Source organism: Bos indicus, chromosome 24, assembly GCF_029378745.1.
Source record: "Bos indicus isolate NIAB-ARS_2022 breed Sahiwal x Tharparkar chromosome 24, NIAB-ARS_B.indTharparkar_mat_pri_1.0, whole genome shotgun sequence".
Classification (NCBI taxonomy): domain Eukaryota; kingdom Metazoa; phylum Chordata; class Mammalia; order Artiodactyla; family Bovidae; genus Bos; species Bos indicus.
This window is the reverse complement of record NC_091783.1, coordinates 29792572-29864660: the sequence shown is the minus strand read 5'-3', so window position 1 is coordinate 29864660 and position 72089 is coordinate 29792572.

Genomic DNA, 72089 nt, shown 5'->3' with positions numbered 1-72089 from the left:
TCTGTTTGCTTTAATTATGTTAAGAGGTTATGTTGGAAGGTTACCCACTTAGTCCATAACAGCATGAAATAGCACTGAGATTATTATTGTCAGTTTTCTGCACATAAACAAGAACTTGATTAACAGTAGCTGTTAGAAAATAAATGTTCTCCTAAATGCAGACATTTTTAGTGGCTAAGCACTAGGTGTCACTAGTATCCTCTTAACTACAATTATCTGTACCTTCAGAGAAAGCAACTTTGAGGGAGACTGACAAAGAAAAATAGAAACGATGGGAAAATCTTCTTCAGCAAATACTATTTATTGTTTAAAATCATACAAACATTTAAAAATAGTTTAATGGATCATAGTGAGCATAGAGTTGAGTAACTTTGAGATACATGGGAAACCATCATGATGTATACTGGAAACATACCTGAAGTTTATGTGTAAAACAAATATTTGTCAACTGAATTCTGCTTTCGGACTAACTTAAATTTGGGGGCGTGTAATCACACCTCTTCTTCCCAATATTTGCAGCTTAGCATCATGTTTAAATCGAAACATATTTTTGATGTAGTGGAAATATTCTATATTTTTGAATAAGTGATGATTCCATAGAAGTATACACGTGAACAAAGTCATTAAGCTGATCACTTGGGATCTGACATTTAACGGTATAGAAATTATACTCCCATAAAGCACTAGTAAAAATCATAATTATTCATCTTAATGTTGCTCCTAATAGCTTTTTGCTTTTGTAAGCAGATATTCTGTGATTAAGTAATTATTCTACATAACATTTGCAAGTACTTAGTCAAATGAATGCTGAATCTATCCGATCTTTGAGTGTCTTAAAATATTCCACAGTGCTAATTCCCATATCCTGATCCTGTTGTTGTTCAATAAGGGCTGAGTTTTTTATATTTAAGGCACCACATTGGTGATTTTTCACATTCATATGAAACCCTTCTTTGGCTTGCAATAACTGACCCTTTGAGTATGAATAGCCTTGATATTGATGAACAGGTATCAGTTCAGTTTAGTTCAGTCGCTCAGTCATGTCTGACTCTTTGCAACCCCATGAATCTCAGCATGTCAGGCCTCCCTGTCCATCACCAACTCTGGGAGTTCACTCAGACTCACATCCATCAAGTCAGTGATGCCATCCAGCCATCTCATCCTCTGTCGTCCCCTTCTCCTCCTGCTCCCAATCCCTCCCAGCATCAGAGTCTTTTCCAATGAGTCAACTCTTCGCATGAGGTGGCCAAAGTACTGGAGTTTTAGCTTTAGCATCATTCCTTCCAAAGATATCCCAGGGCTGATCTCCTTTAGAATGGACTGGTTGGATATCCTTGCAGTCCAAGGGACTCACAAGAGTCTTCTCCAACACCAACACAGTTCAAAAGCATCAATTCTTCGGCACTCAGCCTTCTTCACAGTCCAACTCTCACATCCATACATGACCACTGGAAAAACCATAGCCTGTATGCTGCTGCTGCTGCTAAGTCGCGTCAGTCGTGTCCAACTCTGTGTGACCCCATAGACGGCAGCCCACGAGGCTCCCCCGTCCCTGGGATTCTCCAGGCAAGAACACTGGAGTGGGTTGCCATTTCCTTCTCCAATGCATGAAAGTGAAAAGTGAAAGTGAAGTCGCTCAGTCGTGTCCGACTCTTAGCGACCCCATGGACTGCAGCCCACCAGGCTCCTCTGTCCATGGGATTTTCCAGGCAAGAGTACTGGAGTGGGGTGCCATTGCCTTCTGCAAAATAGCCTGTATACTATAATATACATGAACATTTGTTTTAAATTGTGTCCATTAAGTAGAAATACCAGCATACTCCAAAACCATTGCTTTAATTCAAGCACATATGTGATTTATAGCCCTTCTTCATTCTTAGCCTCAGTTCTCCAGAATGTTTGTAGTCTACCTATAAATTCCCACTCTTATAAAGCAGCCCAAGAAAGTATTTGATGTCTTGATTCCCATCTGATACTTGATTCTCAACTGTTTTGGAATGAGCACCGTCATGGTACCGGATTTTGTGTGCTTCTCCTTCACTTTATTGTTAGAAACGAAAATGGCTATGTCTATGGGTTTCCCTCATAGCTCACTTGGTAAAGAATCTGCCTGCAATGTAGGAGACCCCAGTTCAATCCCTGGGTTGGGAAGATCTGCTGGAAAAGGGATAGGGTACCCACTCCAGTATTCTTGGGCTTCCCTTGTGGCTCAGCTGGTAAAGAATCCACCTGCAATGTGGGAGACCTGGGTTGGATCCCTGGGTTGGGAAGATCCCCTGGAGAAGGGAAAGGCTACCCACTCCAGTATTCTGAACTGGAGAATTCTATGGACTGTATAGTCCATGGGGTCGCAAAGATTTGGACACGACTGAGTGACTTTCACTTCACTTCACTTCATAATAAAGCAATTCTGATACAAAAAAAAATAGATTGAGTTCCTATTATGTGCCAGATACAAAAATGAAAGATGAAGGATACAAATATAAGTTTAGACATAGGTACTAATCTCAAGTAGAATAGTTTATTTATTAATTTTGGCTGCTCTACAAAGCGTGTGGGATCTTACTTCCCTGACCAGGGATCGAACCTGCAACCCCTGCAGTGAAAGTGCATAGTATTAACCACTGGACAGCCAGGGAAGTCCCTGTGGGTCCTAATCTTAGAAACTTTATAATATTCTAGAGGTCATCTGTTCATAAACTGGCAAGATGAATATATGAATACTTCCTATGCATTAATCTTGTCAATTCTGATAGAAGAGATAAAAGGTAATGTATTTGCTACAATGGCCTATAAATAAACAACTTTCTTCATCTGTGAGGCAGAGGATGGAGGAAGTGCAGTTCTTATACCAACCTGATGTATTTCTCTTACTTTAGCATTCCTATTAGAGTGGACAGAGATCATGCAAGTTTACGGATAATAAGCCCAAACACAATTATGCATACATATGATGGAGACAGAAGTCAGGAGCCCCCACCAGTGTGCTGAAACCACTTATTAAACAGGGCTATGCAAGACTGCTCTTCTTTCTGTTCCCCAAGTGCCTGATTACTTTTGACTAATATTCTCAATCCTCTTCAATGCAGTGAGATATTATAGAACAGAAAAGTGCTGAAGAGTGTTTCTCTTTCTCTGCATTTTTTCCCTTCTAAGAACTGCATTTCCTACAGCATTCCCATCAGCAGTCCATGGCGAAGACACAAGATAAAGTAGAAAATGTAGAAGAATAGTTTCCATGAGTGATGAAAAAAGACGTATTGTGGAGTAAAGGGTCATTATTGTCTGGGGCATCTATGGAAGGAGGCCCCACTGGTGTGTTCTGGAAGGTTGCAGCCATTACTTAGGGCACCCTGTCAGCTCCAGGCATCTTGCATATCTCTGATGCTGCTGCAGTGTCGTGCATCCACTTTATTGTGTCTCAAGGGCAGACCCAGGCAGGAGAGAGAAGTGTCTGGAGTCGGCAATATGAAAGATAAGTTTGCACTTGATGCCACAGACCAAGAAATGATAGTTTAAGATCAATCATCACAGACAACTGCAAAGAACTGGATGTTCATACATGGAAGACATATTACCCATTAGGAAGCAAATCTATCACAAACCGTACCCCAACACTTACTGAAGGAAAACTGAATCAGCATAATATCTCAAAGAGCAAGTAAGTTTGAACAGACGTGTTTGTTAAAATGAAATTGAATTGACCTTCAAGTGCCTGGTACTTCTAGGACAGCAGCTTATAGAACAGCACAATTTAGGGTGTCATTGCCATAAGTGGGAGGGAGAATTTTTGCATCGTCACTGTGTGCTAGCAGTTCTCAACCTTATTTCAGCAATGAATATGTAGTCTACCTTTTTGTTTTTTCCCCTTCTGTTTACATGTATCCTTGAATCATAAAATCTGAGATCTAGATAGAAACTCAGACGTCATCTGTCTAGTGGTTCCACGCCTTGCTCATAGCAGAATCACCACCAGGGAGGGTGTAGCTTTCAAAATACAGATTTTTCTCACCTCATTTCTAAAGATTCTTAGTTTCCTTGGGCAGCCATAACAAAGTACCACAAATGGGGTGGTTTAAAATAGTAGGAATTTGTTATCTCACAGCTGTGGGGGCCAGAAATCTGAAATCATGGTGTCAGCAGGGTCACACTCCCTCTGAAACATGTCAGGAAAATATGTGCTTGTCTCTCCCATCAGCTTCTGGCGGTTGTGTTGACTTTCTTTGGTTTGTAGGAGCATGATTCCAGCCTCTGTCTCCATCACCACATGGCCTCTTCCCTCCATGAGTATCCTCTGGGGCGCTTATTCTCTTATATTGACTAGTTATATTGGATTAGGCTCCATCCTACTCCAGATTGACTTCATCTTGCCGAATTATATTTGCAATGACTCTATTTCCAGCGAAGTTCACATTTGCAGGTCCTGGATTTAGGAACTTTACACACCTTTTGGGAAGGACATAATTCAACTCAGAACAAAAGTATTGATACCCAGCAGGGCCCTGCTGGGCTCCTGGACACAAAGCCTTTCTGTGTCTTCCATTTCTTTGGTTACAAGTAACAGCTTTCATTGGAAAAGGCAATGGCACCCCACTCCAGTACTCTTGCCTGGAAAATCCCATGGACAGAGGAGCCTGGTGGGCTGCAGTCTATGGGGTTACTACGAGTCAGACACGACTGAGCGACTTCCCTTTCACTTTTCACTTTCATGCATTGGAGAAGGAAATGGCAACCCACTCCAGTGTTCTTGCCTGGAGAATCCCAGGGACGGGGGAGCCTGGTGGGCTTCCGTCTTTGGGGTCGCACAGAGTCGGACACGACTGAAGTGACTTAGCAGCAGTAGCAGCAACAGCTTTCATTCAGCCTCCGTGACCTTCCCTGAGTTTCAATGGGTAGATTCAAGGAACTGTTAACTAGGGAAAGGAGGGGATACTAGACCAGGGAGAAACAGTCAAGAGCAGCCTTGGGACAAAGTGCTGTTTCCCCATCAAGGGATATACACAACAATATCTTTGAGCCAGTCTGCAGATACTGAAACCCCCTCCAGGTGGAGAAGTTAACAATTAACAATGGCATGCTGCCCACAAGCATGCAGACCCCAGACTAGCTGGACCTGAATATTGATGACGCTGACTCCTGCTCACCTCACTACCAGCCCATCAGAAGACTGTCAATGAGCTGATCATTCTCTTTGAATCATTGCTATAAAACTTCTCACTATCTTCTCCAAGTTAGGACACACAATTTTGAAGACATTGGCCCACTGTGGTCCTCTTTGCCTGGCAAAATAATTAAGTTATTCTTTTCTACTTCAACTAAAACTTTCTCTCCAAAATTTGATTCAGCACTGGTGCACAGAGAAGCTGAGTTTTCAGCATCGATATTGGAATGGGAATAATTTAAGTGACCTGTTGGTGGCCAAATCAGAACCATTGGTCAATCAATCCTCTTCTTTTATTGAAGAGGAAATTGAGGGTTAGACACATCTGCTTGTCAACTGTGTCTGACTCTGCGACCCCATGGACTGTGGCCTGACAGGCTCCTCTGTCCACGGGAATTTCCAGGCAATAATACTGGAGTGGGTTGCCATTTCCTACTCCAGGGGACTTTCCTGAGCCAGGGATCAAACCTGCATCTCTTGTGTCTCCTGCATTGGAAGGCAGGTTCTGTACCAGTAGCACCACCTGGACACCCGTACAAGTCTAATAACTTTTAAGTTACAGAATCGGAACAGGAAAAAACCATTTACATTTTAATGCAAAGTATCAACCTTTAGATTCCTACTTTAATTACTATGATAACAAAGATGCTTCCTTGAACTTGGATCAGGATCACTTGATACTTGTCAGCTTTAATAAAAAGCTTTGTAGCTTTTTAGCTTTTATGTTTATTGTGAAACCTACCACATAATACTTAATCCAAGAGTTTTACATTTAAAGAAATTATTGCTAGCAATCTTTTCAGGTGTACAAGCAAGTCTGATGTGAGGGTCAAGTGGATTTGCAACTATAGAAAAATATACTACATCATAGATATCTATGTATTTTTTTTAAATTTTATTTTATTTTTAAACTTTACACTATTTGTATTGGTTTTGCCAAATATTGAAATGAATCAGCCACAGGTATACATGTGTTCCCCATCCTGAACCCTCCTCCCTCCTCCCTCCCCATACCATCCCTCTGGGTCGTCCCAGTGCACCAGCCCCAAGCATCCAGTACTGTGCATCGAACCTGGACTGGCGACTCATTCCATATATGATATTATACGTATTTCAATGCCATTCTCCCAAATCATCTCACCCTCTCCCTCTCCCACAGAGTCCAAAAGACTGTTCTATACATCAGTGTCTCTTTTGCTGTCTCTTATACAGGGTTATTGTTACCATCTTTCTAAATTCCATATATATGCGTTAGTATACTGCATTAGTGTTTTTCTTTCTGGCTTACTTCACTCTGTATAATAGGCTCCAGTTTCATCCACCTCATTAGAACTGATTCAAATGTATTCTTTTTAATGGCTGAGTAATACTCCATTGTGTATATGTACCACAGCTTTCTTATCCATTCATCTGCTGATGGACATCTAGGTTGCTTCCATGTCCTGGCTATTATAAACAGTGCTGCGATGAACATTGGGGTACATGTGTCTCTTTCCCTTCTGGTTTCCTCAGTGTGTATGCCCAGCAGTGGGATTGCTGGATCATAAGGCAGTTCTATTTCCAGTTTTTGAAGGAATCTCCACACTGTTCTCCATAGTGGCTATTCTAGTTTCATTCCCACCAACAGTGTAAGAGGGTTCCCTTTTCTCCACACTCTCTCCAGCATTTATTGCTTGTAGACTTTTGGATCTCAGCCATTCTGACTGGCGTGAAATGGTACCTCATAGATATCTATATATTTTATCTTAAGACCGAAGAAGGAATTCATAGGGCCTGGACCCCATCTTAGGCCTGTTCATGCTGATCATGCTCGGCCTCCTTTCCAATGGACTCTGAAGTCTGTGTTTAGTGCCTATGAAAACAACAACAGAAGGAAGGATAATACCCGCTCCAGACAGGGGAACCTTGAAGATCATATCTAGGTTACTCATCGCCTAAGAGAAAACACACTATCACCCCTTCCTCCAGACAGGCCATAAATTTTTCTGTATCTATCGGAGTGTGACCTTGGGTTTATTGATTATTGGCTAATTGTTTGACTGTTTGAGCACATGAGCACATAGCACGTGAATGATGGGGTTATTGGGATTGTATTTTCCTTGGTTTATGTAAGTCTCAAGGAATTTGGGATGGTGGGTTCAGACACGTACACATGGGGTATAAAAGCTTTTCACAAATGCTGGTCGGGGTCTTTGGCTAAAAGGAGACTCTGCCTTGGGCCCGGCGGCATAATAAACTGCACTCTACTATCTGCATTGTCCTTCTGAGTGAGTTTGTTTCCCAGAACACGTGGCTACAACAAGACAGTGAAATAGTTTTTAAAAATTTCATTGAAGTGTAGTTGACTTTCAATGTTGCATTAATATCCAACCTCTAGCAAAGTGAGTCCATCATACATACATACATATAAATAAATAAATATACATACATATATATATATATATATACACACACACACACACATTGTTTTTCATTTTCTTTTCCGTTATGGTTTAACACAGGATACTGAATATAGTTCCCAATACGATACAGTAGGACCTTGTTGTTTATATACACTAGTTTGCATCTGCTAATCCCAAACTCCCAATACTTCCCTTCCCTCTACTCTCTTGGCAACCAAAGGTCTATTCTCTATGAAAACAGTGAAACATTTTTTGAGATTTGGTGGATTTACATCAAGATGTGGATATTACTTGAGGCAACATAAGTGGTAGGTGAAATATCCCTGATTTAAATAAAATAGTTCTCAGGCTTGTGGAGCATCTGTACGTAAAAACTGAATGATGAACACAGAATGGACTTCATACACTTCCAGATGTATCTGGCTCTCAAAGTTCTTCTCTCCAGTTATACTCAGAGTTGTGAAGGTATGTCAGGTAACAACAAAATAAATTCAGGAGGCGGTTTATAATTCAGAGGGCAAGGGTGTAAAAATGCTCCTTGTACAACTGGAATTATGCACAACCACTGGAACAAAAAAGAATCAAAAAATTTGGGAGGATATCACAAAAAGAATCACTGGAAGGAAGAGTTAATATGCAAATCATAACAACTGCCCACAATATGCTGAAATTTCAGTAGCTTTTATAGGAGAAAAGGAAGGCAAGGTTGAGATCTGTGTTGGATGATGTACGATCAGTGACATTGATCCAGAACCCAGTCTCAAGTTCTGCCTATTCTCTGCCCCATTCAGCCAATAAACTAAGAAGGAAACAAAGAATTTGATTACTTTTCTCAGTATAGTGTTCAAGGTGCTCATTAAAAACAGAATTTCCAATGGCAGAGGCATAAGCAGGGACATTGCACACTCTGAGGACATATATTTACAACCAGCCTGCAAAATCATCAGGATTGCAGGGCACCAAATTGCCTGTGTATACTAATATACATTTAAAGAAGAGAAATGCTTCTTGCAAAACAACATGATTTCCATACAGGAAACTGGAAAGCTGTGATATGTAAATTGAAAGAAACCCTTTTCTGATGATGAAGTTATCTTAATATCATTTTTTAAAAATTATTTATTTATTTGGCTGCACCAGGTCTTACTTGCAGCATGTGGGATCTTTAGTGTTGGCATGTGAACTGTTAGCTGAGGCATGTGGGATCTAGTTCCTTGACCAGGGATTGAACCTGGGTCCCCTGCATTGGAAGTGCTGTCTTAGCTACTAGACCACCAGGGAAGTCCCCCAAGTTCTCTTTGAAATCAGGCAAATTAGACTGGGATATGATCAATTTCTTTATAGAATAGAGTGTTAAACAAAACATAAGAAAAAATATTCATCAAGTCACTTTCCAAATATCAGTGGTTAGTCATCAAATAATATGGATATAATCCTCAGGCAAAGGAACAAAATTAATATTTTGAAAGACGTTTTCAACTTCAGACAGGATGGACAATAAATGTGCAAAAAATCTAAAGATAATGAACATCATTCAAACAGGGAGGAAGTTTTATGTAGAGTATTTCGAGAATAAAGGAGAACCAGGTGAAACTGCTAAAAAGTGAAACTAAGCAGGACCCCATAGGGCCTTCCCAGGTACAAAACCCTTCTCAAGGGCCCATTTCTTGTTTGTAGGAAGTTTTCAATCTTCTAGGGGTTCCCTGATGTCTCAGCAGTAAAGAACCCACCTGCCAATGCAGGAGACACAGGTTTGATCCCTGGGTCAGAAAGTCCCCTGAAAAAGAAATGGCAACCCACTCCAGTTCTGTCCCCTAGGAAAACCCAAGAAGGGAGAAGCCTTGGGGGGGCTACAGTCAATAGGGTCTCAAAGAGTCAGACACAACTGAGCAACTGAGCATGCACAATGCGTAATTCCCTCTCTTAGACCTTCCCTGAGTTCCAAAGGGCATAGTCAAATAGTTACTAATTAGAGGAGTGAGGAAATGCAGAAATAGCAGAAAGGCAGCCAAGAAACAATAGTGTAACTAACAACAGCAACAAAAAGGAACCATAGTGCAGGATGGGGGGCAGGGTCCTGGGTCCTCCTCAAGGGAAACACAAAGCAATCGGATACATATCTCTGAATTCTTCTACAGGAACCCAGGTGGAGGATGGTAACTTCAGGCTGAACACAAGCACTAGACCCAAGACTCGCTGGAACCAGAAGGCTGATGATTGAGACTCCTAGAACACTGCCCTGTTACCTTCCCACCAACCAAGCAGTGGAAAGTCACACACCCTGCAGCCCTACTTCCAAATTTTGCCTATAAGAACTCTTCCCCTAAAACCATCAAGGAGTTTCGGCTTGAGTATGAGCCACCCAGTTCCTGCTTGTCACTTGCAATAGAACAATCTGTGCTTCAAACTCCAGCATTTTGGTTTAGTTGGATACTGTGTGTCAGACACACTAACTTGGATTCAATAACAAAAGTACTGCAAAGCAGTGAATAAGGTTTGCACATCACAGAGACCAGCATGAGAATCTCCTGCCATGTTTGTGAAGGTGAAAATTTCCGAACCCTACTCTAAACCTATTGAATCAGATTATTGCTGGTTTGCGCATTTTATCCCCCCGATGATTCTCATGTATCCTTATATTTGAGAGACAATGTCTTAGATTTTATAAAATACAACGAGAGTTTCATAGGTGACATCTTTAAAGAATATAAACATGCTGCATACAGTGGGAGTGAATGAGAAATTATGGTGTATAATGGAGAAGATTTATATGAACTTCTTTAAAGGATGAGTAGAAATAAACAGCAAAGAGCAAGTTCATGGACTGACACTTGATTTCAGGAAAGGAAAATGGAATCAGTGATTTAGAGGCAGTTGCTGAGAGTTAAAGAAAGAAGGTGATATAATCAAGCTTGTAAAGAATGATAGTGTCTTGGGATATGTATGCCCTTTTAACCGGATTCCATACAAGTTTGGAATATTCAAATAATGTAACTTTTAGGGTGCAGTTTTGAATGACATTCAGGAAAAATATAATGAAATGACCAACATATGAAGAGACCAGTTTCTGTTCCTGCCATGTGGCCACTTTTGCTAGTGAAAAGATATGTCTTTTGTCCTATGTCTGACCACTGCTGTTTACCTGCATTCAAATTTCTGTGAACGCTTTTGGGTGACTTTCATCTTGTAATTTTAGCATTCACTGCTTGTAATTTAAATTATCTCCTCCTATCCTATAATAATATAACGGAAATCCTCATTAAATAGGACTGCTAGCTGCTGCTGCTGCTAAGTCGCTTCAGTCGTGTCTGACTCTGTGCGACCCCATAGACAGCAGCCCACTAGGCTCCTCTGTCCCTGGGATTCTCCAGGCAAGAAGACTGGAGTGGGTTGCCATTTCCTTCTCCAATGCATGAAAGTGAAAAGTGAAAGTGAAGTCGCTCAGTCGTGCCAGACTCTTAGCGACCCCATGGACTGCAGGCTACCAGGCTCCTCCATCCATGGGATTTTCCAGGCAAGAGTACTGGAGTGGGGTGCCATTGCCTTCTCCGAGGACTGCTAGAACTAAGGTTAAAATTCAGACTTGAAACAATGCCTGGAAATCCATAACTTTGAAACAAGATTTAAATGCAATAAAAAGTCACAAAGAACTCCAAAAATCCACTACCATGTGTTCTGTAAATTTAAGACACAATATGCTGTAAAATAATAATAAAGGCATTTTGGGCCAAAGACTATGAAAGGAAAAATATTATGGTTAACGTATATTCAAATAACTGCTCCAAAATGTTCTTCCTAGTTGATATTCATTCACATGAGGACACTTGTATTAGTGCAAGTTTTAAATTACAGTAGATCTTCTGGAAGCTATCACTTGCATAAGATGCAAAGCTCCAATGTTACTGGGATATAAAGCACATGAAAGAAAGTTTCAGATAATTAACTGGGGAAGGAGGAGGGACAAATCCCAGGGCTTTGTATGTCATATAAAGCCTGTGGAATTCAACCTCTGAGTGAATGAGAGGGAGAAAGAGAGGGCTGCAGTTTTTAAAATAGCATGGGGACTTCCCCAGTGGTCCTGGGCTTCCACTGCAGGGGGTGAAGTTCGATCTCTGGTTGGGGAACTAAGATCCTACATGTCTCGAGATGTGACCAAAATAAATAAATAAATAAAATAGCATGGCATTTTTCAGTTTCTGTTTTCAAGAGATCTTTATGATAACAGTGTGGAAAGGGTTGGGCTAGAGGTATAGTGACCTGTCTGGGGAACTATTTTTATAATTAGATTGAAGAAGATTGGGATCTGACTAGGTTAGTTTTGAGGAAGAAAGTATGACTTGAGTAGTATTGAGTTAGACAGGCAACAGATAATAAGTGAATGCTTACTATGTGTTTTCTACCTTGGAAGGTATGTTGCATGTGGAGTTCCATTGGATGTATCAGTTGTCAAACAGAGTAGCTAATAATCTTGTAGAAGAATAAAAGACAAAAGGACTTTTTTTCCTAAATTCTGCAAAGGTTCTTTAAACCAAATGGAGTTTGAATTTGGCCAAGAATGAGGGAGAAACTTTTGAGAGACAGGCATTGAAAAGCAAGGATGAAGCTGGCTAAGCAACCCAAATCCACCAAATCAAGGCCTGGATGTGGGTACAAAATTCAGCTTCTCGAATATGAAGCCAGCTCCTCTAATTGAAGCATTGTGTCTTTCTGGTATTTATGGGACATTAAGCTGAACACTTACCTAAGGCTTACTTTGCAGAGACTTTTGAAAAGCATTATAAGGCCTTTGGATTTTATTCTGAATGCAGTGAATGGTCAACGGAACATTTCCCCTAACAAATTGTAGATCACATGTGATAGGGAAATTTAAGGAGGAGCTGAGGGTTTTGCACATGAGGCCAACCTTGGTATTTGATTTAAAAACAAACTGCATTGCATATCAATTATTCAGTGTTGCTTCTTCTGTATAATTCTTAGGGTGTTTCTGGTAGACTGGATCTACTTTTTAGAATTTACACAGCATATTATTATTTGAAATAAGAGTTTTATACTGTCTCAAGACCTGTCCATTTTTCTCCTATATGGATTTTTTTCATTAAATTACAAGATGATTTGATAGAAATCTGCTTTTACTTGTTCTGAATTAGCACATTATGTTATTTTGTTTCTCATTGCAAATGGTCTTCCATAACAAATGCTAGCTACATTTCAAATACTTTATTTGCATTAAATAAAATATTGACTTCTTCTTCCTCATCCAAAAACATAAAGTGGTTTTTGGATATTTTATCGGGTATTTTATCAAAAAGAAGACATTGCCAATTTCAGATCTTTCTTGTCTTCCAATTTGCAACATATACATTTCTACTAATAGCTCATTCAGTTCCATGCTAATAGAACTAACAATTTAAAAGTATTTGAAAGTATTTTTAAGACTAAAATTGAAAGGCTTGTTTATCTATTTCCAGTCAATTTCTACTGAATGGTGTTTGACTTGATCTCCTGCCTGTTGTAGCAGGCTATACGTGCTCTGTTTGTGCTCAGTCTTGTTTGACTCCTTGTGACCCCATGGACTTTAGCCTGCCAGGCTCCTCTATCTATGGAATTTTACCTTTAAACAAAAGAATCAATTATCCTTTTCTAAAACCTGATTCAGTACTATTACTTCTAGGATATATCCAAGGATTGATTCCTGGTTTGTGTGTTTAGTTCTACTTAAGGTCAACTCAGAACTTAGCCAATATGTGCTTTCCCAAGTCACACCTGTTGGGTTTTCCTGGTGGCTCAGATGATAAAGAATCCTCCTCCAAAGCAGGAGACCCAGGTTCGATCCCTGGGTCAAGAAGATCCCCTGGAGAAGGGACTGGCTACCCACTCCAGTATTCCTGCCTGGAGAATTCCATGGACAGAGGAACCCAGTGGGCTACAGTTCACGGGGTCACAAAGAGCCGGCCATGACTGAGTGACTAATACTTTTCACTTTTAAGTCACACCTGTTAGCATCAACCAAAAGCATGAGTTCATCAACAGTCTTTAAGGCCAATTCCTCTCCCACCAGACAAATGCATATATACAGAGACAGTAGCTAATATGAACATATGGCCATTTAACAGATTGAAAGTTTCTGTGCATAAAAATATCCCATCAGTTACATGGTGAATAGAATCTAAAGAGAAAACATTTTCTCATGATCTCCATCAAAGTTCAAGTCAATCCTGACCTGGATTGTCAGAATAGGTTTTGGTGGAGAAGTAGGGGAGGAGAAAGACTCAGGTTACCAAGGGAAAAAGCCTTTGTCATCCACTCTGAGAGAGAAAGAGAGTGCAGGGGGTTGGTGGGTGAGCTCCCAGCTGTTAATGAACTCAGGTTGTGGCCAATAGGGCTCAATCTTCACCACTCTTGATGGTAGCACAGCTTCTCAGCTATTTGTAAATTAAGGCAGGTTCTTGGAGCTGAGGACTGAGTTTCTCAGAAGACTGACCAAGTGAGAGCAGGAGCAGACAGACAGGCATCAGGGGAATGGCAAGAGGTCAGTATGGTCAGCACGCCCTTGTTCCTTACTGACCCCTGAGCCACTCACGTATACAGATGGGGCTCAGTGGGGTTATTTGTTAGACTTCTTACTTGAGGTGTTCGGCTCTTTTTCTTGATTTGTCAGAGAAGCATTCTCTTTAGCCAAGTGTTCACAGGTCAATAACTACATAGCCTTATCGACCAAGCTCTATTTTTCTATATGTGGGTGAGGAAAGGTTGCCCCCTGTCTGAGTTTTCTAGGGCATTCCTTGAACAAAATGTCAATCTTTCTGTGATCTATATATACAAAGAATTTGTGTTTTTCTCCTCTGGCATCTTTTCATAAGATGCCAATTTTTTCTGTGATCCACATAGACAAAGTAACATTTGTTGAGTGATGAAAAACTAAGAAAGTACAATGATAATACAGTCTTAAAATGGATGTATAACATTGACTTTTCTAAGAACAGCATGGTCCAGGAAAGCAAAGGTCTTATATTCTATATCTCAGCTTGAATTCATATCCATAATGATTAGATCCCAGGTCTATCACTTACCACTCCAGTGACCACTGTAACACTTTTAAGCTGAGAAAATATCAGCTTGATACCCTGTCAGTGATCAGGGTAGAGTGTTAATTAACTCTAGGAAGACTATGGCATGATGGTATTTACTGGTAGATATCACCCTACAGGCAGATAAGCTAGTGGTGACCTACAGAGCCCAAGAACCATTAGGATGATAGAAGGACCTCTCTGTTACCTCAGAGCACCACTGAGTGATGTCTTGGAAACCAGAAATCCATAAATGCCAGTGAAAATTTCTTAACCTTGACACAAGGAGCAAAAAAGAAAGGAGCTGAGGGTGAAGGGCATGGCTATCACTTCAGGGACCTGTAGTCTCTGCAAAATAAGCCCGGATACCTGACTCAAAGGAGAGATGAGAACACCAGAAAAACTCAGCAATAAAAGAATGCACATTAAGCCAGTGATTAAGAGCACAAAATAGGTTGATCATTATCCATCACTTATTCCCAAAATATGACCTGGCCAGATACTAAGCTCTTGAGTTACACATATTTTTTAGGAATTACCAAAGAGGACAGAAACATAGCCAGTATCCACTCTCCTTCTCCAGCAACTAATTTTCCTATCACATCGGTCAACCTGTTCGGCGGTCAGCCTCCCTCTACTTTGGCCCACTCTGAATGTTGTGATGCTAGACTTTACTAGGGAACCAAAAGTAAATTCAGAAGGAACACCTGATTTATCACTCCTTGGTGTGGGACACCTAGATAAATAGGGAGGTGTCCTGGCTAGTCTGACCTCAGGGAACTGGATCCTGGAAAGAGAAATGGCCAGGCAAGTCTTAACCAAGTCTTGCGCAGGGTCAGAGAATGGGCCTCTAGCAGCCTGAGAACATCTGCCCCCACCATAAAGTGCTTTGTGTTACATGTAGTCTCAATCAATAATTGAAAGGTAAAGGCCCAGACAATAGCCCCAAGGGAATAGCCTAGGATGAACTTCCCTATCCAAAAGTGTGAATTAATGAGAGGAAAAAGTGAATGACTTGAGAACAGAAAGGTGAAGTTTAAGGCTTTGTTGAAGCTATTCATGAAGCTGATTTCAGAGGACTCCATTTGCAAGGATGAGATTCAAAGAAGAAATAAAGGGTATGAGAAAGATGGAAAAGAAATGAACCAGATGCTCACACAGCCTCCTCTTTTGTTATCTCTACCAAATAAACCCAGCAAGGGGATAATTTGGTGCCACCATTTGCCCATCAAAGGGAATTTTAACTTGAGCAGTATTTACTGCAAAATATGTAGCCAGTAACTGAAGTTAATGCTGACCTTGGCAGAATTGCTTAATGATTCTCTTCCCTTGTTCCATGAGTCTCCTCCTTGAAGAAACCTCCTTTCTCCACCCGAGAAACGACATCACTTTTTTCTGAACTCCTTCTCAGAAACTTGCAAAAAGATATTTTTGAACCTCAAAGAGCTATTTTAATTAAACACAGAAAACATATTAATATTTCAAAAAGGAAGTAATAGTATGGAATACATTTAAGTTCTTTTTCTAAATGATATATATGTAAAATATGCACTCTCATTATAGAAAAAAATCCTCAATTGTATGTACATTTCAAAAGATTATTTCTTATTAAAAATATGAGACAGGCTAAAGGACAAGAATTATCTTAGAACTTTCTCTTTAAAAAAATATCTATTTATTAGGGTATAGGGCTTCCCTGGTGGCTCAGTGAAAAAGAAGTTACCTGCAATGTGGGTTCAATCCCAGGGTCCAGAAGTTTCCCCTGGAGAAAGAAATGGCAACCAACTCCAGTATTCTTGCCTGGGAAATCCTACGGACAGAAGAGTCTGGCAGCTACAGTTATGGAGTCACAAAAGAGTCGGACACGACTGAGTGACTAAACAAACAACAATTGGGGTATAGTTGTGTTAGTTTCTGCTGTACAATTAAAACAAATCAGCTGTACACACACACACACACAGAATGAATAGTATGAAAGAGTCAATTAAGATACTCTCTGCTACTATTTATTGCATGGCCTTTATTAAAAACGTAATACTCTTGTAGACTAGATCTATGGAAATTATAACCTGAAGCAAAGTATTTCCTCTAAATGATCTGATATAGGAGACAGAAATACCTTCCCGTAAATTGTGTATTGACACTTTCTGCCCCGTCCACTTTACAAACAACCCCTCAATAATCTTAAATGTTTTCCAAGCATTCTCCAGTTCCCAAACTGCCAATATGCGGTTGTGAGCTTCTGGTGCGTGCTGTCGCTTCAGTCGTGTCCAACTCTGTGCTAACCTATGAACTGCAGCCTGCCAAGCTTCTCTGTCCATGGGATTCTCCAGGCAAGAATACTGCAGTAGGTTGCCCTGCTGCCTCATCCAGTGGATCTTATTGACCTAGGGATTGGATTCCTGCCTCTTATGTCTCTTGCCTGGGCAGAAGTGTTCTTTACCACTAGCGCCACCTGGAGTTTAATAGAGCATTGCAGTGAGCTGGAAGGAATCAGGTAGACAGATTGTTGCCCACAGGCCAGGTGCCAGGCTTTGTGAGAGACTGAACTCCAGGTAGAATTCACAATCTTTAGCCAAGTTGCTGCCTCCAGGTTTTCATGGTTTAGCCCAAGAATATTTGGGAATTAGCCAGCCCCCTGGATTGATTGCTTGCTGTGTACATTATGCTCTTTGAGGGTCTTCAGGAAATGACAGTTCCCACAGTTGTCAAAAACATGGTAAAGCAGGTCCAGACGAGAAAGAAAATGTCAATCTCTTTTCCTGGGTCATAAAAATTTTTGAATTGAGGCTTTTAAGTGTCATGGTTAGAGAAGACAGCATCTGTTTTATAAATGCAGGTCAAGAGCTTAGGCAAAAAGATTCTCTGAAGGTTTCCCAAGATGAAAATGATTTAACCGTATTTTACATTGATTTATATATTTATCCTTGGAAGAAAATCTATGACAAACCTAGAAAGCATAATAAAGCACAGACACCACTTTGCTGACAAAGGTCTGTCTAATCAAAGCTATGTTTTTCCAATAGTCATGTATGGATGTGAGAGTTGGACCATGAAGAAGGCTGAGCACCAAAAAATTGAAGCTTTCAAATTGTGGTGCTAGATAAGACTCTTGAGAGTCCCTTGGACTTCAAGGAGGTCAAACCAGTCAATCCTAAAGGAAATCAACCCTGCATATTCCTTGGAAGGACTGATGCTGAAGTTGAAGCTTCAATACTTTAGCTACCTGATGTGAAGAGCTGACTCATTGGAAAATACCCGGATGCTGGGAAAGAATGAGGGAAGGAGGAGAAGGGGACAACAGAGGATGAGATGGTTGGATGGCATCACCAACTCATGGGGCATGAGTTTGAGCAAACTCCAGGAGATAGTGAAGGACAGGGAAGTCTGGCATGCTGCAGTGCGTGCAGTCTCAAAGAGTCAGACGTGACTGGACAACAACAAAATGTAATAACTTATTTTTAAGCTCATGTAAAAATAGCTATTTCATAGTGAATACATCTAAATGGCTGAAGCAAATGGAACTCTCTTGGTCTCCTAAGATTCACAGGTTTCAATAGAATAAGAGGCTTCCAGCTAGGTCATCTGGATTATCCAGGAAAGATCAGCGGTTTTCAGCTAGTGGAGAGGGCAGTACCACCACCTCCTTTTGCAAACAGTGTTGAAAAGTCATGGGAGAATCTACTTTAGATCTACGGTAACCTTGAAGAAGCAAGGCATCATCCATGATTCCACTTGCTAGATCTGAGCAGAGTCCTGAACGAGACCAACAACTGATGTGTTGACTTGATTGACCACTTCTTTAGGGTGGCATTTTGGCCAGGCAGCTCTGTGTGCTTCTGATTTTAGAAGCTCAGTGGGCTTTGCCCCTTTTGAACCCATCAAGGTATGCCCTTTGGCTACACTGAATTGTACTCACCTACCTTGGTAGTTTTTTTCAGTTGAGCAAGATCTGATATCTCTGCTGAACTACTTATTTTCTAGTGCAGCATTTCTGAAGCCTGTGTTATTGAAAGTCAGTGTCTTAGGTTTTAGAAAGTCTTCTGCGAGCAAAGGTTTACTGAGTCAAAGGAGTGTGGCAGAGCGTGCCCTAAATCAGGTGGAATAGATTTCTTTACTCCAGGATTTCTCAAAACCCCAAATAGGGGAGTGAGGGAAGTGAATTAGCTTTCAGATTTATTTGAATCTTAACTCTACCTCTTACTAACTCTGACCTTGAGCAAGTTATTTAATCTTTCTGAGGTTCAATATACTCAGTCGTTAGGATACAAATATTCATCCCACAGAATTGGTCAGAATTGGATTCAATAAGATAAAGCACCAATAGCGGTAACATGTTCTATTTGTTTTGTGATGTAGTTTGTGTTACTATGTTTCTGCATAATCGTGGCATTTAGGTTATGTCTTTGGCATGCCAACAGTATAGAGTCAATTTTAATGTACAAACAAAGCAGAAGTGTTGCTGATAGTTTTTAATTCTACTGAATCATCCTTCTATTAGATGCTGCATTGAGAATCACACAGCAAATCTCTGGGAATTAGCTGTCCGTTTCATGCCCTTTTTAAAGTGACCTTAGTGTTATCCTATACTGGTCATTGATTTTTCTATTGGAATCCTATCAACCTTTAAATGGTCCTGCTCTAATGATACTAATGTATTTTAAAATATCGGAAAGTTAAAACAGTGCTTCCTGTACACAGTGTGTGCTCTTGCTGAGAAGCTAAATCTCATTAGAAACCCTGTCCATTGTTCTCATATTACAGTGAGTTCAGTTGCCCGGCTTGCTTCTCAAGAGCCATCAGACTATCTGAGGTATCCGTTCCTAGCCACTTATCCTATTATTGTCACATTGTCCATCTGCAACAAGACAGCAAATATTTCTCCAGGAATCACTAACTTGGAATTAGTTCAAGTGTTGGTTCTGACCTTCAAAGAACTTAAAGTACATCATACTTTCTTGTTTGCTCTTCAGAATCTTTCCAGCCTGTTTCAGAACATTATTTCAGGGATGGAGGCAACTTTTTAAATTCTTCACCTAATACTTTGTAAGCATGCCTTTTGGAAAGAAGAGAGAATCATGACTTAGATGATAAGAAACATGCTGACATACAGTAAGTCCCCTACATATGAACCTTCCAGTTGCAAACTTTCAAAGATGTGAACATGAGTTTGCATGTCCAATCACGTAAAGCACGAGTGAAATTGCAGCTTGCCCTTCATCTCCTACTGTTGACGATCCTTCAGCTCTGTCATCTCTAACTTTGTCTCCCTCCTCCAGTCAGTAATTCTTCTTTCCTAGTCACTTGATGCCAGCTTCTGTATGCCAGCTCTTGTACTGTGCTACTATATTTTTCAAGGTACTGTACTATGAGGTTTAGAATGTTTTATTTTTTGTGTTTGTTTTTTATGTATTTTTTTTGAAAAATATTATAGACCTATTATAGTCCAGTATTATATATTGTGTTAGTTGGGTACCTAGGCTAACTGTGTTGGATTTATGAACAGATTAGACTTGTGAATGTGTTGTCAGGGTAGAACTTGTTCATATGTAGGGGACTCACTATACCTTATATTACCCTGTCTCTTTAAGTAATAGGCATTACAGTTTCAAAGTTACCATAGATGGGTTCTGAAGGACAACAACATGTAAGTATGATTATCTTTTTGCATGAGAGACTATTGGATATAAAATATACTTAAGGAACTAAATAAATATTGTTCGATGTTTCTTGTTAGGCATATATGATGTCAAGTTGGGGAATTCCAAACACTTGTAGGACAAACAGATTATGACCAAGGTATTCGGGGAGTCTATGGTCTCTGTGTGACAAGGTGATTGTCACTTCTAAGTACACAGTTTATAGCAGTCAACTATCTAAAGGTGGTTATTGAGCACAGAGTCTGTGCCAAGTTCATGTGCCAAATCCAAGAAGTAATACAAGGACCTCTGTCCTCAAAAGTTTACTGTCTGAAGTCTGGAGGCACAAATGGTGAAAAGCAAAAAAAAAAAAAAAGAGAGAGAGAGAGAATAGATAAAGGCATGGAGTGCACTGCAAATACTGCAGGAATTCAGAGAAGAAGATGCTAGTGGGCTGTAGACAGCAGATGGCTTTCTTGGAAGAAAAGAACTTGGTTTGGAATTTTGAACCAGGATAAGATTGCATCATGAGTTTGAGTGAATTCCAGGAGTTGGTGATGGACAGGGAGGCCTGGCATGCTGCGATTCATGGGGTCGCAAAGAGTTGGACACGACTGAGCAACTGAACTGAACTGAAAATTGCATTGGCCAAGAAGAGAAGGAAAGAGATATGAGGAAGTGGAAAATAAATGGCAAAGAGCAGAGTAAGTGAAGAACCCAGCAAGATGATTGTTGTGAGTAAAGTATTAATAAAATAATGATCAATTTGGACAGGTAGATTAGAGGACTTAAAGAAAAACTCTGAATCTATAATTGACCTTGCTGGATAGATCATGGGTGATGTTACAGATTCTTTAAAAGAAATGACAACAGGAGAACAATGCCATAGGAAAATAAACTGGATAGTTTTGTACAGGATGGGTTAGAAAAATTAAGAGTAGGGAGGGAGGTAACTGGGATGATCTAAGGTTGAGGTTACTGAGGACTTAGATCAAAGTCCTAGCAGGAGGTTGGCAGGGGATAAATACAAACTCAGAAAGGGAGATCTGTCAGTACAGGGGTGATAGTCTCAAATGCTTAGTCAGTGATATGGAGAAAGTATTACATGTGAGATTTATCCTATGAAACACTATAAGAGTCTTGCATTTTAGAATTACATTTGCACATCCCAGCTTGTTTCTTAGCAACAGTGTGATTGCAGGAACATTATTAAATTATTTGTATGCAGATTTTTCCCATGTCTAAAGTGAGATGTACTTTGTTTATGTAAAGATTAAAGATAATATGTAAAATATCTAACACGTGCCTAGCATTTGGTAGACACTCAAGAAACAGCAGATACTCATTCCACTTAGGCAGCTAGAAATTGGAAGTCCGTTTCACGTTCAATGTCTGTCTGTATTATGGTCTGAATGTTTGTGTCCCCCTGACCCACAATGTGTATGTTGAAATCCTAATCTCCAATGTGATGATGCTTTGAGGTGAGGCCTTTGAGAGATGAGTAGGTAATAAGAACAAAGTCTTCATGAGTGGAATTGGAGCCTTTGTAAGAAGCCTAAAAGTGACCTCCCTCATCCCTTTGTCATGTGAGGTTACAAGGAGAAGATGGCCATCATTGAGGAAGCTGGCTCTGACCAGGCACTGAATCTGTGTGCATCATAACCTTGGCCTTTCCAGCACCCAGAACTATGAGGAATAAATTTCTGTTGTCTATAAGCCACCTAGTTTATGATATTTTGTTATATGTATAGCTACTTGCAGAGACTGAGACAGGCTGGAAATGTAGCTACACCCCATCCACATAGAGGTGATATTTTGAACAATATGTGAAATGTTCTCATTGAAAAAATGAATAAATAAGTAGAAGAAAAGACCCATGAGTTAAGTTTAAGCCTAAAATGAGAAAAAGGAGGAGGTGAATAAAGATTAGGAGTAGATATGAGGCGTGCCTAGCATAGTATTGAGAACTTAGATCCCCTGAGAAGGAAATGGCAAACCACTCCAGTATTCTCACCTGGGAAATCCCATGGACAGGGGAGCCTGGTGGGCTACAGTTGGGATTGCAAAGAGTCTGACACCACTTAGCGACTAAACAACAGCTAAAGCATTCAATAGATACAAACTGTTATTATTGCTATGATCGTGATTATGATTCAGTTCAGTTCAGTTCAGTCACTCAGTCATGTCTGACTCTTTGCAACCCCATGAATCACAGCATGCCAGGCCTCCCTGTCCATCACCAACTCCCGGATTCACTCAAACTCACATCCTTCGAGTCAATGATGCCATCCAGCCATCTTATCCTTTGTCGTCCCCTTCTCCTCCTGCCCCCAATCCCTCCCAGTATCCGAGTCTTTTCCAAGGAGTCAACTCTTCACATGAGGTGGCCAAAGTACTGGAGTTGCAGCTTCAGCATCATTCCTTCAAAGAAATCCCAGGGCTGATCTCCTTCATAATGGACTGGTTGGATCTCCTTGTAGTCCAAGGGACTCTCAAGAGTCTTCTCCAACACCACAGTTCAAAAGCATCAGTTCTTTGGTGCTCAGCTTAGACGTGGTGAAAGATGTGAGACTAAACTCAAGAGAGAATAAATCACAGCATCAAGTAAAGCAGAAAAGTTAAAGTGAGGTGATCTCCAGTATTCAATGCTGCAAAAAGATGAGGACAAAGACTGCAAAACCATTTCATTCGAGTGGACACAGTTGGTGACCAAAGTGCCTGACCTTTGTAATTCTCATCTCTATTTGAGATTCCATAATTTCAGAGAAGTCTGTGTGATGCTCACATTGCTACCTGAACGGTGAGTGCTACCTGAACATGTTATTTATTCATCATCACCAAGAACACCTCTTCAGCAGCTACTTCACTTGACACAGAAGGAAAAGAGAATCGAGGTCCTTAAAATACATGCACCCACCAAGCCATTTAAAGACGGGGGAAATAGGAAATCATGAATTAACAAAAATACAATCCCCTGTGATGATTTTTAACAAAGCCAGACACCAAATATTTGCTTCCTTTGTGCTGGAAAATGAATAAACACTTTTGCAATGACCTGAAGGCTTGGTTAGAGAGAATAAATAAATTATTGACACATGAGGAGTAGACAATTCTCCATCCACTGCTGAGCTTTTCATTCTTTGTGGAGCAGATGGTCTAAATAAAGCAGCCAAAAATAACAGGTGGGTTTTATTGCATTAAGCCACTGAAAACACTAAGCCTCTACAGTTTAAATCATGTTTAAAATAGTAAGCCTTAAAACCATCTTTGAAAATATTTTTTGTATTTATAAAACACCTTTGTCCATCTTACATGATGTCAAACCACAAGAACCAATGTGAGTATTAACACGTATTTAGGGACAACAAGGGAGAGATAGATTGAAGGAAACAGCTGCTCTTTATGGAAATGGTTTAACACAGGGTTGTTAAACCATGTTGATAGACTCTAACTGATATGGATAGTAGCACCTCTTCTGGGACCAAACAGAGCTTGGGTCTAAGTCATTGCTGCCATGAATACAGCCATCTCACATGTCCTGCACATCTCTATCCACCATATGGAAAGCAACTACAAAGAATTCAGATACATTATTCCATCTATAATATGTCAAATGCATAAACTGAATTTTAGAAGTAAAATTGCAGTCCAATCCTACCATTATTCTCTGTATTTGTCTTTTTAAAAATTAAGGTTTATGGGAATATAAATTGCTTTACAATAAACTAGTTTCTACTGTACAGCCAAATGAATCAGCCATATATATCCATATATCCCCTCTTTTTTGGAATTCCTTCCCATTCAAGTAAGCACAGAGCATTGAATAGGATTCCCTGTGCTATAAAGTAGGTTCTCATTAATCATCTGTTTTAAACAAAGTATCAGTAGTGTATATGTGTCAATCCCAGTCTCTCAGTTCCTCCCACTCACTACTTCCCCACTGGTATCCATACATTTGTTCTGTATGTTTGTGTCTTTATTTCTGTTTTTCAAGTAAGATCATCTCCATACTCATCTTATAATGCATGTTTTCGCAAGTCAGAAAAGGAAAAGGTGCCAAAATACAGTGAGTGCCTGGGTCATCTATGGAGGAGATAGTGTAGCTCTTCTCAGAGATTGTTTTAATAGTTTATTTATCAGTTATAAGCATTTGATGGCTAGAGTTTTCAGATTAAAATAATGTCTCCTCACCTCCCTTTTCCAATTTCCCACTTCCCTACAAAAATCACCATTAGTATTTTCAAGATCAACTTTCAGAGTCTATGCATGTACTTAGACAGTTGAATAAATCCTCAAATCACTAAACCCACAATGAATTTTAAGAATCTTTTACATACATAAAACATCTTCATCCTCTTGAATAATTGAAGACCACAGTCACCTTCCTGGGTACAAAACATGAATGATAAAAAATAAAATTATGTTTCCACTTAATGCCTGCAACTTGCTTTAAAAAATTATCCTGCCTTGTGGACTTCTTTCATTGTCTCATACAGAGATCTAATTCATATTATTCAATGCCTAAGTGTTTTCTTAGATATATCCTAATTTTTAAATTATTCCCCAATGGATGGTATTTGTTACTTCTAATTGTCACTAATAAAAAGCTTCAATGAATACTCTTTACTTTTATGTACTTATTTGTACACTTGTACAAGTATTTCTATAATGTTTATGTCTAGAGACAGACTTGATAGATCAAAGGTTTTGTGGATTTTTCTTTCAATATCTTTTGGAATATTTATTTTCAAAACTTACTCTTGATTTTCTTATGCTTTCTATACCTTTTTTCTTTACAGCTAAAGTGCTTATTTATTTAGGGGACTAGCATGTCTTTTATTCTTTCATCTCAGAGCTGGCTGCATTTGGGAATGAATGAAGAGTTATGTTCAGTTGTTGATACTCTATGAGAGAGGAAAGGAGATATGGTAAAAGAGAGCAAAGAATTTTAAACACAAACCAAGAACTCAGATAGCTTTAGCACTATCTCTTAGACACAGTAATAATTAGTATACTGCTATATCTTACATTGAAAAATCCCTTGATCAGTATGTCTCTTGGGCTTTGATTGTCAAACAAAATGTATCTAAGTTCAATACACATACAGATGTTTGCAAATGATATGGGGGTAGGTTTGTGGTCTTGATGTTTTGATCAAAAGACAATTTCTTATTGAAAGCTTGGGCATTTACCTTTTTGAGCCTCACTTCCCTAATCAAGAAGGGTAATAAGTGGCTCTTTATATGTGAGAATTGAATGTGATGATTCATAGCAAGTGACTGGCAAAATGCCCATCATCAATATGCATCTGAATATTAGTTATTATTGTTAATATTATGTACCTACTATTTTCCAAACACTGAGTATGCAAGGTACTGAAAATGCAAAGATAAATAAGACATGGCCACTTGAGAAACTTATAATTTAGTTAGTATTTCCAGTCAGACTTTATTTCCAGCTAGATTTGAGAAACTTATAATTTAGTCAGTATTTCCAGGTAGACTTTATTCCTATTGCTGGTAAAACAAATCAAACAAATAAAAAAAAAACTCTGGCAAAGCTTTCAGTTGCTTTTTTGCCTTTTAAGAAGAAATGAACCTCCAAGGTGTGATATTCATGTCTCAATACTCTGCACAGTAAAAATTTATTCATGGTGTGGCCAGAATCAGCCCAGTCTTTCAGAAACACAGTCAAGCTGCTGGCTCTAACACTCCATATATTTCTCTTCTATGGCGGGGGAAGAAAAGGCTTTTTCCAACCATACCTGCAAAGTCATCCTGTTTCTCCATCACAGTTATCAGGGCAAGGGATTGTATTCTCCAGTTTCCTGGGGTGAAGGTGATTGGAAGAACTGGAAAACTAATCCTGTGTTCTTAGCTCTTGCAATCAATACCTCCTAAGAACTTGCTCATTCCTAGTGAAAGGAAGCACTCCAACTCAGTGGCTATCTATGAAGTCTTCATAGCAGTGACACAGTGTAAAATTCTGGGCTTAAACCTCTTTGTAAACCTTTAGGTCAAAGACGGTTGAGCAAAGACCTTTCTAAAAGTCCTCTCTCCTTTTTTAAATCCTTCTGTGAGGAATGAAAAGGACATAGAAGAGAAGAGCTCTTCATCTCCAATGAAACAGACATTTTTACAAACTCACACTGTAAGTCCACCTAAAAATACTGCAACAGCTATGCTTATATTACAAAAGCATTCAACCTGCTAGATCACAAAGAAATTGAAAAAGCATAATAACTCCTGAAAAGACATCATAGGATAGATACAAGGAGTCAAAGAAGAAATTATAAGATAACAGATGAAGGAAAGCTTGAGCCAGTACAACTCATAGAGAAAATATAACAGAAAACTAAACCATGACAAAGATGAAAGTCACATTAGTATAATAATAATAAAGAAATGGAAAATCAATTATTGTTTGTAAATTGATGGATATGGAAGAAGAGAAGTTCCAGTATATCCATAATGGCTGAAGAAGAGTATGGCAAAAATGAAACAGTTAAAATTATAAAACAGTATCACCGGTGAAAATACCGCAAAACTGAGAAAAAAAATTGAAAGTGAACATTTTACCTTTGAAAAATTCAGACAATCATTGGACATGTTTTGTAAAAATGGCTATACTTGAACAATTCAGAAAAAAGTTGAGCCTGTGATAAGAAAAGTGAATGGTATCTAAAGAGTGAAAATAGGGTAGACTGTGGATATCTCAATTCCCAAAGATAGTGAATGATATTTATAGAGTTCCAGGAGAGTAACCCAATGCTGTTGTGCTGTGCTTAGTCACTCAGTTGTGTCTGAGTTTTGGTGACCCCATGGACTGTAGCCCACCAGGCTCCTCTGTCCATGGGATTCTCCAGGCAAGAATACTGGAGTGGGTTGCCATGTCCTCCTCCAGGGGATCTTCTCAACCCAGGGATCGAACCCAGGTCTCCTGCAATGCAAGCAGATTCTTTACCAACTGAGCCACCAAGGAAGCCCAAGTGACCCAGTAACTTACACTATCCAAAGTGTCTTCAGATAAAGATATTTCCTTGAGGTTAGCAACTTTGTTAACAATTTATGGAACAGCGCATTCTTGAGCAGAATGAATGCCAGGCTGATAAAAGATGAAGCATAATGAAAACTTGGATATGGAGAAACGTGCATGCATTCTTAGTCCCTCAGTCACGTCCAATTATTTTGTGATCCCAAGAACTGTAGCCCACCAGGCTCCTCTGTCCATGGAATTTTTCAGGGTAGAATACAGGAGTTGGTTGCCATTTTCTTCTGCCGGGGATCTTCCCAACCCAGGGATCTAACCCGGGTCTCCTGTATTACAGGCAGATTCTTTACCATGTAAGCCACCAGGGAAGCCAGCTATATTCAGTATGTAAACTGTACTTTTTAATATACTCTTTATAATATGTGAAGACATTTTAAGGATTATCTCCTGAAGAAACCATTGTTTTCGTTTTACTTCAGTTTCTTTTTTTTTTAATTTCATAATTTTCATTTTACATACCAGGTGTAACATGATAATACTTTTTACTCTATTACCTATTGATCTCTTTATAAGAATATGCATAAAATGCTGTTCAAAAAATAGTAATGAGAGTAAATTTAGAAGTGGTGGAAACTGATATAGTTTTAAATACTTTTTTCTTTGCATTTTTCTGAATGGCTTGGCTTTTTTTTAATGATCATCTATTAATTTTATATAAAATTGCATTTACTTAGTTTCAATCCTAATAAGGTGTGAAAAGAAATAAGAAAGGGACTGAAATAATGCAATAATCATTAATGCTTTTTCTAGAATACTGTAATTCAATCCGTGACTTCAAAAATCTATTTAAAGATGGGTCACAGGGCCACACTATTCTCTCTACTTTTGTATGTATTTGAAATTTTTCTTAATACAAATTTTTAAAAGACTCAGCCTATAAATTATTTAATAAAAGATCAAACTTTCAGCTTACATAAAGCCCAAGAAATCTTTAATATTCTGCTGAAATTTCACCATGAAAATAAAATGTTCTTTTCTCCTATCTTGATTGACTATTTCCGATATTAATGAAAAAAAAGTATTAGAGTCAATCAAGGATGAAATTTATTATTTGTATAGGTTTTCAACTACAGAGGTAAATTTGTGTATATATTCTTTAATCAGTAAAAATTGAATTGCACAAACTTCCTTTTTTATTATTTTTAAAAATTATTTTTCATTTCATTTAAAACCAGAATAGTTCATGACAAGTAACAAGGTATGTAAATTTTGATGGTTGACTTTGAGCAAGCAGATGGATTTTGATGTGGTTGTTGTTGTTCAGTTACTAAGTCGTGCCTGGCTCTTTGCAACCCTATAAACTGCAGGATGCTAGGCTTCCCTGTGCTTCACTATCTCCCGGAGTTTTCTCAAATTCATGCCCATTGAGTCAGGGATGTCATCCAACCATTTCATTCTCTATCATCCCTTTCTCCTCCTGCCCTCAGTCTTTCACAGCATCAGAGTCTTTTCAAATGGCTCCACTCTTAGCATCAGGTGGCCAAAGTATTGGAGTTTCAGCTTCAGCATCAGTCCTTCCAATGAACACCCAGGACTAGTCTCCTTTAGGATGGACTGGTTGGATCTCCTTGCAGACCAAGGGACTCTTAAGAGTCTGCTCCAGCACCACAATTCAAAATATCAATCCTCCGGTGCTCAACCTTCTTTATGGTCTGACTCTCACCTCTATATATGACTACTGGAAAAACCATAGCTTTGACTATATGGACCTTCATCAGCAAAGTTATATCTCAGCTTTTTAATATGCTGTCTAGGTTTGTCCTAGCTTTTCTTCCAAGGAGCAAGTATCTAAAGCTAAAATTGTATTATAAAACTCAGATGATTCTGTTTTAGTTGAATTACTAAATATTTGTTTGCTTCTCATGAATAAAGTATTTCATTACCATATTACACAATTTGAGCAATACACAACAAATTTCTGTGTGCCTAGAAAGAGACAAGGAGAGAGGATTGTTCAGTCACTAGTCATGTCCAACACTCTGTGACCTCATGGACTGTAGTGTGCCAGGCTTCCCTGCCCTTCACCATCTCCCAGAGCTTGCTTAAACTCATGTCCATCAAGTTGGTGATGCCATTCAACCATCTCATTCTCTGTTGCTCCCTTCTCTTTCTGCCCTCCATTTCCGCCAGCATCAGGGTCTTTTCCAATGAGTCAGTCTTCACATCAGGTGGCCAAAGTATTGGAGCTTCAGCTTCAGCATCAGTCCTTCCAATGAATATTCAGTTCAGTTCAGTCGCTCAGTTGTGTCTGACACTTTGCGACCCCATGAATCACAGCACACCAGGCCTCCCTGTCCATCACCAACTCCTGGAGTTCACTCAAACTCACGTCCATTGAGTCAGTGATGCCATCCAGCCATCTCATCCTCTGTTGTCCTCTTCTCCTCCTGCCCCCAATCCATCCCAGCATCAGAGTCTTTTCCAATGAGTCAACTCTTTGCATGAGGTGGCCAAAGTACTGGAGTTTCAGCTTTAGCATCATTCCTTCAAAGAACACCCAGGACTGATCTCCTTTAGAATGGACTGGTTGGATCTCCTTGCAGTCCAAGGGACTCTCAAGAGTCTTCTCCAACACCACAGTTCAAAAGCATCAATTCTTTGGTGCTCAGCTTTCTTCACAGTCCAACTCTCACATCCATACATGACCCCAGGAAAAACCATAGCCTTGACTAGACGAACCTTTGTTGGCAAAGTAATGTCTCTGCTTTTGAATAGGCTATCTAGGTTGGTCATAACTTTCCTTCCAAGGAGTAAGTGTCTTTTAATTTCATGGTTGCAGTCACCATCTGCAGTGATTTTGGAGCCCAAAAGGATAAAGTCTGACACTGTTTCCACTGTTTTCCCCATCTATTTCCCATGAAGTGATGGGACCAGATGCCATGATCTTCGTTTTCTGAATGTTGAGCTTTAGGCCAACTTTTTAACTCTCCACTTTCACTTTCACCAAAAGGTTCTTTAGTTCCTCTTCACTTTCTGCCATAAGGGTGGTGTCATCTGCATATCTGAGGTTATTGATATTTCTCCTGGCAATCTTGATTCCAGCTTGTGCCTCTTCCAGCCCAGTGTTTCTCATGATGTACTCTGCATAATGAATATTAAGGACTGTTTTCCTTTAGGATGGACTGGTTGGATCTCCTTGCAGTCTAAGGGACTCTCAAGAGTCTTCTCCAACACCACAGTTCAAAAGCATCAGTTCTTCGGTGCTCAGCTTTCTTTATAGTTCAACTCTCACATCCATACATGACTACTGGAAAAACCATAGCCTTGACTAGACAGACCTTTGTTGGCAAAGTAATGCCTCTGCTTTTTAATATGCTGTCTATGTTTGTCATAGATTTCCTCCAAGAAGCAAGCATCCTTTAATTTCATGACTGCAGTCACCATCTGCAGTGATTTTGGAGCCCAAGAAAATAAAGTCTCTCACTGTTACCATTGTTTCCCCATCTATTTGCCATGAAGTGATTAGACCGGATGCCATAATCTTTGTTTTTTGAATGCTGAGTTTTAAGCCAACTTTTTCACTCTCCTCTTTCACTTTCATCAAGAGACTCTTTAGTTCCTCTTCACTTTTTGCCATAAGGGTGGTGTCATCTGCATATCTGAGGTTATTGGTATTTCTTCTGGCAATATTAATTCTAGCTTGTGCTTCATCCAGCCTGGCATTTCACCTGATGTACTATGCATATAAGTTTAATAATCAGGTGACAATATACAGCCTTGATGTACTCCTTTCCCAATCTGTAACCAGTTCATTCTTCCATGTCCAGTTGCTTCTTGAAACCTGCATACAGGTTTCACAGGAGGTAGGTAAGGTGGTCTGGTTTTCCCAGCTCTTGAAGAATTTTCCACAATTTGTTGTGATCCATACAGTCAAAGGCTTTGGCAAAGTCAATGAAACAGAAGTAGATGTTTTTCTGGAACTCTCTTGCTTTTTCTATGATCCAACAGATGTTGGCAATTTGATCTCTGATTCCTCTGACTTTTTTAAATTCAGCCTGAACATATGGAAGTTTACAGTTCACATACTGTTGAAGCCTGGCTTGAAGAATTTTGAGCATTATTTGCTAGCACGTGAGATGAGTGCAATTGTTTGGTAGTTTGAACATTCTTTGGCATTGTCTTTCTTTGGGATTGGAATGAAAACTGACCTTTTCCAGTCCTGTGGCCACTACCGAGTTTTCCAAATTTGCTGGCATATTGAGTGCAGAACTTTCACAGCATCATCTTTTAGGATTTGAAACAGCTCAGCTGGAATTCCATCACCTCCACTAGCTTTGTTCATAGTGATACTTCCTAAGGATCATTTGATTTCACACTCTCAGGATGTCTGGCTGTAGGTCAGTTATCACACCAGTGTGGTTATCTGGGTCATTAAGATATTTTTTGTATATTTCTTCTGTGTATTCTTTTCACCTCTTCATAATATCTTGTGCTTCTGTTGGAGCTATACCATTTCTGTCTTTTATTGTGCCCATCTTTGCATGAAATGTTCCCTTGGTATCTCTAATTTTCTTGTGGAGATCTGTAGTCTTTCCCATTCTATTGTTTTCCTTTATTTTTTTGCATTGATCACAGGCAGGAAATTGAATAAAAATTTTAAAAGAAAGCAATTTTTCTTTCTCTCTCCTTTACAAAATCATTCATATCTCCTTTAATTTCCTTCACTAACACATCCAGTGTCACAAATGAAAGCCAAGAGAGAAAAACTTAAGGGCACCTTCCAAGATCACGTAATGATCAAATTCACGAAATGCTGGGACTTTCCTGTCCTGTCTCTCATCACTTGAAATTGAGCAACGAAAGGCAGGAATCTTGGAAATGATCCTTACTGGGTCTCTGAGAGGCTCAGGAAATGTAATTTCAGAGCAGAGAATGAAAAAAAAAAAAAAATTCTACCTGGTATTTTCTCCAAAAGGTGGAGAAGTTCTTACTGAGTCCCTGGCCCAATCTAGGATATGATAGTCATCTATTTGCATGCATGTTCTGTCATGTCCAACTCTGTGTGTTCTTACGGACTGTAGCCCACAAGGCTTCTCTGTCCACGGAATTTTCCAGGCAAGACTACTGGAGTGGCTTGCGATTTCCTACTCCAGGGGATCTTCCTGATGCAGGGATTGAACCCACATCTCCTGTGTTTCCTGAATTGGCAGACAGATTCTTTACCACAGTGCCACTTGGGAAGCCCATTTATCTATTTAAACTGATACAATTCCAATTCCTTTACAATTGTGGTTTTAAACTTGGCAACCATGGATCTACTGGTGTATGAATAAGTTTCAGAAAGTCTATGAAATATCTACACTACTATATACACGATTTATTGAAGAATGGATATAGAGATTAAAAATAAATCCTCTAGAAGCTCTTTATCTCAATGATTCTTTAGAAACAAATACTGAAAAATACCTACATTAATTAAAAAAAAATAACATTGCATAAAATTAAGGGCTGGAAGGAAACTTCTTAACCCATTGAAGCAGGAAATAAAGATTTGTACCTTAAGCTTCACAAACTTTACATATTAGATGGTTCCTACCAAGAACACTTAAAAACATGACCTGTTCTACAAAGTGATTCAAAAATCACAAAGCCACACAACTCAGTGGGCTGGTGGACACATTTTCTGACTCTCCAGGTTCTATCTTTAGCAGAAGAGACTAGAAGAGTAAATTCAGTTTGAATGCTAGGTTAATCTTTTTCCAATTCCCACACAAACAAAAGGAAATTAACATCTATAGAATAGAATAGTACCATTGCAGTTTTTGGGAATTACAGTAAAGCATCATATGAGGCACAGTACTTTTCTTCTCATAGAACAATGAACTCTCAGAAGCCAAGGCAAAATGATGTGTGTAGCATTATTACTTAAAACTCTGCATATTAACTTCTGGCTTTACAGATATAAAGGGAAGGTTAGAAAGCCCACTAGCTGGAGATTTTTTGTTTCCCAAGCAGGTATCACTTGGGCCATATCTGAGAGCAAACTGATATATTACTTCCTTCAGAGAAGTAAATCTCCAAGTAATGGTCTTCTGTTGACTTTGCACTTTCTAATAAAGACTTCGTGATTTGACACTTAGGTTCTTGATCTTTTCTTGTGATGTCAATATGTCAGAATTTCAAGCCTACTGTAAGGATGTTAAGCTTCTAGAGAAAATAAATTAGATCACCTTTAGAGGAAAAAAAAGTGACCATGGTAAGCCAAAAAGAGAAATTGGAAGTTATAGAATTCATCCTATTTGAAAACATGAAACTCTTTACTTGCATCTGTGTTTCTCAAGTACCAAAAGACATTCATTCTCAGATTTGATTGTCGTTCATTTATGATAGAGTATTAGCCATAATAAGTGGCACATCTCTTTTCTACTTTTTTCTTAAATGCACAAGATTTGGCAGGGATGGGGAAGTAAAGAAAAAACGAGTTAGTTAAGCTTTCCCCTTATCCTTAAGTTTACTTTTCTTTATGGCCAAATGCAAGTATGCTGTCTTTGCTAGTCACTCCCTCATCCCCACTTTTAGACTCTTTATTTGTTCTAGCCTCCTAAAAAGTAATGGGCATTATGGTACTGTTCTCATCCTCATCCAGAAACACAGGAAGGATTCTCCACTGAGAAAAAAATTGCAGATGAAAAACTATGAAGAGCAGTGAGTTGAAATGGCAGTTTCTCTGGACAAAGATGGACAACACTGATGGCCCTATCTGGCATTGTCCTAAGCCTTGGAATATGAGTGATTACATTTCACTATTGTTCTCCACCTTTCCCCAGATATTATTATAAATTTGGAACCAACAGGGATGCAATAGTTCAGGCACCATTCAGTCTTAATACTGTTTATGATACACTTGCTCTGTTTTGAATGGCAGTGAATGTGTTTGCTTGCTTTTAACACTACCAAATTTATGAGGATGTAGATGACCTTTCAATCCATAGAATTGCTATCACCAACTTGCCTATGAGGCTACAGTATTAAGATACAGACTTCCTGTATTTTTGGACTAAATTGTTGATCTCTCCCTACTCCTGACTGATGAAGAGACACTTGAAATGCTTGCTGTTAATAACACTTGTTAGCAACACATTGTTGGTTAATAACAGAGCCCCAAAGCCTTATGTTATGGGTTCACCAGCAAACTGCAAACTCACTGGCTAACTGTCATGCTTACAAGGAGAGCAACTCTTGCACATTCACAATACAGCAGATTCTTAGAGTCACAGATGTATTGACAATACACTAGGTAACAATAATACAGTAGAAAAGAAACAAGGTTATTGGGGAAAAGTGAAAGTGGAAGTGAAAGGGAGGGACCGAAGAATAAATTGAGAGATTGGGATTAACATACACACTGCTTATACATAAAACAGATAGCTAACAAGGACCAACTTTATAGCAGAGGGAACTCAATACTCTGTAATGACCTATATGCAAAAAGAATCTTAAAAAAATCAGATATATGTATATATATGCTGATTCACTTCACTGTACAGTAGAAACTAACACAATATTATAAATCAACTATACTTTGACAGGAGAAGGCAATGGCACCCCACTCCAGTACTCTTGCCTGGAAAATCCCATGGATGGAGGAGCCCGGTAGGCTGCAGTCCATGGGGTCGCTAGGAGTTGGCCACGACTGAGCGACTTCACTTTCACTTTTTCACTTTCATGTATTGGAGAAGGAAATGGCAACCCACTCCAGTGTTCTTGCCTGGAGAATCCCAAGGATGGGGAGTCTGGTGGGCTGCCACCTATGGGGTTACACAGAGTCGGACACGACTGAAGTGAATTACCAGCAGCAGCAGCATACTCTGACAAAAATGTTTAAAATAGCAGAATCTCTTTTCATCAACTCCTTTTCCCCCTCATTCCAAAGTCCAACAGGACTTCGTTTCAAAACTGTCATCTCAGTATCACTGCCATTTTGAATGTTCAAGAAATGTTTTTGTAAACTGCAGATGAGGTTTAGAAGAGGTCACATGGGGTGATTGGGTGTATTTATGACATAATACCATCTAAGTTTATAAACCACCTTTCACTTGCTAAAGTATTCATGCAAGCATCGTGATCTAAGTATTATCCATAAGCAGACTTAATCTCTGGGAGATTAACGACTGTGCCCAAGGTCACACCAGACTGTGTGCAGATCCATGATTTGGACTATGATCTCGGAAGGCTGTGTTAGGGGTCCTTGTCACCATACCGTGTGGCAACTGTTTATGCCACCGTTTTGTTCCGAAGAGCAACTTTTTCAATGAGACAAGTAGAGAATTTTATGAGGCATAAGGAGATGATGACATGATTTGAGCACCTCTGTGTGACAGTGGGACAGGAAAGCTTACTCATCTTAAATCCCTCTTTGACTAAATTGTAACAAATGCCTAACATTTTCACATTAGTAATACATTCCCTCGAGCAAAGACTTATTTTTCAGACATACTCCTGTTAAAATGCAAATATTCCAAAAAGGTAAAAATTCAAATGATGAAAAGAGTCCATTTGTTAAATTTATTTTCAGTGCTGGGTGAGAAGAGATTGAACACATTCAGGTGAATATCAAGTTTTATATATATATATATATATATATATATATATATATATATATATGTTCTTTTCAGGTTCTTTTCCATTACAAGTTATTATAAGATATTGAATATAGTTCCCTGTGCTATACAATAGGTCCTTATTGTTTATCTATTTTATGTATATATTAGCTGTGTATCTGTTAACCCCCAACTCCTAAATTATTCCTCCTCCTACTTTTCCCTTTGGAGTTGTTCAGTCGCTCAGTCATGTCTGACTCTTTGTGACCCCATGGACTGCAGCACGCCAGGCTTCCCTCTCCTTCACCAACTCCCAGAGCTTGCTCAAACTCACATCCATTGAGTCGATGATGCCATCCAACCATCTCATCCTCTGTCATCCCCTTCTCCTCCTGCCTTCTATCTTTTCCAGCATCAGGGTCTTTTCTAATGAGTCAACTCTTCACATCATGTAGCCAAAGTACTGGAGCTTCAGCTTCAGCACCAGTCCTTCCAATGAATATTCAGGACTGATTTCCTTTAGGATTGAGTGGTTTGATCTCCTTGCAGTCCAAGGGACTCCCTTTGGTTCCCATAACTTTATTTTCTATGTCTGGGAGTCTCTTTCTGTTTTGTAAATGTGTTCATTTGCATTATCTTTTAGATTCTGTGTATAAGTGATGTCACATATTTGCCTTTCTTTTGTGACCTGCTTCATTTATACCTACTACCTTTTTCAATCATTCTTGCTTTATCTTGGAAATCCCACTGTTCTGGTGAGTGGGTAAGACAATGGAAACAGTTTAAGGAAACTAAAGTCTTAGGGTTTGGATTTGCTGGGAGAAATAAAACCACAGAAAGTCTGTTGGAATCTTGCTGAGATAGATTTACCACACCAGGAACTCAATCTTTTGAGTTACAAACATGTTAATATACCTGATAAAAGCAATGGCTTTTCTCCCCCAGAAAAATGCATTTAACTTGACACAAATTATAAGGAGAATTTTGAAGGGATTATGAGCTACTTGAACACCAAATATAAACTCCTAAGAGATCTACAGAATTTGCTTTAGACTCTTACGCTAGATTCCACAGTTCGCAATTGTAGGCACAGCCGTCCTGTTATTACAGTAGCTTTAGTTGTTCAACAATCAATTTCTAAATACAACAGTTGCAAGAACTGTGTAGATCAGTGAGGCAAGAATAAACTACTGCTTTACACAAACCCATGCATTAATCTCAGGGAAAAGTTGATGATGCCAGGAGACAATTTTCCCTGGATTTCTCAGTCTTTCTGCATGGCCTGGGCATTCTGAGTAAAGGGAAGGTATGAAATACAGAGTACTTTCATTTAGTTAAGGATTATGCTCAGCAATAGCTATTACATTTTACACTTAACTCTTACTGGTCTGGTTCAAAATCGACAAGACTCAACATAATCCTCAGTGTTTATTTTTTTATCTTAGGTGATTTCTATACAGCTTAAAACTCCTGTTCATAGAAAAGAAAAAAATCAACTACTGTGTTTTCTGGCTCCTGTGATTGTTGTACTCTTGCACACTGTAAGAGAAATTTAGCAATCAGACAAATAAATATCTTTTTAGATGAAAATATAGGATTGGTGATGATTGTTGCGAACATTTATTGGCATATGCACAATACTTCCTACCATTAATTTGTGAAATAACTTTATTTTCTTGCTGAAAACTATGTCTCATGTTCACTAGCTTAGCAAATGGAGATCTAAATGTAATTCTTGGTGCAGATCTCTCATATGGTAAATAGCCCACAGGGCTATTTTACTTACATATTCAAAGTCCTTTTTTCAAAAAGTAAGGTCTTTTGGGCTTCCCTGGTGGTTCAGATGGTAAAGAATTTACCTGCAATGCAGGAGACATAGGTTCAATCCCTGGTCAGGAAGATCCCCTGGAGAAGGAAATGGTAACCTACTCCAGTATTCTTGTCTGGAAAACCCCAAGGACAGAGAAGCCTGGAGGGCCACAGTCTATGGGGTTGTAAACAGTCAGATACAACTGAGAGACTAACACTTTCACTTTTCATGATCTACATTAATCAATGTATATATTCATTGCTCTCTCTCTTTCTCTCACCAGAGCTTTAAGAACAGTAGTATAGTGACCAGGAGAATGCACTTTACAAATCTCCCTAGGAGAGCAACATCTTGCTTTAACATACAAAGGAATTACAGTAGATGCACCACGGACATTTAGATCTTATAATTCACCATATTCTTTAGTCTGTTTTTGGAAAGGTTTCCTGTTTCTGATTTGACAAGCCATCTGCCTTGTTAATTTTCCTTCCTTTCTCAATTTTTTTTTCCTTTTAAAATAAACTCTAGAAGCAGCCCAAAGTAAGGGGAAAAAAATAATAATGATGAAGAAAAACATGCAAAAATGCTTTATGGCTACACATGTCCATTGATAGTGCTTTCAATTTGTCAGTTTGGTTGCTTGACTGAAAGTCTATTAAATGGAAACGTAATTTCCACCATACTGATTGAATGCAAACACCATTAATCACTATTTCTTAATACACAATCACAAGAGGGCTTACTTTTAGAAATGCAGAGGGAAATGTAATTAGGTGTTGAAAATAGTTTGTCTTTTCTAGTCAAATATGTCTTAATAGCTTTGATTTATATACTATCTTGTAACTGTCAAAGCACTGTCATATATGTAATCTTCATGGTTACCAACCCTGGAATTAAATTAGGTTGTAGCTGAGGGAGTAGTGAGTGAATTTTATTTGGTAAAAGTTCTACCAGACAAAGATTCTGCCAAGTGATCTTTTTTCTCTTTGGTTAAGCACTGGGCTGCAGATGGAAAACTAACTTAGCCACAGGAAATGAACAAACTTAACCTGTCCATTCTTGGTAAACATTTGCATTTTAAGTGTATTCAATTATCTCTGAAGTTCTGTCTTTGACCTATTCCGACTCCCCAAGAGCTAGGTGGGACAGGAAAGCGTCATTTAGCATGCCAGGAGAAGCCTTAGGCAACTTGCTTAATATTTATTTAAAGGCTGAAAAATAATTACTTTGGCCTCAGTATAGGCAGTTCCTCTGGCTTGCATCCCTTGTGACCTATGAGCAAATTACTTTATTAGGAAATCATTAGAGCATAATTTGCTTCTATATGCTACTGACATCAATTTTCATTTCTTATAATGAAACTACAAGTTCTCATGATATATTACTATTGTAAATAGCATGCTGCCAGATATTGATTGGAAATTGTCATTAACCCTAACACCTATGCCTTTCTTAAAAAGTGTATGAGTTTACCTAGATTCTGCCACGTTTAGGCCCCTTCACCTTACACACAAAGTGCTTTCTAAAGACAGACTAAAATGAGCCTCAAAATACATTTCCATAAATATCTCCCTTTGTGTTGTCTTAATTCTTGAAAGACATGAAAGCCCATCTAAATTTTCTTTACAGTTGAATGAGTTTCTTACTGATTCAAGAAATATAGTCTAAGCAAAGGCACAATTAGAGTCTCAGAAAGTTGGAATAGTAGAGAAAGTATACAAGTATGTTAGAAGAAAAGCTGGAAATCAAGATTTTCTTACAATATTTTTTTTTTTTTACTTATTTATTTAATTGGCTTCCCTGGGTCTTAGTTGTGGCAAACAAACTCTAGTTTTCTGAATAGGAATTAAACCTCAGTCCCAGGCATTGGGAGCATGCAGTTTTAGCCACTGGACCACCAGGGAAGTTCCCCCTGGAAATGAAGATTTTTAAGGGACAAGGATGCACAGAACCTCAGGCCTAATCTTTCTGTTAGAATATCAGTCTTGTCATCAAAGACATGCCCCCAAAGACAAATATGTCTTGTTTTTTCAACTCAACATATGCCAAAATTTTTACCTAACTGTAGATTTCCAGATTATTTTATCTTGGGATGTATGTTATGAGTATCAGAATGCTGAGCCCAAGAACCAGTCCAATACTTTTGGAAGAGATATACTTAGCCCTTCAGAAATGTGAGAAATACAAATCTGAAGAGGGAAAAAATGTTTATTATTAATATTTCAACATACAAGTTCAGTACCAAAGCACATGAGTGTGATGAGTTTGGACTGACCATTAAGTCTTCTGGTTGTGCTTTTTTAAAACAATTAATTCAGATCAGATCAGTCGCTCAGTCATGTCCGACTCTTTGCGACCCCATGAATTGCAGCACGCCAGGCCTCCCTGTCCATCACCAACTCCAGGAGTTCACTCAGACTCACGTCCATCGAGTCAGTGATGCCATCCAGCCATCTCATCCTCTGTCGTCCCCTTCTCCTCCTGCCCCCAGTCCCTCCCAGCATCAGAGTCTTTTCCAATGAGTCAACTCTTCGCATGAGGTGGCCAAAGTACTGGAGTTTCAGCTTTAGCCTCATTCCTTCCAAAGAAATCCCAGGGCTGATCTCCTTCAGAATGGACTGGTTGGATCTCCTTGCAGTCCAAGGGACTCTCAAGAGTCTTCTCCAACACCACAGTTCAAAAGTATTAATTCTTTGGTGCTCAGCCTTCTTCACAGTCCAACTCTCACATCCATACATGACCACTGGAAAAACCATAGCCTTGACTAGATGAACCTTTGTTGACAAAGTAATGTCTCTGCTTTTGAATATGCTAACTAGGTTGGTCATAACTTTCCTTCCAAGGAGTAAGCCTCTTTTAATTTCATGGCTGCCGTCACCATCTGCAGTGATTTTGGAGCCCAGAAAAATAAAGTCTGACACTGTTTCCACTGTTTCTCCATCTATTTCCCATGAAGTGATGGGACCAGATGCCATGATCTTCTTTTTCTGAATGCTGAGCTTTAAGCAACTTTTTCACTCTCCACTTTCACTTCATCAAGAGGCTTTTTAGTTCCTCTTCACTTTCTGCCATAAGGGTGGTGTCATCTGCATATCTGAGGTTATTGATATTTCTCCCGGCAATCTTGATACCAGCTTATGCTTCTTCCAGCCCAGTGTTTCTCATGATGTGCTCTGCATATAAGTTAAATAAGCAGGGTGACAATATACAGCCTTAACGAACTCCTTTTCCTATTTGAACTAGTCTGTTGTTCCATGTCCAGTTCTAACTGTTGTTTTCTGACCTGCATACAGGTTTCTCAAGAGGCAGGTCAGGTGGTCTTCTATTCCCATCTCTTTCAGAATTTTCCACAGTTTATTGTGATCCACACGGTCAAGGTTTTGGCATAGTCAATAAAGCAGAAATAGATGTTTTTTTCTGGAACTCTCTTGCTTTTTCCATGATCCACCTGATGTTGGCAATTTGATCTCTGGTTCCTCTGCCTTTTCTAAAACCAGCTTGAACATCTGGAAGTTCATGGTTCACATATTGCTGAAGTTGGCTTGGAGAATTTTGAGCATTACTTTACTAGCGTGTGAGATGAGTACAATTGTGCGGTACTTAGAGCATTCTTTGGCATTGCCTTTCTTTGGGATTGGAATGAAAACTGACCTTTTACAGTCCTGTGGTCACTGCTGAGTTTTCCAAATTTGCTGGCATATTGAGTGCAGCACTTTCACAGCACCATCTTTCAGGATTTCGAATAGCTCGACTGGAATTCCATCACCTCCACTAGCTTTGTTTGTAGTGATGCTTTCTTTTTTTTTTTTCACTGTGTTATTTTTATTTATTTTTTTAAATTTTATTTTATTTTTAAACTTTACAATATTGTATTGGTTCTGCCATATATCAAAATGAATCTGCCACAGGCATACACGTGTTCCCCATCCTGAACCCTCCTCCCTCCTCCCTCCCCATACCATCCCTCTGGGTCATCCCAGTGCACCAGCCCCAAGCATCCAGAATCATGCATTGAACCTGGACTGGTGACTTGTTTCAAATATGATATTATACATATTTCAATGCCATCCTCCCAAATCATCTCACCCTCTCCCTCTCCCACAGAGTTCAAAAGACTGTTCTATACACAGTGTCTCTTTTGCTGTCTCATATACAGGGTTATTGTTACCATCTTTCTAAATTCCATATATATGCATTAGTATACTGTATTGGGGTTTTTTTTTCTGGCTTACTTCACTCTGTATAATAGGCTCCAGTTTCATCCACCTCATTAGAACTGATTCAAATGTATTCTTTTTAATGGCTGAGTAATACTCCATTGTGTATATGTACCATGGCTTTCTTATCCATTCATCTGCTGATGGACATCTAGGTTGCTTCCATGTCCTGGCTATTATGAACAGTGCTGCGATGAACACTGGGGTACACGTGTCTCTTTCCCTTCTGGTTTCCTCAGTGTGTATGCCCAGCAGTGGGACTGCTGGATCATAAGGCAGTTCTATTTCCAGTTTTTTAAGGAATCTCCACACTGTTCTCCATAGTGGCTGTACTAGTTTGCATTCCCACCAACAGTGTAAGAGGGTTCCCTTTTCTCCACAAACTCCCCAGCATTTATTACTTGTAGACTTTTGGATCGCAGCCATTCTGACTGGCGTGAAATGGTACCTCACAGTGGTTTTGATTTGCATTTCTCTGATAATGAGTGATGTTGAGCATCTTTTCATGTGTTTGTTAGCCATCTGTATGTCTTCTTTGGAGAAATATCTATTTAGTTCTTTGGCCCATTTTTTGATTGGGTCATTTATTTTTCTGGAATTGAGCTGTAGGAGTTGCTTGTATATTTTTGAGATTAGTTGTTTGTCAGTTGCTTCATTTGCTATTATTTTCTCCCATTCTGAAGGCTGTCTTTTCACCTTGCTTATAGTTTCCTTTGTTGTGCAGAAGCTTTTAAGTTTAATTAGGTCCCATTTGTTTATTTGTGCTTTTATTTCCAATATTCTGGGAGGTGGGTCATAGAGGATCCTGCTGTGATTTATGTCAGAGAGTGTTTTGCCTATGTTCTCCTCTAGGAGTTTTATAGTTTCTGGTCTTATGTTTAGATCTTTAATCCATTTTGAGTTTATTTTTGTGTATGGTGTTAGAAAGTGGTCTAGTTTCATTCTTTTACAAGTGGTTGACCAGATTTCCCAGCACCACTTGTTAAAGAGATTGTCTTTAATCCATTGTATATTCTTGCCTCTTTGGCAAAGGTAAGGTGTCCATATATGCGTGAATTTATCTCTGGGCTTTCTATTTTGTTCCATTGACCCATATTTCTGTCTTTGTGCCAGTACCATACTTTCTTGATGACTGTGGCTTTGTAGTAGAGCCTGAAGTCAGGCAGGTTGATTCATCCAGTTCCATTCTTCTTTCTCAAGATAGCTTTGGCTATTTGAGGTTTTTTGTATTTCCATACAAATTGTGAAATTTGTTCTAGCTCTGTGAAGAATACTGTTGGTAGCTTGATAGGGATTGCATTGAATCTATAAATTGCTTTGGGTAGTATACTCATTTTCACTATATTGATTCTTCCAATCCATGAACATGGTATATTTCTCCATCTATTAGTGTCCTCTTTGATTTCTTTCACCAATGTTTTATCGTTTTCTATATATAGGTCTTTAGTTTCTTTAGGTAGATATATTCCTAAGTATTTTATTCTTTTTGTTGCAATGGTAAATGGAATTGTTTCCTTAATTTCTCTTTCTGTTTTCTCATTATTAGTGTATAGGAATGCAAGGGATTTCTGTGTGTTGATTTTATATCCTGCAACTTTACTATAGTCATTGATTAGTTCTAGTAATTTTCTGGTGGAGTCTTTAGGGTTTTCTATGTACAGGATCATGTCATCTGCAGACAGTGAGAGTTTTACTTCTTCTTTTCCAATTTGGATTTCCTTTATTTCTTTTTCTGCTCTGATTGCTGTGGCCAAAACTTCCAAAACTATGTTGAATAGTAATGGTGAAAGTTGGGCACTTTGTCTTGTTCCTGACTTTAGAGGAAATGCTTTCAATTTTTCACCATTGAGGATAATGTTTGCTGTGGGTTTGTCATATATAGCTTTTATTATGTTGAGGTATGGTCCTTCTATTCCTGCTTTCTGGAGAGTTTTTATCATAAATGGATGTTGAATTTTGTCAAAGGCTTTCTCTGCATCTATTGAGATAATCATATGGTTTTTATTTTTCAATTTGTTAATGTGATGTATTACATTGATTGATTTGCGGATATTGAAGAATCCTTGCATCCCTGGGATAAAGCCCACTTGATCATGGTGTATGATCTTTTTAATGTGTTGTTGGATTCTGATTGCTAGAATTTTGTTAAGGATTTTTGCATCTATGTTCATCAGTGATATTGGCCTGTAGTTTTCTTTTTTTGTGGGATCTTTGTCAGGTTTTGGTATTAGGGTGATGGTGGCCTCATAGAATGAGTTTGGAAGTTTACCTTCCTCTGCAATTTTCTGGAAGAGTTTGAGCAGGATAGGTGTTAGCTCTTCTCTAAATTTTTGGTAGAATTCAGCTGTGAAGCCGTCTGGACCGGGGCTTTTGTTTGCTGGAAGATTTTTGATTACAGTTTCAATTTCCATGCTTGTGATGGGTCTGTTAAGATTTTCTATTTCTTCCTCGTCCAGTTTTGGAAAGTTGTACTTTTCTAAGAATTTGTCCATTTCTTCCATGTTGTCCATTTTATTGGCATATAATTGTTGATAGTAGTCTCTTATGATCCTTTGTATTTCTGTGTTGTCTGTTGTGATCTCTCCATTTTCGTTTCTAATTTTGTTGATTTGATTTTTCTCCCTCTGTTTCTTGATGAGTCTGGCTAATGGTTTGTCAATTTTATTTATCCTTTCAAAGAACCAGCTTTTGGTTTTGTTGATTTTTGCTATGGTCTCTTTTGTTTCTTTTGCATTTATTTCTGCTCTAATTTTTAAGATTTCTTTCCTTCTACTAACCCTGGGGTTCTTCATTTCTTCCTTTTCTAGTTGCTTTAGGTGTAGAGTTAGGTTATTTATTTGACTTTTTTCTTGTTTCTTGAGGTGTGCCTGTATTGCTATGAACTTTCCCCTTAGGACTGCTTTTACCGTGTCCCACAGGTTTTGGGTTGTTGTGTTTTCATTTTCATTCGTTTCTATGCAAATTTTGATTTCTTTTTTGATTTCTTCTGTGATTTGTTGGTTATTCAGCAGTGTGTTGTTCAGCCTCCATATGTTGGAATTTTTAATAGTTTTTCTCCTGTAATTGAGATCTAATCTTACTGCATTGTGGTCAGAAAAAATGCTTGGAATGATTTCTATCTTTTTGAATTTACCAAGGCTAGCTTTATGGCCCAGGATGTGATCTATCCTGGAGAAGGTTCCATGTGCGCTTGAGAAAAAGGTGAAATCCATTGTTTTGGGATGAAATGTCCTATAGATATCAATTAGGTCTAACTGGTCTATTGTATCGTTTAAAGTTTGTGTTTCCTTGTTAATTTTCTGTTTAGTTGATCTATCCATAGGTGTAAGTGGGGTATTAAAGTCTCCCACTATTATTGTGTTATTGTTAATTTCTCCTTTCATACTTGTTAGCATTTGTCTTACGTACTGTGGTGCTCCCGTGTTGGGTGCATATATATTTATAATTGTTATATCTTCTTCTTGGATTGATCCTTTGATCATTATGTAGTGACCTTCTTTGTCTCTTTTCACAGCCTTTGTTTTAAAGTCTATTTTATCTGATATGAGTATTGCTACTCCTGCTTTCTTTTGGTCCCTATTTGCATGGAAAATCTTTTTCCAGCCCTTCACTTTCAGTCTGTATGTGTCCCCTGTTTTGAGGTGGGTCTCTTGTAGACAACATATGTAGGGGTCTTGTTTTTGTATCCATTCAGCCAGTCTTTGTCTTTTGGTTGGGGCATTCAACCCATTTACATTTAAGGTAATTACTGATAAGTATGTTCCCGTTGCCATTTACTTTATTGTTTTGGGTTCGAGTTTATACACCGTTTTTGTGTTTCCTGTCTAGAGAATATCCTTTAGTATTTGTTGGAGAGCTGGTTTGGTGGTGCAGAATTCTCTCAGCTTTTGCTTGTCTGAAAAGCTTTTGATTTCTCCTTCATACTTGAATGAGATCCTTGCTGGGTACAATAATCTGGGCTGTAGGTTATTTTCTTTCATCATTTTAAGTATGTCTTGCCATTCCCTCCTGGCTTGAAGAGTTTCTATTGAAAGATCAGCTGTTATCCTTATGGGAATTCCCTTGTGTGTTATTTGTTGTTTTTCCCTTGCTGCTTTTAATATTTGTTCTTTGTGTTTGATCTTTGTTAATTTGATTAATATGTGTCTTGGGGTGTTTCTCCTTGGGTTTATCCTGTTTGGAACTCTCTGGGTTTCTTGGACTTGGGTGATTATTTCCTTCCCCATTTTAGGGAAGTTTTCCACTATTATCTCCTCAAGTATTTTCTCATGGTCTTTCTTTTTGTCTTCTTCTTCTGGAACCCCTATGATTCGAATGTTGTAGCGTTTAATATTGTCCTGGAGGTCTCTGAGATTGTCCTCATTTCTTTTAATTCGTTTTTCTTTTATCCTCTCTGATTCATTTATTTCTACCATTCTATCTTCTAATTCACTAATCCTGTCTTCTGCCTCTGTTATTCTACTATTTGTTGCCTCCAGAGTGTTTTTAATTTCACTTATTGCATTATTCATTATATATTCACTCTTTTTTATTTCTTCTAGGTCCTTGTTAAACCTTTCTTGCATCTTCTCAATCCTTGTCTCCAGGCTATTTATCTGTGATTCCATTTTAGTTTCAAGATTTTGGATCAATTTCACTATCATTATTTGGAATTCTTTATCAGGTAGATTCCCTATCTCTTCCTCTTTTGTTTGGTTTGGTGGGCATTTATCCTGTTCCTTTATCTGCTGAGTATTCCTCTGTCTCTTCATCTTGTTTAAATTGCTGAGTTTGGGGTGTCCTTTCTGTATTCTGGCAGTTTGTGGAGTTCTCTTTATTATGGCGTTTCCTCACTGTGTGTGGGTTTGTACAGGTGGCTTGTCAAGGTTTCCTGGTTAGGGAAGCTTGTGTCGGTGTTCTGGTGGGTGGAGCTGTATTTCTTCTCTCTGGAGTGCAATGAAATGTCCAGTAATGAGTTATGAGATGTCTATAGTTTTGGGGTGACTTTGGGCAGCCTGTATCTTGAAGCTCAGGGCTGTATTCCTTTGTTGCTGGAGAATTTGCTTGGTATGTCTTGCCCTGGAACTTATTGGCCCTTGTGTGGTGCTTGGTTTCAGTGTCGGTATGGAGGCATTTGATGAGCTCCTGTGAATGAATGTTCCTTGGAGTCAGGAGTTCCCTGGAGTCAGGGTTTGGACTTAAGTCTCCTGCTTCCGATTATCGGTCTTATTTTTACAGTAGTTTCAAAACTTCTCCTTCTATACAGCACCATTGATAAAACATGTACATTAAAGATGATAAGTTTCTCTACAGTGAGGGTCACTCAGAGAGGTTCACAGGGTTACATGGAGAAGAGAAGAGGGAGGAGGGAGTTAGAGGTGACCCAAATGAGATGAGGTGAATCAATAGTGGAGAGAGTGGGCTAGCCAGTAGTCACTTCCTTATGTGCACTCCACAACTGGACCACTCAGAGATGTTCACGGGGTTATACAGAGAAGAGAAGAAGGAGGAAGGTAACAGAGGTGGCCAGAAGGATAAAAGGGGGGAATGAAAAGGAGGGAGACAGATCCAGCCAGTAATCAGTTCCCTAAGTGTTCTCCACCGTCTGGAACACACAGAAATTCACAGAGTTGGGTAGAGTAGAGAGGGGTTAGGGAGGAGACACAGGCCACCTGGTGGAGAAAAAGGAGGGTCCAAAGGGAGAGAGAGCAGTCAAGCCAGTAATCTCACTCCCTAGTGAAAAATGGGTCCTGAAGATTGGGTCCTTAAAGGTACAAAATTGGTAACAAATACATAAAAGCAAAAATTAAAAATCTAGAGTAGAGTTTGGAATTTCAAAAATACGATGTTAAAGAAAAGAAGAAGGAAAAGAAAGAGAGAAAGAACGAACAAACAGAAACAAACAAGGTCGTGAAAATTATAAAGAAAGTACAGGTACAAAATTAATAACTAATACCAGAAAATGAAAATTAAAAATCTAGAGTAGAGTTTGGAATTTCAAAAATACGATGTTAAAGAAAAGAAGAAGGAAAAGAAAGAGAGAAAAAACAAACAAACAAAAACAAACAAGGTCGCAAAAATTATAAAGAAAGTACAGGTACAAAATTGATAACTAATACCAGAAAGCAAAAATTAAAAATCTAGAGTAGAGTTTGGAATTTCAAAAATACAATGTTAAAAAAAAAAAAAAGAAGAAGAAAAATAAAGAGAGAAAACAAACAAACAAATACGAACAATGTCACAAAAATTATAAAGAAAATACAGGTACAAAATTGATATCAAATACCAAAAAGCATAAATTAAAAATCTAGAGTAAAGTTTGGAATTTCAGATATACAATGTTATATAAAAGAAGAAGAGAAAGAAACAGAGAAGAAGAAAAAAAAAAGTCACAGAAATTATATAAAAAAAAACTATAGGTACAAAATTGATAACATATACCAAAAAGCGAAAATTAAAAATCTAGAGTAGAGTTTGGAATTTCAAAAATACAATGTTAAAGAAAAGAAGAAAAAAACAAAAACAAACAAACAAAAAAAACAAGGTCAAAAAATTATAAAATATATATATATGAAGTTTGCTGAAGAAGAAAAAAATAGGGTCTTTTTTTTTTTTTTTTTTGCAAAGTAATAGGTTATAAAAGTGAAAATTAAAGGAACAATAGAGGGCTTAAAATTTTTTTTTTTTTAATTAAAAAAAAAAAAGAAAGAATGATCGTAAAAATAATAAAAATATATCTAGGACTTTTTTGTTTTTTTTTTTTTTGTGTGGGTGTTGTGGGTTCAGTTCATTTTTGGCTAGTTCCTTGGTCAGATTTATATTTCTCAAGATCTATAGGCCCCTTCCTATGTAGTCCGTAGTAACCACAGGGTTTTGATCTATTGCCTGTAGCTTCCAAGGCGTTTCCCTCTGTTATATCTTCTTCTGTTTGCTAGTCTCTTCAGTATCTGGTTTCCGCCCTGACTCAAAGGGCACGGTGGAGGACACTTTTTTTTTTTTTTTTTTTAGGCTTACTTGTTCAGTCGCGCTGTGGGGAGGGAGGGAGGGATGCTGCAAACAAATAACACTGGCGTGGGCTTGCAGTGCCTCAGCCACCCTGGGTCTGCCCCCGCTCACGGCGCGTGTAGCCTCCCTGTCCACACTGCTCGGACTCTAGGTTGTTCCGCCGGGAACAATCCGAGGCTGGCCCTGGGCTGCATGCACCTCCCAGGTCCAAGCCGCTCAGGTTCAGGCACTCGGGTAGTCCTCAGAGGCGCAGACTCAGTTGGGCCTGCGTTTTGTGCTCTTCCCAGGTCCGAGCGCCAATTTGCTCTTCTCAGGCGAGCGCCAATGCTGCGACTTATCGCCTCCCCGCCACTCGGTTATCTGGATGTAAAACCGGCACACCTTCTCAGGCAGATGCTGACCGTCCAGACCCCCAAGAAGTTTTAGTTAGCAAAGAAGCCTGCTTACAGTTTTATAGATAATGTCTCTCTGGGGCTGCGATTGCCCCCTTCCGGCTCTGGCTGCCTGTCACCGGAGGGGGAAGGTCTGCAGCCGGCTATCTCTGTTCAGTCCTTTGTTCCGTGCCCGGGCCTGGAGGTCTTAGGTTAGGGCTGGCTTTTCGCGTGGTAGGTATCCCACAGTCTGGTTTGCTAGCCCAAATTATTTCGCTCAGATAGCGCTCAGGGTATTCAGGCCAGATTCTTACTCTCAGCGATGCAGCCCACGCCGCGCCTCCCTGCCCAGCCCCGGTTTGCTAATGGCGGATGCAGGCGTCTGCGCTGCTTCTCTGCTGGGGGAGTTACCGTAGGGCTCGCAATCTGTGAGTTTTAAATTGTTTATTTATTTTTTCTCCCTGTTATGTTGCCCTCTGTGCTTCCAAAGCTCGGCACAGATTGGGCAGTGAGAAGGTTTCCTGATGTTTGGAAACTTCTCTCTTTTTAAGATTCCCTTCCCGGGACGGAACTCCGTCCCTCCCTCTTTTGTCTCTTTTTTTTTGTTTTTAATATTTTTTCCTACCTCCTTTCGAAGAGTTGGGTTGCTTTTCTGGGTGCCTGATGTCCTCTGCCGGCATTCAGAAGTTGTTTTGTGGAATTTACTCGACGTTTAAATGCTCTTTTGATGAATTTGTGGGGGAGAAAGTGTTCTCCCCGTCCTACTCCTCCGCCATCTTGGCTCCTCCCTCAAAACCAGGGTTTCTTTCCTGCAAATTTATCGTATACAAATGGTTTAGGAGATTTACATCATCTTCTGGCCAGAAGGCCTATTAACATTTTATGACTCTTGACAAAGACTTATCAACAAAGACTTATTTTCTCTAAGAGTAATTATTTCAAAGTTTGGTGCCATCTTCCGAAGATAAAATTGCATTCCTATAGGGCGGATGTGTAATGGGTTTACAACAAAGGAAAGAATTTATTACCTTAAGGGTCTAAAGTTACTAACACCAAGGCCACTACTTATTTTTTCTACATACTAACCATATTAATTAATACACATTCAAGGATACAATTCAGGGGATGTGAAAACTTGGCAACAATCATTGGCTCATCAATGAAATCCTTTACTAGTTTATTCTGACAGTTTATAACTCTCTGAGAGGCTCTAAACTATTTGAATATCTTAAGCTTACCGTGCCTCTCGAGGCTGGGAGACTGTAAACAATCGTATGCATAGCTGTAGGAGTCCAAGTAAACTTGTCAGGCGAGTTAGAGAGCCATCTGAGGGGTTTGGATTTAAACACTCCTAATTGCCCAGGAACTTTATTAATTGGAGCTGTAAGTTAACTCTTTGACAGAGAGAGTGAGATGGTGGTGGGGGACAGCCCCCAGTAAAGTCAGAGGTGAGAGCACAAAGCAATAAAGTAGGCAGACTCTGGTTTTGAGGGGGTAGATGCTTGAGAATATCCGGGGGGACTCCTGAGGCTCGATCCCGCCTTTGCGTATGCCGAGCCTCCTTCTTCATGACCTTTGTCACGAGTGGAATGCCTCACCGGCCCCTGGGAAGCCCCCGCTCACCATAACTAGAGAAAAGCCCATGCAGCCACGAAGACTCAGCATAGCCATAAATAAATAAATAAATAAAATAAAAATATAACTTCTTAAATTGAGCATATAAATTGAAAACAGAATAGTTCTTTACATATTAAAGAAATTTAATTTATAATAATAAAGAAAAAATTGGTTGAGAAGAAAACTTCATGCCTTGCTGGGTTCAGTGGTGAATTTTTCAGGCATTTAAGGCAGAAATAATGCTAATGTTATAAACAATCTTTCAGAAATTAGAAGTGATGGGAGTTTTTCCCAACTTATGTTATATGGTCATCATAATTATAGGCCAATATTATTCATAAGCACAAAAGCAAAAATTAACAAAATATTCTTAACTTGAATACTAAAATATCTGAAAATAGGATAATTCATTATGTCCAGTTGAACCTTGTCCCAGGAATGTAAAACTGATTTATTTATTTAAAAAAAATTGTTCACTACATTTTCACTATCCCTAGTAACAGGAAAAGGAGATTCTGTGATTTCCTCAATAGATAAAGGAAAAGGGTCGACAAAATTCAGGATTTATTCCTGAAAAGACAGCAAGCTAAGTTTGGAGGTGAATCTGTCAACCTGACAAAGACTACCTACAAAATACATACAGCTAACATCAAACTAAATGGTGGAATATTTAACACTTTCTTCTTCCCATAAAGAACAAGAGAAGTAAGTTCATTCTCACCACCTTTATTCAACATTATATCATATGTTCTAGGCAGTGAAATGAGGAAATAAAATAAAATGATTATAAATAAAAATAAATTCTGTTTAAAAAATATGAGGTGTTGTTTAGAATGAAAATCTTAAGGAAAAAGAGTTTACCCAGGATCACAATCTAGGGAATGGGAGACTTAGTTTATTTTGACACTAAGCATATGCTTTATGGTATAGCTACATCCTCATCAGAGAACGTTGTCAATGACATACATTCATATCTTCACTTCACTAATATTTAATTGAGTACCTGGTACATGTTAAGCAAAGTGTTATGACAATTAGGAGAAATACTTGTCATTCTGAAGGAGATGGGAATACCAGACCATCTGACCTGTCTCCTGAGAAATCTGTATGCAGGTCAGGAGGCAACAGTTAGAACTGGACATGGAACAACAGACTAGTTCAAATAGGAAAAGGAGTATGTCAAGGCTATATATTGTCACCTTGCTTATTAAACTTACATGCAGAGTACATCATGACAAATGCTGGGCTGGAAGAAGCACAAGCTGGAATCAAGATTTCCGGGAGAAATATCAATAACCTCAGATATGCAGATGACACCACCTTTAGGCAGAAAGTGAAGAACTAAAGAGCCTCTTGATGAAAGTGAAAGAGGAGAGTGAAAAAGTTGGCTTAAAGCTCAACATTCAGAAAACTAAGATCATGGCATCTGGTCCCATCACTTCATGGCAAATAGATGGGGAAACAGTGGAAACAATGTCAGACTTTATTTTTCTGGGCTCTAAAATCACTGCAGATGGTGACGGCAGCCATGAAATTAAAAGACGCTTACTCCTTGGAAGGAAAGTTATGACCAACCTAGACAGCATATTAAAAAGCAGAGACATTACTTTATCCACAAAGGTCCATCTAGTCAAGGCTATGGTTTTTCCAGTGGTCATGTGTGGATGTGAGATTTGGACCATGAAGAAAGCTGAGTGCTGAAGAATTGATGCTTTTGAACTGTGGTGTTGGAGAAGATTCTTGAGAGTCCCTTGGACTGCAAGGAGCTCCAACCAGTCCATCCTAAAGATCAGTCCTGGGTGTTCATTGGAAGGACTGATGTTGAAGCTGAAATTCCAATACTTTGGCCATCTGATGCGAAGAGCTGACTTATTTGAAAAGACCCTGATTTTGGGAAAGATTGAGGGCAGGAGGAGAAGGGGACGACAGAGGATGAGCTGGCTGGATGGCATCACCAACTCAATGGACATGGGTTTGGGTGGACTCTGGGAGTTGGTGATGGACAGGGAGGTTTGTCCATTATGAACCGTGCTGTGGTTCATGGGGTCACAAAGAGTTGGACACGACTGAGTGACTGAACTGAACTAAAGTGAACTTGTCATTATCCCCAGTTTATAAACAAGAAATTACCTGAGAGAAGGTATGACTTACTAAGGTCTATGGAGAGTAAATAGCATTGCCTGGTTGCAACCCCAGACCTGGGGCTAAGTACTTTACAGCTTATTATTACATCAAAACTATTAATTATATCATGTTTCTTCTTTACTGAGGTAGTATGAAAGAGGAAATATAGGGAGAGTAACTTCTCTTATTCCCCTATAGAATCATGTCCCAGGTGACACTTAACAATTTTAACTTTCTCTTCACACACTTGTCTTCCCACTTTTCATGAGTAGATTTGAAAGGCTGAGGTCAGGCCTTCAACATTTCTGAATTTCAGCATCTGGCACATGACCAGGCTCGTAGCTGTTGCATAACTCATGTTTCATGACTGAATGTATTTGGTGAATTTTCCCTGTTTAAAAATTACCAGAAATCGTAGGTGAATAAATATTTCTAGAATACTTGAGTAAAGGGTTTTTGTCTACTCAGTATCTGAAGAAGACGGACACCTAGGCCATAAATTAGTGATTCAGGCTATCATTTTAACAGAATAATAGAGTCTCCAAGAAAAGAAATAGAGACTAGCTTCCAGGCTGTTTCAAGAGAGTGATTCCAGGAGGCTAGAGATAAACGGGCATCACCAGAGGCAGTTTGCTATGGGCATTTATAGGAAGCATTTCTGATGGAGTTACAAAAAATATAGCTCTCCTTAATTCCCAGAAGATAACACCAGGGAACAGGGTGATGGAGGTACCTGCAATCTGGCTTTATGCTTGCCTTTCTCTCCAGGTACTCATCAATTTTGCCTGCTACAATTGCAATCTGGTGTCTCTGACTGAAGACAAGGGGAAAAGGTGAAAAGGAAGGAGGAATACCTTTCAGTACTCTCATAAAATAAGAAAGCTCGGAAGAAGGAGGTTCTGAGGAGAAAGTAGGAATGGGTGTCAAAGGTTGTAGCTATAAAAGTGTGACATTGGAGAAAAAGAAAGTTCTTTCAGAGCCTTTTCTTATGGATGACAATACTTGGCATACTGAATATAAACAGTGTCACAAACTGAAGTAAACCAGCAACAATAAGGTTATTGACTAGTTCCAAAAAACCAAATGCAATCTAAGTACAGTGAGCCGGCAGGGTTAAAGACAAAGATTATTCTTATGTTAGACCACACGCCTTCTGAGGTCAGAGATGGTAACATACAACTTTCTATCTCCAGGAGCTTGTATGTTGCCTAACACATTTGTGACTATTGAATAAGAGGATAATACACACATATACACACACACAATAGAATTGTGAGAGATTAGATATCTTTTAGGGGCTTCCCAGGTGGCGCTAGTGGAAAAGAACCTGCCTGCTGATGCAAGAGACATAAGAAATGCGGGTTCAATCCCTGGATCAGGAAGATCCCCTAGAGGAGGAAATGACACCCCACTCCAGTCTTCTTGCCTGGGAAATCTCCTGGGCAAAGAAACTTGGCAGGCTACAGCCCATGGAGTTGCAAAGAGCGGACACCACTGAGTACAAAATGTATGCATAAATTAAAAAAGAATAAAATATATAGCCTTCCCAAAGCATATAGTTGAGTCAAGACTTTGATGTCACACCAGAAGACAGAATTGAATCATTTCAAAATAACTTGGAAAAGACTAAAATGAAGATCATAGACATGTTTCCTCTAGGAGTAACAATCTGAAGTGAGTAACAAAACTAAGAAAGAGTGAAGCTACTGGCCCAAAGAGCAATGAGAAGGAAATGATCTCAGATAAAACTGCAGTAATCTGACACAGAAAGACAGACAGGGAGCTAGAGAGACTGAGACAGAGAAATTCCAGCTGCCTTATAGGTTCTTCGGAGAGTTAATTTTCTGTAAACATGATAACAAATAGAAAGAAAAATAATTCTGTCAAAGAAATAAAAAACACTACAGGAAACCTAAATCAAAGCATGGAAAAAATATAACATCCTGTCACTGTTGGCACATTTTATTCCCTTGAAACACAAGTTTCAACCCCATTGACACTGATGGGAGTTAGATGTGTCTGTAGAGAAGGGACTCACCCAATTATGACAGCTGCATAACTAAACGCCATGAATCATATTGGAAATGTTCCTAAGAGCTGGACCCATGGCCAAAAGCCATGCAGACTCCTATGGAGTGAATGAATCCTGACTTTGTAGAAGGCTGGACTGTCAGGAAAAATGAGGGTCCCATTAAAAACGTTCCACAGAGTCTAGGGAGCTATTTGGGAACAATCAGAAGCTCATTTCAATGCTTCCATTTCAGACTGTAAACCTCTGACATACAAAGAGACTCCAACTAGTTTGTTCCACGATTCTGAATATAATTCTGAACAACGTCAAAGCAGGAAGTCTTTCTTCAAACTGTGGACAGAGGTCATAGCCTGAAGGATAGAGGGAAAAAAAGCAATTTCTGTAAGCCTTTGTACTTTGCAATATACCAACAAAATAGGCACAAGTCAACTGTCCTCATCATAAACACTTTAAAGCCCTTTCAAAAGTGATAAAAGATGTCTATCTGTTTGCTGAAATCTTGACTGCGATTCTTCACTATCCTGATAGATTAAATTCCATCTAGTTTGGTGTTTTGATTTTAGTAAGGTTGATTTCTTCCCCTGGATCCTCATGCTAAAATTAATAGAATCTATTCAAAGTGGTGAAGAGACAGAGCTGGCTTTGGGTTAGGGAAGCCATACATAGAATTTCCAATCCACCCATCCCCTTGCTGAAACAACCTACCAGCCACCTGTCAAGAGTTTTTAAATGTCAAAATTATACCCCAATTTATAAAATTTTATTTTTATTTTAATAAAAATTTTATTTTTATTTTATTGGTTTATATCGAATAGACACTTTGCTCCTTTAAAGGTAAACATCTCTTAAAGGGAAGTACTTCATATTTTATTGATAATTTGCAACTTTCTGTGGTTAATATGCATTATCCTTTCTATGAAGATCTCTCTTCATAGATCTAACACTGTAAATACTATGGCAAGAGGAAGAACTAAGCTAGAAACCTGCAGGTGACCAAACAGAGTGCTGAGGGGGTAGTATAACATATACATGGAGTAGGGAACGCAAGCGGATATTTTTCCATGAGTCAATTGGAAATCAGTGTGTTGCTATGATCTTGAACCTTTCCAGTTGTGCTTACCGCATGCATGTAGTTTTAGATCTTTGCTTCATGGTAGAGTTACTACACTGGACGTCTGCATGTATTAATATTAGACACAGACCTTTAGCAAAGTACACTCTCAATTCAAAGTCTCAGTTCAGTTCAGTTCAGTTCAGTCACTCAGTCATGTCCGACTCTTTGCGACCCCATGAATTGCAGCACACCAGGCCTCCCTGTCCATCACCAACTCCCAGAACTCAGACTCATGTCCATCGAGTCAGTGATGCCATCCAGTCATCTCATCCTCTGTCGTCCCCTTCTCCTCCTGCCCCCAATCCTTCCCAGCATCAGAGTCTTTTCCAATGAGTCAACTCTTTGCATGCGGTGGCCAAAGTACTGGAGTTTCAGCCTTAGCATCATTCCTTCCAAAGAAATCCCAGGGCTGATCTCCTTCAGAATGGACTTGTTGGATCTCCTTGCAGTCCAAGGGACTCTCAAGAGTCTTCTCCAACACCACAGTTCAAAAGCATCAATTCTTCGGCATTCATCTTTCTTCACAGTCCAGCGGTCACATCCATACATGACCACAGGAAAAACCATAGCCTTGACTAGACAGACCTTTGTTGGCAAAGTAATGTCTCTGCTTTTGAATATGCTATCTAGGTTGGTCATAACTTTCCTTCCAAGGAGTAAGCGTCTTTTAATTTCATGGCTGCAGTCACCATCTGCAGTGATTTTGGAGCCCCCCAAAATAAAGTCTAATACTGTTTCCACTGTTTCCCCATCTATTTCCCATGAAGTGATGGGAAATAGATGAAGTGAAGATGCCATGATCTTCGTTTTCTGAATGTTGAGTTTTAAGCCAACTTTTTCACTCTCCACTTTCACCTTCATCAAGAGGCTTTTTAATTCCCTCTTCACTTTCTGCCGTAAGGGTGGTGTCATCTGCATATCTGAGGTTATTGATATTTCTCCTGGCAATCTTGATTCCAGCTTGTGCTTCTTCCAGCCCAGCGTTTGTCATGATGTATTCTGCATATAAGTTAAATAAGCAGGGTAACAATATACAGCCTTGACACACTCCTTTTCTTATTTGGAACCAATCTGTTGTTCCATGTCCAGTTCTAACTGTTGCTTCCTGACCTGTATACAAATTTCTCAAGATGCAGGTCAGGTGGTCTGGTATTCCCATTTCTTTCAGAATTTTCCACAGTTTCTTGTGATCCACACAGTCAAAGGCTTTGGCATAGTTAATAAAGCAGAAATAGATGTTTTTCTGGAACTCTCTTGCTTTTTTCCATGATCCAGAAGATGTTGGCAATTTGGTCTCTGGTTCCTCTGCCTTTTCTAAAACCAGCTTGAACACATGAAAGTTCACAGTTCATGTATTGCTGAAGCCTGGCTTGGAGAATTTTGAGCATTACTTTACTAGCATGTGAGATGAGTGCAAGTGTGTGGTAGTTTGAGCGTTCTTTGACATTGCCTTTCTTTGGGATTGGAATAAAAACTGACCTTTTCCAGTCCTGTGGCCACTGCTGAGTTTTCCAAATTTTCTGGCATATTGAGTGTAGCACTTACACAGCATAATCTTTCAGGATTTTAAATAGCTCCACTGGAATTCCATCACCTCCACTAGCTTTGTTTGTAGTGATGCATTCTAAGGCCCACTTGATGTCACATTCCAGGATATCTGGCTCTAGGTGAGTGATCACACCATCATGATTATCTTGGTAGTGAAGATCTTTTTTGTACAGTTCTTCTGTGTATTCTTGCCACCTCTTCTTAATATCTTCTGCTTCTGTTAGGTCCATACCATTTCTGTCCTTTATCGAGCCCATCTTTGCATGAAATGTTCCTTTGGTATCTCTAATTTTCTTGAAGAGATCTCTAGTCTTTCCCATTCTGTTGTTTTCCTCTATTTCTTTGCATTGATCACTGAAGAAGGCTTTCTTATCTCTTCTTGCTATTCTTTGGAACTCTGCATTTAGATGCTTATATCTTTCCTTTTCTCCTTTGCTTTTCGCTTCTGTTCTTTTCACAGCTATTTGTAAGGCCTCCCCAGACAGCCATTTTGCTTTTTTCATGTCTTTTCCATGGGGATGGTCTTGATCCCTGTGTCCTGTACAATGTCACGAACCTCAGTCCATAGCTCATCAGGCACTTTATCTATCAGATCTAGTCCCTTAAATGTATTTCTCACTTCCACTGTATAATCATAAGGGATTTGATTTAGGTCATACCTGAATGGTCTAGTGGTTTTCCCTACTTTCTTCAATTTAAGTCTGAATTTGGCAATAAGGAGTTCATGATCTGAGCCACAGTCAGCTCCTGGTCTTGTTTTTGTTGACTGTATAGAGCTTCTCCATCTTTGGCTGCAAAGAATATAATCAATCTGATTTTGGTGTTGACCATCTGTTGATGTCCATGTGTAGAGTCTTCTCTTGTGTTGTTGGAAGAGGGTGTTTGCTATGATCAGTGCATTTTCTTGGCGAAACTCTATTAGTCTATGCCCTGCTTCATTCTGTATTCCAAGGCCAAATTTGCCTATTACTCCAGGTGTTTCTTGACTTCCTACTTTTGCATTCCAGTCCCCTATAATGAAAAGGACGTCTTTTTTGGGTTTTAGTTCTAAAAGGTCTTGTAGGTCTTCATAGAACCATTCAACTTCAGCTTCTTTAGCGTTACTGGTTGGGGCATAGACTTGGATTACTGTGATATTGAATGGTTTGCCTTGGAAACGAACAGAGATCATTCTGTCATTTTTGAGATTGCATCCAAGTACTGCATTTTGAACTCTTGTTGACCATGATGGCTACTCCATTTCTTCTAAGGGATTCCTGCCCACAGTAGTAGATATAATGGTCATCTGTCTAGAAGAGCATAAAAAGCTCTTTTGAGATTTCTTTTGATTTGCCTCATAAAAAGTAACTACATTTAATGGATCAAGAGCAGTCAATATTTGATTACTAAACCAACTGATTATTCATGATATAGTAGAGAATAAAATTTTAATGTATTTATTGAAAAACCAGGCTTCACTCATGGCTCAGTCAGTAAAGAATCATCTGTAATGCAGGAGACCCGAGTTTGATCCCTGGGTCAGGAAGATCCACTGGAGAAGGAAATGGCAACCCATTCCAGTATTCTTGCCTGGAGAATCCCACGGACAGAGGAGCATGGTGGGCTACAGTTCATGGGTTCATGAGAGTCGTACACAACTTAGCGATTAAACCACCAAACCACCAGAGAACAAAATTTTAACATATTTTTTGAAAAATACATGATTTATGTTAGTAATTGGACATGAGGATAAAACAGTCTCCAAATTCAATTCAAAAGATCTTTGAAAAAATTCTATTTACATTAACCAGAGCAACTGTCCACACTTTCATGCTGAATCTGCTACCATTTTACATAGGCTCTCCTCAAGTTAAGGAAAACAGTTTCTTACAGAGACCAATACAGAATTTCAGTCTAAGATATTCTCCATTACTTGTTCTCCAGCCTACTATGTTCTGCCCTCTTGGGGTTATTAACCGATTAATGCTGTTGTTCAGTTGTGTCCGATTCTTTGCGACCCCATGGACTGTAACATGGGTTGCAGTTATAGAAAAAGCATGGGTATACAGTTAAAGAAAGATTTCTGAGGCATCTGGGATTTTGGAAAAATAAAGGCCCTGAAGGCTATCTCCTCTATTTGTACATATACTTGAAAGCTCCTGCAGCCAAGCTCTGCAGAGAGTCATAAAAAGCAGAACAGAAACAGCTATAAGTGTTCTTCTTTAAGCCTGGGGGTTCCAGGACCCAGGGGACCCTGAAGAATTGTGTTTTAGATGTGGGATAGAAAGGCCTTTGTAGAGAAAGTGAGTAGAAACTGTCCTGAAGTATGCACATCATGCTGTTTGTGAAATCTGTCATTGATTCCTTAAAACACATACACACAAAAGACAACATAAAATCAATAATGTGAATAGTCCTAAAACCATTAAAGAAATTAAATTTTAAATGAAAAAAAGCTTCTGCAAAAGGAATGTCTAGACTCTCATGACTTCACTTGATAATTCTAACAAATATCAAAAAAGAATTAACACTCAGTTTTGTGCTATCTCTTCCAGTAACAGAAAAAGAACACTTCCCAACTCATGGCATGTGTATATGCTCAGTCATGTCTGACTCTTTGCAATCCCATGGACTGTAGTCCGCCAGGCTCCTCTGTACATGGAATTTTCCAGGCAAGAATACTGGAGTGGGTTGCCATTTTCTACTCCACCAAGTGGATGTTGATATTAAAACCAAGCATAGGTTTTTTGAAAAGTAAATAAAAGAAAAAGTTACAAGTGAATATCTCTCATGAATTTAGATGCCAAAACTCTCTATTAAATATTAACAAATCAGATCTAGCAATATATGCACAAGTGGGATTTATTCCAGGTATGCAAATCTGATCATCCAGTGTTCAAAAATCAATTACTATAAACCATTATATCAATAAACTAAAGAAAAATCATATAATCATATCAACTGATGCAGAAAATACAGTTGACAAAATCCAAAACTCATTTATGAAAAAAAAAAAAATTCCCAGGAAAACCAGGAACAGAAGGGAACTTTCTCAAATGGAAACAGTGTATGCAAAAAATCTGCAGTTAACATCATCCTTAATGGTGAAAGATTGAATGGTCTCCATCTAAGACTGGGAAGAAAGCAAGGATGTTTGGTCTCATTATTCTTATTCTATACAGTATTAAAAGTTCTAGCCAACACATTTAGGCAAAAAAAAAAAAAAAAAATCCATTCTAGAAAGGAAAAAAAAACAATCTTTGCTATTTGAAGATTACATGATTGCCTATGAAGAAAATCCCAAGGATTCTATAAGCCATCTTTTAGGACTAATAAGTGAGCTGAACTAGAGTGAGTGATATTAAACCTGTACACATGCACCCCAATGTTCATAGCCACACTATTCACAGTAGCCAAGATATAGAAGTAACCTAAGTGTCTATCAACAGATGAATGGAGCAATACAAAATAGTTTTAAAAAAATGAGCTACAAGGATATATTGTACAACATAGGGAATATGTTGTACATATTCCTTATACTTTATAATAACTTTATTGGAGTGTAATCTACAAAAATATTAAATAACTATGTTGTATACCTGAAACTATAATATTGTAAATGAACTGCACTTCAATGAAATAAAGAATAAATTAATTTTAAAAAACAAAGCAAGGGTAATTTCTGAAAAAATTGATGAATGGATAAAGAAGAGTAGAATATATATATGATATTCTTATATATTTATAAATACCGCTGCTGCTGCTGCTCTAGTCTCCTCAGTCATGTCTGTCTCTTTGCAACTGTATGGACTGCAGCCTGCCAGGCTCCTCTGTCCATGGGATTCTCTAGGCAAGAGTACTAGAGTGGGTTGCCATGCCCTCCTCCAGGGGACCTTTCCGACCCAGGGGCAAACTTGGGTCTCCTGCATAGAAGGCAGATGGTTTACCATGTGAACTACCAGGGAAGCCCATCTAGATACTGCTAAGTCGCTTCAGTCATGTCCGACTCTGTGCGACCCCAGAGACAGCAGCCCACCAGGCTCCCCCTTCCCTGGGATTCTCCAGGCAAGAACACTGGAGTGGGTTGCCATTTCCTTCTCCAATCTAGATACTACTCATCCATAAAAAGAATGAAAATTTGTCATTTCCAACAACATGGGTGGATCTGAAGGGTATTATGCTTGGTGAAATAAATCAAAGACAAATATTATATGCTTCCCTGGTAGCTCACCTGGTAAAGAATCCACCTGCAATGCAGGAAACCCCAGTTTGATTCCCGGGTCGGGAAGATCTCCTAGAGAAGGGTTAGGCTGCCCATTCCAGTAGTCTTGCTTGGAAAATTCCATGGACAGAGGAGCCTGACAGGCTACAGTCCATGGGGTTGCAAAGAGGTAGACATGATTGAGCAACTTTCACTTTCATACGAGAAACCTAAAAAATAAAACAAATTAGTGAAACAGACTCACAGATATAGAGAGCAAACTAGTGCTTACCACTGGGGAAAGGGAGAGAGGTAGGGACAACACATTTGTAGGGAATTAAGAGCTACAAACTACTATGTATAGAATAAATAAATTATAAAGAGATATTATATAGCACAGAGAATATAGCCAATATGATATAATAACTATAAATAGAATATAACCTTTAAAATTGTGACTCACTGCATGGTACACCTGAAGCTTATATAATATTGTAAATCAATTATACCTCTATAATATATTTATATATTATATGCAATGTTGTTGTTGTTTAGTCGTGTCTGACTCTTTTGTGACCCCATGGACTGTAGTCTGCCAGGCTCTCAGTCTTTACCATTGAGTTAAATTCCTTTATGAAGTAGAAGTTGACTGTCAACTATACCTTCTTTAATGTTGCTGATTGTTTTTTTTTCTTATTTATATACTGTGTGTGTGTGCGCACATGCGCACGCATGTGCACAGGCACTCAGTTGTGTCCAACTGTTTGTGATCCCTTGGACTATAGCCCACCAGGCTCTTCTGTCCACGTAATGTTCCAGGCAAGAATAATGGGGTGGGTTGTCATTTCCTTCTCCAAGGGAACTTCCTGACCCAGGAATTGAACCTGCATTTCCTGCATTGGCAGGCAGGTTCTTTATCACTGAGTCACCAGGGAAGCCCACTATATGCAATATAAACTGTATTTATATTTTTAAGAAAGCCTGGCATGCTGCAGTCCATGGGGTCGCAAAGAATTGGACATGACTGAGCCACTGAACAACAATATTTTTATGAATAAAAAAATGAAACAAAAATAAATGTAATGGGGAAAACAAACTCATTGAGGAAAGCGGGGACAGTTGCCTCATTCTTCCTTTCCTGTTTAATCCCTTACATTTCATGGGATAAAACAGCATTTCCATAGCCTAACAATGAACATTTAGAAACTGAAATTAAAAAAAAAAAAAAAAGACCGTATGACATACAATTGCTCCAAAAATACATTATTTCAGTATAAATCTAAAAAAATACATTATAGAAATTACAAAATAAAAATGAAAGAAATCACAGAAGACCTAAATAAATGAAGACACATACAATATTCATGAATTGAAAGACACAACATTGTTAAGATGTCAGTTTTTCCCAAACTGATCCTTTGGTTGAATGAAATGCCTATGAAATCCCAAAATGATTTTTCTTTTATTTTGTGTTTTTTTTGTAAACCTTGAAAAACTTACCCTAAAATGTGAACATAAAGGCACAATAACAAGAACAGCTAAAATAATTTTGAAAAAGGAGAAAAAAGTGGGAAATATTACTCTACCTTATAAAACGGTATGTTGTATACCACACTAATAAAAATCTACCATAGGTACATTGATGAATGGATCAGGACAGAACTCAGAAATAGACCCTAACAAACATGGCCAAGTGGTTTTTGACAGATGCCAAAGCAATTCAGTGAAGAAGGTAGCCTTTTCAACAAATGGTACTGGAGCAGTCAGACATCCACAGGCAAAAGAAATGAACCTTGACCTGAATTTCTCACCTTATACAGAAATTAACTCAAGATGGATCACATACTTAAGTGTAAAATATAAAACTACAAAATTTTAGAAAGGAAAAACCATAGGAGTGATTCTTCAGTAACTAGAGCTAGACAAAGAGTTCTTTGGCTTGACACCAAAAATGTGACCCACAAAAGGAAAAGTTGATAAAGTGGACCTCATTAAAATGAAAAACATTTACTCGACAAAAGAGGCCTCAGTTAAGTAGATAAAAAGACATCCTATGGACTGGGTAAAAATATTTGCAACCATGCATTTGACAAAGGAATTGTATATAGACTATTCAAAGAATTGTATCTAAAATATTCAGTTCAGTTCAGTTCAGTCGCTCAGTTGTGTCCGACTCTTTGTGACCCCATGAATCGCAGCACGCCAGGCATCCCTGTCCATCACCAACCCCCGGAGTTCACTGAGACTCACGTCCATTGAGTCAGTGATGCCATCCAGTCATCTCATCCCCTATCGTCCCCTTCTCCTCTTGCCCCCAATCCCTCCCAGCATCAGAGTCTTTTCCAATGAGTCAACTCTTCGAATGAGGTGGCCAAAGTACTGGAGTTTCAGCTTTAGCATCATTCCTTCCAAAGAAATCCCAGGGCTGATCTCCTTCAGAATGGACTGGTTGGATCTCTTTGCAGTCCAAGGGACTCTCAAGAGTCTTCTCCAACACCACAGTTCAAAAGCATCAATTCTTCAAATACTCAACAATTAAAAAAATACATTTAGAAACTGGCAAAGACGTACACAGATATTTCACTACAGAGGCTATGGCATGTAAGTATATGAAAATATGTTCAACCTCATTAGCCATGAGAGAAACACAAAATGTAACCAACCACATTAAGATATCATTACATCTGTCAGAATAGCAAAAAAAAAAGCACAAAACACTGATGAGGACACAGAGAGGTGGGCTCACTTATACACTGACGCTGATAGTGAGAATGTAAAAGGGCATAGTCACTCTGGGGAGGGAAAAAATTGGCAGTTTTTTCAAAGCTAAACTTGTGCTTGAAGTGTTTAGTGAAGTCTGGCAATCATAATATTGGGCATACATCCTAGAGAAATTGCAACCTATATTCACACAGAAACATATTCTTGAATGTTCATAGCAGCTTGATTTGTAACAGCCTCAAACTGGAAACAACCCAAATGTCCTCCAAGGATGAATGGTTAAACACATCGTGGTGCATCTACCCACAACATAAAACACTGCTGGCACACGTCAGAGACGTCGTGGGTTCGGTTCCAGACCACCACAATAAAGCAAATACTATAATAAGGAAGTCACACTTTGTTTTGGTTTCCCGGTGCATTTAAAGTTATGTTAACACTATAGTCTATCTATGAGTCTTCCCAGCGGCACTATGGTGAAGAATCTGTCTGCCAATGCAGGAGACATAAGAGACATGGATTCAGTCCCTGGGTCAGGAAGGTCCCCTGCAGGAGGGCGTGGCAACCCACTCCAGTGTCCCTGCCTGGAGAATCCCATGGACAGAGGAGCCTGGCGGGCCACAGTCCATGGGGTCGCATGGAGTCGAACAGGACTGAAGTGGCAGCACACACACAAGGGGAGGCTGACTGTGGTTGTCAAGGGTAGGATGAGGGATCTTCGTGATGCAGCTCTGTACTTTGCTGTGGTTGTGGGCACACAAATATAGACACGCTATAAAACTGCATACAACTACATACATACACACACATGCAAGGGCATGGAAAACTGGTGAAATCTGAATGATAATAGTAATTATTAAATTTCACCTATGGAAGGAGGACCTGGATTATTATCAACCTCCTTTGGGTATTTTTGAGAATTCCCAGAGGATGTCTCCTGTGCATCTATTAATGGTCCATTTATTTTCTCTCTCTTTCCAGCTCCTGTGATAGCAATCGGCTGCTTTTGAAAGCCGTGGTTGATCACACCTCATTATTGCTAATGTCTTCTTTTAGATTTCTGACATCTCTGACAAATATGCTGTCTTCAGTGCTGCCAAGTCCAAAAAACTAAGTGCTAAAGAGACACTGCATACACTTTACAACACTGAAATTGTGACCTTTGATTCAGATTTATCACCTGGACAGCAGAGCAAACCTGCTGAGATGCAGCTTCTAGATTCTTCCTTGAGCCTTTGCCTACAGTTTTGCTCTGTTTGGAATTTAGGGGATCAATACTAGCTCTAAGGGACCCAGCTGAGACCTACAACTTACTGAATTCTCCATGGTGACTAAAATCTGATATTCATCCCATGCTGTCCTCCCCATTTTTATCCACCCTCTGTATGTCCATGAAAACTCATTTCTTAATTATTCTTTCACTAAAATAACATTTAGAAAGTCTTCTGCACTCATCACATTTGATATCTTCGTTCTTATAGGGATTATGAAAGGGACTTGAAATTAATGTTTTATAGATTTATCTTCACTAAGACTTTCTGAGGGATCATAATATAAAGATATCTATTGCTTAGGAAGAGTTTTACTGGTGTCATAAAGACACCAAGAATGGTATTGAGATAGTAGCATAGAAATGTATGAAATAATTTTTATTTTTTAAAAAAGTCAGTTGCCTTGCAAAGGAATATTTATCCTTTTTTACCTTGAGAATTCATTTTATTGGAAGCAAAGTAACTTAAAAGTAACTTAAAAGGACAAGTATGTAAATAATACCTAATAATAATAATTAATAATAAAATTAAATTTTAGAGACAAACAGGATGCTTTCATAAGAACTTTATTGCAATACAAATCACATACTATATAATTCACCATTTAAATTATATAACTCTATGGTTTTTAGTATATTCAAAGTTGTTCAGCCATCACCACAATCAATTTTAGAACATATTCATCACTTCAGATAGAAATTTTGCACCTGTCAGCAGTTAATCCCTATCCCTGTTCTCCTACCCTCCTCCAATCCAAGCAACAACTAATCTCTTTCTCAATAGACTTGACTAATTTGGACTTTTGTATAAATGGAATCATATACTGTGCGGTCATAGTGACTAGTTTCTTTCACTAAGCATAATATTGTAAAGGTTCATTCATGCTGTGGCATGTGTTAGTGCTTGATCCCTCTTACGAATATAAATATCTCTTCCTAAGGATAATATCTCATTTTATGAATATATAGTATTTTGTTTATTCATTAGTTGAGAGGAAATTCAGCTGTTTTTTTGACTATTACAAAATAATGCTGCTATGAACATTCATGTACAAGTATTTGTGTGAATGTATGTTTTTACTTCTTGTGATTATATGCTTAAGATTTGAATTGCTAGGTTATATGATAGCTCCATTTTTAACATTTTGAGAAATTACAAAACTATTCCCACACTGGCTGTACCATTTAATATTCCCACTAGCAGTGTATGAGGGTTCCAATTTCTCTATATCCTCATCAAAACTTGCTATTTTTTTTTTTATTATAGCTACCCAAGCAGATATAAAGTGGTATCTATTGTGATTTTTATTTGCACTTCCCTAAGGGCTAATCTTGTTGACCATTATTAGTAATGTTTATTTCAGTTCAGTTCAGTTCAGTCGTTCAGTTGTGTCCGACTCTTCGCAACCCCATGAATCGCAGCACGCCAGGCCTCCCTGTCCATCACCAACTCCCGGAGTTCACTCAGACTCATGTCCATCGAGTCAGTGATGCCATCCAGCCATCTCGTCCTCTGTCGTCCCCTTTTCCTCCTGCCCCCAATCCCTCCCAGCATCAGAGTCTTTTCCAGTGAGTCAACTCTTCGCATGAGGTGGCCAAAGTATTGGAGTTTCAGCTTCAGCATCATTCCTTCCAGAGAAATCCCAGGGCTGATCTCCTTCAGAATGGACTGGTTGGATCTCCTTGCAGTCCAAGGGACTCTCAAGAGTCTTCTCCAACACCACAGTTCAAAAGCATCAATTCTTCGGCGCTCAGCCTTCTTCACAGTCCAACTCTCACATCCATGCATGACCACAGGAAAAACCATAGCCTTGACTAGATGAACCTTTGTTGGCAGTGTAATGTCTCTGCTTTTGAATAGGCTATCTAGGTTGGTCATAACTTTCCTTCCAAGGAGTAAGTGTCTTTTAATTTCATGGCTGCAGTCACCATCTGCAGTGATTTTGGAGCCCAGAAAAATAAAGTCTGACACTGTTTCCCCTGTTTCTCCATCTATTTCCCATGAAGTGATGGGACCGGATGCCATGATCTTTGTTTTCTGAATGTTGAGCTTTAAGCCAACTTTTTTACTCTCCACTTTCACTTTCATCAAGAGGCTTTTTAGTTCCCCTTCACTTTCTGCCATAAGGGTGGTGTCATCTGCATATCTGAGTTTATTGATATTTCTCCCGGCAATCTTGATTCCAGCTTGTGTTTCTTCCAGTCCAGTGTTTCTCATTTGTAAATACTCTTTTGAGAGACATCTATCTAGGTCTTTTGCCTATTTTTAATTGGGTTTTATATTTTTATTGTTGAGCTCTAATAAGAGTTCTCTAAATATCCTGGCTACAAGTCCCTTATCAAAGATATGATATGTACAGTTAGTTAGGGTTTTAAGCATGATGAACATAAGCTACATCTTTCATAAATGTGGAAACTGAGGACTAGAGCAATTAAGAGATTTGGGGCAGAAACAACTAGGTCATGATTTCCCTACTACCTGATGTGGAATGACACTAAGAAGCAAAACCAAAGGAAGGGAAAAAGCATATCCACCAACGTTCTTTTTTCTTTACTTAGCTCGGCACTAACTTAAAATCTCTCATGACCCTTGAAGTAACAGAAGTGAGTAACTCCACTGACTCCTGCATAAGGAATCACAAAAGAGCTCTTTTGTGAACTTCATTTAACCTTCTTGACCAAGGAGAAATTTTCCCACCTAAGTAATAGCAAACAGAGCACTTTCTAAGGTTTTTTTTTTTTTTTTTAATTCTGTTCAGCATGAGATCCATCCTAGTACATAAAAAATCTCTAACAGGGAAATATATAAAATGATATGTTACTAATGAAGATTGTATTCAGTGTATAAGACCACAGGAGTGTTAAAACCACAGAAATGGTGTTAGTTTTATTTCTAGGTGCTAAGAAATACTATGTCATTAAAGCATATGTGACAGTCTAGTTTGAAAAATATAACAAATTAAAGTGGGACTTCTCAGGAGGGATTTATTTCTGAAAAGGTCAGCTATAAAAAGGGAGGAAAAAAGAGATTTCTTACTCCCAAGATTACCAAAACAACATCATTTGCTTGTCTTGACGCCCATGTGCGAAATTTTATGGTGTTCACCACTAGCTGTAACAAATGTAGTCAGAAAACAATAAGTTTATAAAAGACTCAGTAATGATACCAGTAATGACAACATAGAAAACAGATTTTTTTTTGCTCTTTTCCAAATACATATTTTAGTTTGTTTTTTGGTCAGTCACTTTAGGATAGAAGGTAAAATGGCTTTTTAAAAAATGTACCTTATTGAATATATATTACAGAGGTGTTTAAAATATAATTTTTCCAGAAAATGAATTGTCTACTCTTGCCATGAAATTTGCAGGCATGTTTCTGATGAATGTTTCTCATTCCATATGCCTAATTGCCCTCCTCATATATCTACTTTTAAGAATATAATATAATGAAATCTATTATTTGCATTTAAAAAGGCCCTTTATTTTTGCAGACTACTATTGTAAATTATTTTGGCATCAAATGAGGAAATGATCAGGAACACTTTCTTATTTTAATATAAGGGGTACAGATCTTCAGATGAAAATTTTCATAATGGATTTGTAGAAATGGTCTGGGAGTTTCTCTGAGCACAAAACAGAACTTGCCTCCAAGGCAGATGTCTTTTCTAACAAAAAGGGGTATTTTCAGGTTACCACACTTGGGCTGCTGACCTTAGAAATTTCAGCCATGTTCAACTTTTAGGTTCTAGTTTACAGGATCCTAAAATCTGAGAGCAGTTCCCACCCACAGGATGCAATGCTCCAGTCTCTCCTTATTTTACTCCTGCTCATCCTGGCCTCTTCCTTGGTTCTGTGGTTCCAGCTTGAGCCCAAGGATGAAAAAAGTTATTGCTGCTCTAAAAGATATCAAATAGCCATTTCTGCATTCCAGCTCAGAAAGGCAGTATTTTGGGGAGAGGGAATTACTTTCAGAGCCATTTTCTTCACAGATTTTTATATGGTGAGAGAGACTGAAGTAATTAAGAGAAATGTATCCAGAAATAATTTAGATGTCTTCTCCATGGTATGGATGGGAATTGAACTTCTGCAGAGAATATTTCTGAAGGTATGCAGGTTTTCTCTGGTGGATCCAAGGACTAGGCAGAGAAACCAAAAGAAAAAAAACTATGTTCCTAGGGATGATGAGAGGGGTTCTGCAAGATGCCAGCAGGCTAGGATCCTAAGAGAGAGACGGCCAGCAAGACATCTTTCCATCTTTAATAGAATGTGGCCAGGAGACAATTGGGCAGCTGAAGTCTTACTTTTGCTTTCTGGTTAATTTCCTTATAATTTCCTGAACAGAAAATCCTGGGTTCAGTGGAGTTTAGGAGAATGAAAGGTAGGGATTTGCAAGATCAGAAAAATCAATGCAATACTAAAAGCAGTCATTAGGTAACAGGAAGACATGGAGGCAAATGCCTGGGTGGCAGTCTGGAGGGAGAGGTGACAAGTGATATCCAGTTTACACCAAACATTCCCTTTCTTAAAAATTCATGAAAAGAGCACAGAATTTCTTCATCCCTGCAAAATGAGAACTGAGAGTTAATTTAGTGGGGGATATTAAAAGAAAAAAAAAAATAGCCCAGAAGACAGAAATTTCTGGGGAAATTTAGACTGTGCTTGTAAATTCTCGATTTCCAGTGGAAAACTCAAGTCTTCACTGTCACTCTAACAATGACACGTAGGCATGTGTCAAACTCATTTCCAAATGCAGTAGATAAAGAGGCAAAGTAAAAGTTGAAGGTCCCTATGTCTGAATTTTCTGATCTCCATTTTAACAGAATTGTCTTTCTTTTTCTCCTGGTCTGGTTATTTTACCCAAGGTATCAAAGAGCACCTCATCGGGAGATTAGCAACTTTCTCTAACAGGTGATTTCAAGTCACAGAATTTTCTTTGGCTGAAGGAGCAGGGGCTTCAAGTTGAATAGATGTTTTAGTCAGCAATTTTAGAATTATATTACAAGATAATTTCTTGCTGACTAAACAAATCACCGTACACTGTAAGTCAGACACCTTCTCTGGGATTAAAGTGGCTCTGACTGTTTTGCGTATAAAAAGAGAACGTTGACCTTTCAACACTGACAAAACAATAGATGAACAGCTCGGCTATAATATTTGCAATTTGCAGAACAAGGGGTTGGCGTGTATCCACTGAATGATCATTTGCTCCATGCCATGAATCTCAACAAATGAAAAAGGATAGGCTTTGGCTTGTTTCTGTGGCGATCAAAGTAAACAGGTTAGATGAATTATTGATAACTTTGGGTCAGTGAAGCACCACTGGAATGACAAATGAGTGGCACAGTGATACTGTCATGCTCCTCACCCCCCCCAAAATCATACAAATTTCTCCTCCTTTGCCTTTCTTAGATTGCTTTCTATCTCAAAGGCCTTCTTTCCCCACAACCATCAAACCCATTTTATTTAAAACCCATTAATTCTACCCGTCTGACATTTTTCTCATGAAGCTTTCTCCGAATAGTCAAACCCACAATAATTCTCTACATTTTCACCGCTAACTTTGAGAGCCTCTATTATTTGCACCACTAATGACATTACCTAAAATCTATAAGGTTTTCACCTAAGATCTGAAACATACTAGTCACCTACCCTCTCCCCATCTTCCTCCAAAAAGACCATTGGATTGAGGTCAAAAGCCGTCATGAAGCTGCTGGTTTCCACCCCACCTCACTTGCCCTATTGGCTGAGAACAGTCTACCACACATGTGATTTCTGGCTGATTAAGAATTGTATCTCATATATGCTTTTTTCCCCTCTTATTCCTGCCACAGTGCCAGGCACATAGTAGGTAGAATATTTTAATTATCCTTTTACTAGACCTTCCAACTCCACTGTACTACTGGTTACAGAGTTTTGAGATAAATGTTGCCTGAGGTCCATGAGGTCCATTAACCAAAAAAGGTCCTTTTCTTAATCTGATACCAACATGAGATGGATCTACTACTGAGTAATGTGAACATTGGCATTCACCTTTGGATTGTGTTGGGCTTCCCTGGTGGCTTAGATGATAAAGAATCCACCTTCAATGCAGGAACCAGAGGAGATGCCAATTCAATCCCCAGGGCCAGAAGATCCTCTGGAGCAAGGCAGCCCACTCCAGTATTCTTGCCTGGAGAATCCCTTTGACAGAGGAGACTGGTGGGCTACAGTCCAGGTGGTCGTAAAGAATCAGACTCAACTGA